Source organism: Tenrec ecaudatus, chromosome 12, assembly GCF_050624435.1.
Source record: "Tenrec ecaudatus isolate mTenEca1 chromosome 12, mTenEca1.hap1, whole genome shotgun sequence".
In the NCBI taxonomy this organism is placed as follows: domain Eukaryota; kingdom Metazoa; phylum Chordata; class Mammalia; order Afrosoricida; family Tenrecidae; genus Tenrec; species Tenrec ecaudatus.
In genome coordinates, this window is record NC_134541.1 from 141,823,734 (window position 1) to 141,895,345 (window position 71,612).

General features: G+C 50.4%; 1 protein-coding gene and 1 long non-coding RNA gene across 3 annotated transcripts in view; both read right to left on the reverse strand.

Moving 5' to 3' along the window:
• Window positions 1–10,050: 10,050 nt before the first annotated feature.
• LOC142422180 (uncharacterized) lies at window positions 10,051–43,200 on the reverse strand. Its single transcript, XR_012779062.1, has 4 exons — window positions 42,986–43,200; window positions 25,275–25,418; window positions 22,099–22,180; window positions 10,051–21,793 (listed from the first exon to the last, which is right to left on the reverse strand). It is a non-coding gene; the product is annotated as an uncharacterized LOC142422180 (long non-coding RNA).
• Window positions 43,201–62,096: 18,896 nt separating this feature from the next.
• The window catches only part of PCMTD2 (protein-L-isoaspartate (D-aspartate) O-methyltransferase domain containing 2), a 14,277-nt gene continuing 4,761 nt past the window's right edge, over window positions 62,097–71,612 (reverse strand). For both annotated transcript variants that reach the window (XM_075527652.1, XM_075527653.1), the window contains 4 exons: window positions 68,479–68,581; window positions 67,226–67,397; window positions 65,004–65,127; window positions 62,097–64,394 (listed from right to left, as the gene is read on the reverse strand). In XM_075527652.1, coding sequence (XP_075383767.1) covers window positions 64,006–64,394; window positions 65,004–65,127; window positions 67,226–67,397; window positions 68,479–68,581 — 788 coding nt within the window. In that variant the 3' untranslated portion in view covers window positions 62,097–64,005. The remainder of the gene's footprint in view (window positions 64,395–65,003; window positions 65,128–67,225; window positions 67,398–68,478; window positions 68,582–71,612) is intronic.

Here is a 71,612-nt window from a genome sequence, read left to right on the forward strand (position 1 = left end):
TGCTCTGGTGATCATCCTTTCCCCAGCTTCCTGGGTGACATAACAGCGAACTTCTTGACTACTACCTAAAAAGTTGGCAGCTGGAATACACCCAGAGATGCCTTGTGTTTTAGGGTAAGAGGATACCCCAAATCTCAAAGATAATTTATTAAATCTTAAACAGGACAAACACATGCCATGCAGATGAGGGGAGGGAAACTATTAGCATGAGGTCTTATTGATATGTAAGGGCTATCTGAGATTCACAGACTTGAAAGGACATGGCGGCAGATCCCAACATCACAGCTCCAGGTGGGACTACAGAAGCAAGAATAGGACAAGGATTGGGACCTGTGTTAAACAGGACAGTTTACAAGACTGGTCCAGGGCCAAACAACCAAGGCTTTGGGGGCATGACTCATGACTGTGCAGCCCAGAATGGCAGCCTCGATTCAAGGATACACTTAGGCAAGTCTCTAAGCCCCACCATGGGCTGCCTAAGGGGTAATCCACTTTCCAATGCCCTCTGCCTGGTGGCAAGAGTGTTCACATCCCTGGTCAATGGTCTGAAGGAATTCACTGGAAGCTTAATCCACGTGGGGACTGTGCAAATAGAATTTTGGCTTTCACTGTTATCCACATACTTCTGAAAATTGTGAATTCTCAGAATTTCAGTTGAAAGGTAGGCTTGATGATCTGCTTCTGAGGGGTCACTATGGTGCACACAGCAGGTCACTGTGCATGCGCACCGGAATCAGTTCAACAGCAGCCAACAGCATTCTCCCTTATGTTGCTTGACGTTTGTTTTATGCCCACATCTCCTCTCTCTCTCTCTCTCTCTCTCTCTCTCTCTCTCTCTCTCTCTCTCTCTCACACACACACACACACACACACACACACACACACACACACACACACTCACACACTGGTATTTCAAAAAGTCCCTGAAAAATTCCATTCTCTTTTGATTCCTTGTTCCACTAACTTTTGGGAGCCTGCTTGTGTGCATATATGACACCATTTGTTTGCTGAAAGTGAGGAGGAATTGAACCACTTGCTGAAGATCAAGGATTGCAGCCTTCAATATGGGTTACAATTCAATATAAGGAAGACCAAAATCCCCAAAACTGGACCAATAGGTGATAAACAGAGAAAAGGGCTTCAGTTGTCAAGGATTTTGTCTTGCTTAGATCCACTATCAATGTTCATAGAAACAGCAGTCAGGAGATCAAAAGATGTATTGTAATGGGTAAATCTGCTGCAGAAAACCTCTTTATAGTGTTGAAGAACAATGATGTTACTCTGAGGACTAAGGTGCACATGACCTAAGCCATGCTATTTTCCATTGCATCATATGCATGTGAAAGTTAGACCCTGAATAAGGAAGGCTGTAGAAGAACAGATGCATCGAATTGTGGTCCACCAGAAGACTACTGACAGTACAATGGACTGCTGAAGGAATGACCAATCTGTATCAGAAGAAAAAAGGCCAGAGTGCTGCTTAGAGGCAAGGATGGCAAGACGCCATCTTACATACTTTGGACATGTTGTCAGGAGAGACCAGTCCCTGGAGAAGGACATCCTATTTGGTACAGTGGAGAAGCCATGAAACAGAGGAGGTCCTCAAAGAAGTGGATGGACTCAGTGGCTTCATCGGTGGTTCAGGCACAGGAACAATTGTGAGGATGGTGCACGACCCTACAGTGTTTCATTCGGTTGTATGTGAGGTCACGACGAGTCCAAGTGTCCTCAATGGCATGCAACAACAACTAGCCAGAGCAGAGAGGAGCAATCTGCCCTCTGGGACTTCCCTGGGAAGGTCCTCAATGGAAATTGGGAAAGTCTAAGACGCTATGGTCATGAGTCATAGTGGTCGGAAGGCCCCAGAACAAATCCAGTAAGCCTTTCTAATCTGTGATCGTCTCCATGTCTCAATAATGGCCCCATTCTCACTTATGTAGTCCTGCCTGAGACAGTGATGAATTGCTCTGCCTCCAATCACATTTTTGTGGCAGACTTCATCCATTTCTATAATTAGCAACATGGCCACAAGCCTTTGGACCCCATTATGGCCTCATGCTGATGGTTTCCTTCATCTAAATCATTTCTCCTACTTTTGTCTTTCTTCATTAATTGGATATCTGAGATACATATGGAAGGGGCATTATCTCTACAATAAGAGAAAGGGATGAAGTGGCGGTGGTGTGGAGTGGGGTGGCACACCATCTCAGAGAATAAGAACAGCTGTTTCAATGGTTCCCACTGCAGTGGGGAAACTGCAGGTACACTAAAAGAGCACAACAATGACAGCATTAAGGTCTTAGAGCTTAAGGACTCCCTCCCTCCTTAGGCCTCTCTTTCAACTATAAAATGTAGCTCTAAAATGCAGAGCTTCTCGGACACAGCTTTCAGGAAGCCTGTGGATCCAGGAAAGCCCCGATCTCAGCAGAACCAATTTGGCAATCCACAGGTCTGATTTTGGACCAGTCAGCTCACTTGGTCTAACTCACTTGGTCTAGATCACTCAATTATGTTCACATAAATTACAACAAACAAGTTCACACTGTCACCACATTTTCTATATAAGAAAACTGGAACAGAAATAAGCTGCCAAATTACTTGGCTTCTTATGAAAGAAATAGCCAAGTGGATGTTTGGGAAAACAACAGCTCCCGCTATGTGGCACAGGGAGCCCTGGTGGCATAGTGGTTTTCACTTGGGCTGCTACCCACATAGTTCAAAACCACCACCCGCTCTGAGAGAGAAACATTAGGGCTTTCTAACCCTGTAAAGAGTTGCAGTCTCAGAAACTCACAGGGGCTGCTCTACCCTGTCCAATAGGGTTGCTGAAAGTCAGGGTTGCTGTGAGTCACAAAAGATGCAATGGCAGTGAGTTTTCAGTTTGATTATTAAGCAAAATTATCAAATTCTGAAACTATTGATTCTCAATCTATCCTCCATCAAGATCTACCTAAACACTTTTAAAAAATAAGTCATTTTATCAGGGGCTCTTACACCACTTATAACAATGCATACATCAATTGTATCAAGCACATTTGTACCTATGGTACCATCATCATTTTCAAAACATTTTCTTTATACTTGACCCCTTGGTATCAGCTCCTTTTTCCTCCTTCTCTCCCACTCTCACACCCTCATGAAACCTTGATAAATTATACTTTCATATTTTACAATGTCCACGGTCGCACTTCACCAATGTTTCTGTTGCTTGTCCCCCTGGGGTGTGGGTGTTAATACATGGATCATTGCTATCAGTTCCCTCTATCTCACCCCTACCCTCATGTTATCACTACTTCCATTACTGTTCCTGAAGGGTTTATCTGTCCTGGATTCTGTGTGTTGAGAGTTCTTATCTGTACCAGTGTACGTGCTCTGGTATAGCCGACTTTGTAAGGTAGAGCTGAGGTCATGATAGTTGGAGGGAGTGAGCGGGAGAGGAAGCATTGAAGAACTAGACAAATGGTATGTACTGTGGTATGAGTTGGGGTGCCAGCCCCCCACCACTAATCTTGGGTTCAATAAGCACAATTGTATGGTTGAGATATATAAATATTATATTAAAGTCATCGGGAGCACGAGGGATAGAAGAGACATTACAATAATGCAGTCAGATACAATTCATGGTAGCATGCTCACCTCCTGGATGGCCATGATCTTACCAGCCAGGTCCACGCCCAGTGAGGACGAAGGGAGGTGGGATGGAGACCAGGCAGGAGGCTCGAGGACTGGGCTGGAGGCTGGAGCCCCAGCACAAGGCTGGCTTCCCCAGACAAATGGCGCACAACGTGGGACAATATGAATCATACCCCATGTAACAATTATACAGCCCCACCGGAATGTAGAGTGAATTTGAAGATTGTGTGAAGTGAGGGTCCGGTGTGGGGACTGAGAGAGAAGTAGTGGAAATAGTGAATGAGTATTTTAAAGAGGATAATGGGAGCAAGGTAAAAGTAAACCTGAAACTTATGGTACCATGCTCATCTACTTACTGAAAGGACAAGGTGTAAAAGTAATGAAGAAAAAATACAATGTTTTCTAAAAGTAGTAAAAAGGTATAATCCATGGTTTCCAGAGGAAGGAACTTTTGATTTAGAGACCTGGGAGGAGGTCATTGTAAACTTAAAGGAAGCACAGAGATGAGGAGAGTATCCCTATGGAGAAGTGGTCTCTGTGGGTTCAAGTTAAGATGGTTTTAAAACTTTTGCAGGAAAAAGAGAATGAGGATGATCAGTCTAGTGAGAAGACGTGTCTATTCAAATCTAGAAAAGCAAACTAAAGTGTCTGAATAAGCATGACTTAGGTGATGAAACTTTAGGAAAAACTGAAAAGGCAGGGATTGATTTGTTATCTAAAGCCTCCAATTCTAGAACAGAACCTCATGGCCAAAGCCTATATGTTCTCGCAAGACTGCAGACTCCGAAGGTTTAAAGGTGATACAGTACTAGAGGCAGTGGATTGCAAGATCCAAAGCATGGCTATAAAGCAATCCCAGGAAGCTCCCTTGCTTTCAAAGGTAGAGAAAGCCAAGAAGCAGAACAGGCAACATCTAATATGCCCAAACTTAAATCGGATGAGAAGCAGTCAGAACGGGTTTCAGGCAGATGAGATTTTAGGCAGAACTAAAAGAACAGAGCCTGAGTCAGAAGGGGACATAGTAAAAGCAGCTGCTCTCCTGCTGGAATTTAGTGTAAGAAAGGCCAGAGATTGTAAAACAATGAAGCAAGCCGGCCCTGGAGGTAGAGAGATTAGCTCCAAAGAAATGCAAACTAGGAGAGCTAGCACTGAAGGTGAAGTTAAGGAAGTGGAACTCCAAGATAGACAGATTGAAAAGAGTAGCTCAGAGAATAGACATAAAGAAGCAAAGTATAGGAAAGCACCTTTACTCTCCAGAGTAGGAAGAGGGATTGCAGAAGAAGAAGATTTAGAATGCAAAATGTCTTATTCTGTTAGAACCAAAAGGAATTCACAGTGCCTTTGCCTTTTAAATTGCTAAAAGATCTCAAGCAGGCAATCAATGACTATGGCCCAGACTCACATTTTGTAATTAGCATGATAAGGGCTCTAGCACTCTGACAGCTAGACCCCTACAGATTGGAAAGCTTTAGCGAGAATTTGTCTTTACTCTTCAGAATCCATGTGATATCAAATGCTATGGAAGGAAGCAGCCCTTGCAAGAGCTGGGAAGAATGCTGAGGATGGGATAGATATAGGAATTCATCAATTGCTAGGGGATACGAATTATATTACAGTTGAGTCTCAACTACAGTTTACTGAACAGACAATAGGACAGATACGTGAGGTTTGCTTACGGGCCTGGGAAAAGATAATTCCATCAGAAGAGAGAAAGCCGAGTTACAGGGTTACAGGGCTATAAGACAACGGAATGATGAGCGTTACGCTGACTTTCTGTCCCGACTGGAAGATGCTATTTCCAAATGTGTGAAGAATGTTCAGGCAGTAAGAGACCTAGTGCACAAACTATCTTATGATTTCTCTAATAAGCACTGTAAAAATGCCTTGCATCCCTACAGGGAACAGGGCACTTTGATGGGTTATTTTAGGATATGCAGGAATGTAGAGGCAGAGGAATACAAGGCAGACCTCATGGCCGCTTCATTGGCAAACTACATCAGAGCTGGAAGAAAGTGCTTTAGTTGTGGAAAGACAAGTCATCTTCAAAGAGTGTAGGCAGAGCAGGCTGCGGCCAATGTCAGAGCATGGGCCAGGACCATGGAGATTGGGTTTAAAAGAACCTTAACTCTGCCCCCGCTATAGGAAGGGAACTCATTGGGCGAGCCAATGTCGTTCAAAAATCAACAGTGAAGGGTTGCCATTAGCAAAGACTTCCCGGCGGGAAAATAATGGAAGAAGCTTGATGCAGAACCCTCATAGCAGAGCATGGTAGGCAAGGTGTCTGCCTACTGGAGCAAAGAAGATCTTTGAGAGAAATCGCCTTTATCTCGCAGCCTCACAGCAGGAGACCAGACCTAGCCAAAGAGGCAAAAACCTAGTCTCTGTTCTCACTGCAGTTGGTTTGAATAACCAAGAGATGGCTCAGAAGCCCTCACAGGAGCTTGATCCTCAAAAGCAGGGACCTCTTATTGAAATATTAATACAGTTTCTATCAGGAAGATTTAACCTTAGTACTAAAGAAATTAGAATTGATACTGGAGTTGATAAGAGTTGTAAGAAAAAGTCCAAAACTGTGATTGAATCAGAAATTAAGAGCAGTAATTGGGGTCCACTACCTAAAAGAACTATAGGATGTTTATTAAGAAAGTCCAACATAAATTCTCAAGGTGTTGCTGGAGTTATTGGTCAGGATTGTGAAGAAGAAATTAAGGCAGTAATGAGTTCTGATATACCATGGTTTATAAAAATGTAGGATCGCTTAAGCCAATTTTCCCTTCCTTGCATTTCTAGAGTAAAAATTTATACCTATCAGGAAAGAGTACTTGAGAAGTTTGACCACCCTTTAAATCAAGCAGTCTTCTGGACTGCTGTTGTGGAGAAACAGCGCCCCCACATGGAATTAGAAATGGAAGGAAAAAGGTTTGTTAACTGTGGATGCTGGGTCATTTCCTTAGGGCATTCAGGAGGGCCTAAGACCCTCCCATTAACTTCCCCTAAAGCCAGCCTAGAGGGAATGAGTGAAGTTAACAAAGACAGAATATTGCAAGGTAAAATCATACAGTGTGAGAAGCCTGAAAGGCAAAACGGCTCAATTGAGCCTATAACCTAATTGGTAAGCCTGGAGAAAAAATGTCTGCTTGGTAAGTTACTTCAAGATCAGCTGAACAAATTTATTAAGAATTTTTTCAGTCTTTCAAAGTATGATAAGAAGTTCTCCCAATTAGTTAGCTCTCTTAATTCTCTGAGGGATGGGTGCCAGTATTTACATAACAATGGAGGTTATCTAACTAGTACTTTTACTGGTTCAAGATCTAGCAAGGTAACAGAGACTGCTAGCAATGCTTTACTATTTAAATTGTTAAAACAGAAGGGGGAGAAGAGGAATCTTATGTGTGACAAAGTTCATTTACTCATTTTAACTAAAACATTTTTCTCCTTACTAAAAGCTTGTAATAAAATTAGGGAAGATAAACACGTTTTCAATTCTACAGAGAAAATTGATCCTAAGAAATCTGAGGATGATGGAAACTGTGTTTGGGATCCAGGTCCATTCACCTGGAGAAAAGGCTATGCATGTATGTTTTTTACAAAATAAAACTGATGGACTCCCTTTAAAAGGACGCAACCACCTTTGGAGAAAGATGGACAAGGAAGAGATGGAGAAGCCAACCAATATTAATCATAAATCCTTTTTTCAGGTTAATGATACCCCAAAGAGAGGGGCTATTTGTTTATATTTTCACAGGCAAAGGAGATAGGTGGATTTCTCTTCAGCCAGCAAGACCCAGAAGAAAGCGGGGAAGCTGAAGTGTGACCTGACCCCCTGTCCTGTTATTGAAGTTATTCAAAACGTCAAGAAGACCTCGAAGATTCCTGAGAATGGCGACTGCTGACTGCTGAGATATTTCTTCCATTGCTGACGCTGTCTAAGAGACACTCTGGGACGCTATCATAACTGAACATTTTATACAATGTGACTGGAATATTACTGCAGACTGCTTTGCTGAAAGATCAAGATTTTGAATTTGTCAATGCTATAATGTGATTGGAATGTAACTGATTTCTGTATAACCCCTTATCCTTATAATAAGACATTGCATGATTGGGATTTGATTAGGAAACATTTGCAAGGGTTTAAGGGAAACATTTCATTAGATATTGATCAGCTTAAAAAGGATATTTTCTATACATTCAAAGACAAGCTTGAGGCTTCTCCTGGCTCTGATGTGATTAAGCAATTGATGAGTAGCATGGAAGGGTTGGACCCGCGAGCTTGGGGGCAAAGTACTTCACATAGCTTAAGTTCCAGTCTGACTGTGTTTTTTATCATAATTGTGATGCTTGCAGTCTCATGTCACTTTCATAGGAAGCTAATAGATATGAAAAGAGACCATGTTGCCTCCGTGACACTATTGAATCGTAAACATAATGCACAGAGGGGAACTGTGGGATACTAGCACCAAGGGAAATAATACTGGGACTTATTCCCTGACTGGTACAGAGGGAATCTGGGAGACTAATGTTCCATGGCTGGAAGACGCCACTCTGGTAGTTGGAGATATACTCCAAGTTCAAGTTCCTGCGGTAATCTATCATTTCCACAGATTCTCCCTTAAAGCTGTGCTGCCTTAAAGTGAGCGCATGGTTGATTCATTCTCCCTATAGAAGCAGACATTCCTATTTGGCTCTATTTCTTCCCACTGCAGTATCCAATCTCTCTCATACCTTCCTCCAATAGCAGATGGGAATAAGGGGACTTTACCTCCAGTGCCTGGATTCTAAATGTTTCTATCAAGCCTGAATTTTTGGCTATATTAATTGGATCATGAAGTTTTGCCTTTACAGCTTTAAATGTATAGAAAATGATTTTAAAACACGTCAGTAATGCCCACCACACAGGTTTCCCGCTCCTAAAACACACTTCTGCGCAAAAAGACACCTGAGTGGCAGGCGGGTCCGGGGCGCCCGCGTAGACGCGATGGCGCCAACGCCGCTCTCCGCTGAGGCGCCCTCAGGAGGCGCCCGAACGCGCCGCCCGCCCGCCGGGGACGTCTGGCCGCGCCTCAGCAAGGCGCCGGAGCCTCCGGCCGGGACCTGCAGGAGCTCGCCGCCCGCCAGCGCGGGGCCCCGTAGCCGCCGCGACCCCCGCCCTCGGCCGCCCTCAGCCGCGCCGCATCCGGGTCCCGCGCCACTCTCACCTGCCCGGCGCCCCGCGCAGCGCGCTCCGGATCCGGTGCGCCGTCAGCCGTCAGTAGCCGCCGCGGCCGCCCCACTCGTCACCTCCCGCCCGCCCGGCGCGCCACTCCGCCACCCGCCGCCCACGTTCAGGACCCGCTCTGCCGCCGCCGCCCGGACCGACGGAGCACGCGCGCCCGCGCCTCCCAGCGAGCTGCACGGCCGGCCGGGGCCTCCAGCCGCCTTTCTGGAGCCTTTCCTGGCGGGTCCTGAGGGACCACAGAGCCCCCGGACCCCTGCCTTCCGGAGCGGCCCGCAGCCGCCTCGCGGGGACGCCTCTGCCTCGGCGTTATCTCGCAGCCCTTCGCCCCCCTTGTGCCCCACAGCGCAGCAGACCCCAGACCCCGCTTCCTGAGCGTGGGAGCGCGGGGATGTTGCCCCGCACCGTCGATGGCCGTTGAAAGGCTGAAGTTCCCACTTCCAAGTTCAAGAATATTATTCTGTGTGTTCATTTTTGTGATAACAGCTAACCCTTTGCTGCAGTTTCATCGGTTAACCAATCCTTTTCGTATTCTGCTCTCCTGTTCGCTTTTGTCTCAACCAGGAAATGCCACGCCCCTCATTCTTGGATCACAGTTGAATTTTTTATTGATTATAAACCCTAATGTAGACTTACTTTAAAGCTCCTGTACGAGGAGGCTTCAAAAATTCATGGGAAATTATATTCTCTTTTCATTCCATTCTCCCACGATCTTTCCGAAGCTCCCGCGTATTGTGATGCCAGTGTACAATTAGTAAAGCCACTCTGGCAAATAATTCAGTAGTCTGGGATATAATTTAGAACTATATGCTATGCAAAGCAAAGGTGGCAAAACAATCCATTGGTAAAGGAATACTTTGGTTAATGAGTGGTTGAATTGGCTGAATTTACAAGACATCAAAGGAAGGAGCATACTACATTCAAAAATAAACTTCAGGAGGATTAGAGCGATAAAATATTCAAAGCATTAAAAACTTTATTTTCGAGAGTAGCAATTTAGCTTTAGTGAGGTGGAAACTTTAAGCAAGACAGGAAGGTTCATGTCTTTAAAGGAAAGATAAAGCTATTTGACTATATACAGCTATTTTTACCTTTTAGCATGGTATCACAATGACAAGAAAAGTGTTTTAAAAGAACAATTGGCTATGCAAAACGCATGGCAATCTAACATAAAGTTTCTATAAATTATTTTTCCAGACAAATTGTTCGGTTGTATATGTTTTTAATACAGGCAATGCATACACATAGACAACTAACAGAAGAGAGGTTCATAAGCATGATTCATAAACATTGAAAAGATGCCCAATGTCATTGAAAGCCCTGGAAACATAAAGGGTTGAGATATAAATATTAAAATCATCGGGAGCATGAGCGATAGAAGAGATATTACAATAATGCAGTCACACACATATCATGGTAGCATTGCTCACCTCAGCCCCGCTTGGTGGCTTGGTGGTCCACGTGGAGAGAGGGGGAAGGGAATGAGGACAAAGGGGAATTGGAAACGGGAGGGTAAAGACATACATCACAGGAAGGACTTGGACTATGTTATACAGCAGTGACAAGGGGTGGTCTAGGGGCATACATGCAATAGGAAGAGGAGGGATTGGGGGTATACACGTGACAAAATGGGCGGATCCTACATTTAGAATGGCAGCTTAACTTTGACCTGTTTTCTGGATCTCCATATGAACCATTATCAGTAGGGTGTGAACTCCACCTACTGGAACCAAGCTAATGGTTCCAAGTTTTAGAGAGAAGCAATCCATTGTCTCCACCAGCAGGGAGCAGAGACTACAGTCTGGCAGCATTGCCTTGAGGGACCTTGCAAGCATCTGACCCACACACATTATCCCTCTCGTAGGAATCAACCCAGTTAACTTACAATGGGGCTTTTTATCTCCAGACTATATAGTTTTATTGGAGTAGAAAGCCTCATCTTTCTTCCCTGGAGCTGGCTGTTGGTTTTGAAGAGTGAAACCTTGCGGTGAACCGCCCACCCCATAACCTCCTATGGCACTAGAGCTCCATGACTCTGAACTAGCAACGTAAAATGCTTTGCCCTCAGGCAGAGTTTGTTTGCTTCCACCCACTCCTCTGGTCAGCCTTGTGAGGAGTAGTCTAGCCCTCAAGCACTTGCCTGAGTATGCCCTTGATGGGAACTGGGGTACTGAGGATGCACGTTCATGCCCTGACCAAGATGGTTGGAGGGCCCTGAACCAGTCCTGTAAACTTTTCTAATCTGCAATAATGTATTTACTCCAATCATGGTCCCTTTCCCGTTTCTGTAGTCACATTTCCAACTGCGATGGTCTGATCTGCTGGGAACGTGACTTTTAAAGGGGCTTCCTTTGTTTTCCATGTGACCGAGCTGTTGTGGATCCCTCAGTCCCCATTATGGCCTCATGCTTACGGTCTCCCTCAACCAGATGATTTGTTTTTTCTGGACTTTGTCCCATTCAAGATTTAACAAGGGTGTCTCTGTAAATTATATTTGAACTTCGAGTCTTCTCCCTGATCTAAAACAATGCACACAAAAATATATACCAATTCGATCATTTCTACATGTACAATTTGCTAACATTCATTATATTTCTGCAATTATGTAACCATTCTCACTGTCCTTTTCCAATTCCAAATTTCCATCATACACATAAGCTCACTGCCCCTTAAACTTTTCATGTAACCTTCCAAGTTCCTGTGTCAATCTGATCACAGACAGATTATTCTTTAAAAGAGCACATGTCTAAAGCAGATCTTCTTCACTGAGTCAGCTATTGGTTGGCTTTAAGAAGGCTTTACAAGAATCAAATCTGCTGCTATCAATTTAATGTTGACTCATAGTGAATACCCCCTATGGGCTTCTGAGACTGTAACTGTTTACAGGAGTAGAAAGGCCCACCTTTCTCCTGCAGAGCGGCTGGTGGTTTCAAACTGCTGAGCTTGTGGATCGCAGCCCAACATGTAACCACTACACCAATAGTGCTCCTCAAAAGGACTTTAGGGGATGTTTTGAGTTTAAGGTTTTAGGATCTCCACTTTTTCTTTTTTCCCCCCTTCTTTTCACCCAATTGATATTTGATTCATAAAAATTTCATACCTTGGTTTTACACATAAGATAGCTCTTGTTCATAACAGTTCATACAGTGCTTCTACATTCTCCTCCTAGAGTATATGTGCAAAAATGTGGACATATCATAACACTTTTACAAAAGGAGCACACATGCATAACCAGTTCACAGATTGACAAAGAGAACCTAACGACATTGCAGACTCCCACTTGAAACCCCTCCCAGTCACCGACTCTGTCCACAACTTCTAACATCAGAAATCCATTTTTCCTAGTTTTGATCCTTAATTAAGTGAATTCATACAATGTGAGCTCTTTTTATGTCTGACTTCTTTTGCCATTTTATTGTTCCTAAACTCTTGGTGATATACCTATACAACTGTGTGTAGCAATACCTTATTCATTTTCAGTTGATATGTATCATTGTGTCATTTTTTCTCATTCTCCTTGTTTTACAGTATTTCATTACATCTATAGCTCCAAGGGAGTCCTAGTGTCAGAGAGGTTCTACATTGGGCTGCTAACCTCAAAGTAGGCAGTTCAAAACTACCAGTCGCTCCAATTGAGAAAGGTAGGACTTTCTGCTCCAGTAAAGTCACAATCTCAGAAACTCATGGGCAGTTCTACCCTGTTCTATAGGGTCACAATAAATCGACATGGACTTATGGCAGTGAGTGAAATTTTTGTATTCTGTTCTATACGGTATCATGTTTCCCTTTAGGAATAGTTGTTATTTATTTATTTGGTCCCTTATAAACGTTTGTTTCCAATGGTTTGATAAGCAAAACAATTGTAAACTCAATCTCTAAAAGACTGTTTAAAATACAAACTGTCCATTCTTACATCATTGTTAATTGCTCTTCCATGCGGACATTGAACTGCTAATACCGATGTCAGTGGTTCAAGCTTACCAGCCCCTCCGATGGAGAAAGATGAGCCTGTTTGCTCATGTAAAAATTCACAGCCTTGGTGTCTCCATGTAGACTCACTATGAGTCCTGAGCACCACCTTTCTGTGGAAGCCAGTCATCCTCTCTCCCCAGCCACTGCTGTCATTGCCCAGTGGGCACAGGAACAAAGGGGCCATGGTGGCAGGTATCAAGGTCGTCTCTTGGAATTACCATGTCCTGTGGTTAAAGTCCATGGTAAACTACAACAATACAATTCTGACAAGATTACTAATGGCACAGACTCTTCAGGAGTGACAGATTTGGTCACTGAGTCAGGCCAAGAACCAGGACCAGCTGCAGGACTTGTGAGGGCAAAGGGACTACAGAGTGAGTGGTGGAAGAAGGCAGCTCCCAAGAGCAGACCAGCCACATGATCCGTTACAGAGACGAGGACTACAGTTGTTATGAGGGTTTCCTCTTTGCATGTATGCATCCAATATTTGGGGTTCATTTACACAATATAAGATGAAAATGGGGTTGTGTGCTGTCAGTTGTACTCGTGTTAGTTGTGTCATGTTACATGAGAGTACGTCTTTGTTTGGAGATTCTGTTTGGTTTACAGAGAAGTGTGTAGGTGCCAAATAGACAAGAGGTTTCGTGTCAACTTGGCTGGGCCAGGGTTCTCAGTAGGATGTAATTTAATTGCATGGTGAGCAGCTATGCAGTTGTGGTCAGATGAGGGTGGAGGGCAATGGACAGGCAGTTTTCTCCTATTTCAGCAAACTCTGGGGGAAGCCATGCCTTTTCCTCCTGGTACGAATCCTACAGCTGTCTCATCGACCTCTGGATCTTTGGACTTCAACCACTAGCCTGCCACCTTCCCTGCTCATCCTGTCATCTCTCAGTGTCTGCCAAGTTGCCATCTTGCTGGAGCACATAGCTATGGGAAAACAGCCTGAGGAGCAGGCTCCTGGGAGGGAACGTGGGGATTGGCAGGCAGAACGCCCAGGCCCAACTCAGTGAGCTGTTTAATTTCATCCAGGCTGACGCTCCTCCCTGAGATGTCATGGAGGACAAGCTGGAAGCAGTTTGTAAATGTCCAGGTGTCAGGGGAAGCTAGCCCCTAACACATCATTATGGGTCCGGTAGGTGCAATTGTACAACGACAATAAGTAAAGATCATAGTAAAGTTATAGAGAGCATGAGAGATAGAAGTGAAGTATTGAAATAAATGGGAGTCAGTCACAATTCATGGTAGCATGCTCACCTCTGCCCCGCTGATGGTCCACGTGGAGGGAGAGAGAGAGAGAGAGTTTAATGGTAGTCCCGGCTTTTATCTTCTCTGGGGACATGCAAGCCCCCTAATTACAGGTGAGGATATACATCACAGGAAGGGGCTGTACTATAGGTAATACAGTAATCAGAAGGGTGGTCTAGGGACATACATGCAATAGGAAGAGGGATTGGGGGTATACATGTGACAAGATGGGCGGACCCTAGATCCAAGATGGCGACCTAACCGTGATCATCCTTGGGCGGGTTCGACCTCTCTGGGGTCTCCTACAAGGAAACAGACAACTACTATCCTTATCAGAAGGGAGTGGGCCCTATTTGTTGTGGGATAAACAGTGGTGACTACTTTCTCTAGATGGCTGATAGCTCTTAGGGAGAATAACCCCTGACCTACTTCTGATGACCACCAAGTATAGTCATTCCCAAGCAGCTGTCTGGCATATATTTGGGGGAGACAGCTTGGGAGAAATCATTCTGTATCCCACAACCAGGCACCTCACACCATGAGCTTTCTGTGAGGATCCGAGAGGGTAGGACCGTGGTCTCTGATGCTTGGGCTCTCAGTCTAACCTGCCCAATGTGACTCTGAGGGACATTCCACTCAACCTCGGAGGTTCCTTGCCCCTGACCCTCACCACCATAGCCCACTCTCCTGATTTCCAGTCTTAAGAAGTTTCCACAAAGAGCTACATGAGGCTGGGCCCATTTGAGCTTCTTCAAACATAATTCATTGTGGCCCTCATGGCCACCTTCCTACCAAGGGGTCCTGAGTGTCTCGAGGGCACAAGGTGGCGAGGGCTGATGTGCAGACTGTCTGAGGAAGGGAATGTGCAGGGAGTCCTGGGGAAGAAAAGCAGAAGCTCAGTGCTGTCAGTGCTCGAGGAGAGGAGCAGTATGGCATGGCGGGCAGGGGGGTGGGGTGGGGAGCAGGTGATGTGTTTAACAGAAGAGCATGGGGAGAGGAGCAGTGTGGCATAGGGAGGGCAGGTCATGTGGCTAACAGAAGGACATGGGGAGAGGAGCAGTATGGCATGGGGAGGGCAGGTGATGTGGTTAACAGAAGGGCATGGGGAGAGGAGCAGTATGGCATAGGGAGGGCACGTCATGTGGCTAACAGAAGGGCATGGGGAGAGGAGCATTATGGCATGGGGAGCTGCAGGTCATGTGGTTAACAGAGGGCATGGGGAGAGGAGCATTATGGCATGGGGAGGGCAGGTCATACAGTTAACAGAAGGGCATGGGGAGAGGAGCAGTATGGCATGGGGAGGGCAGGTCATATAGTTACAGAAGGGCATGGGGAGAGGAGCAGTATGGCATAGGGAGGGCAGGTCATGTGGTTAACAGAAGGGCATGGGGAGAGGAGCAGTATGGCATAGGGAGGGCACGTCATGTGGCTAACAGAAGGGCATGGAGAGGAGTAACTCAGTGGGATAAGGACAGCTGCCATCAAGGTGAGGGATGGGTATGGGGTGGGGGTTCAGGAGGCTGTGGATGATGTAAGGGGTGAGGAGGGGCAGGGGTAACAGAGCCTGGGAAAGGGTGTGACCATGCACTGCAGATGTCCCTGCCCCAGCCAGGGCTACTGTCCAGGTTGTTTTCTCCTGGCCACAGCGTGGCCTTCTGTCTCCTACAGCCACCAGGGACAGCCCTTAACAGGGGTCAATTTTGTCAGCAGACATGTCTAGAAGCTATTATTCCTGTGCAGGAAAGAGCACCCAGTGAAGCCCATTGGCAGCAACCTGAGGAGCAGTGATCAGAACCCAAGACTGTGCTGCTTCCCCGCCGTCCACCCCCACAGCCATTCGCCATGTGGCTCCACTGCTTCAGCAGCCACCAGATGAGCCTTCTGAGGGGACGGCCATTGATTCACTGGGCTGGAAGACGGTCAGAGAGGTCTTCTTCAGGGAACTCAAATCGTTTGGGCCTTCTGTCCCAACAAGCTCTGACCTTGGCCCATCAAGCCAACCCAGTTCAGCTTCCTCTTGGGCAGCTTTCCCATGTGGAAACTCTGTGAATTCCCAGCCAGAGGACACTTCCAACCTCCCAGCAAAGGCTTCTTTCCATGAATGTCTCACAGACATGAGCTCTGAAGCTAGGGCCACACTTTCCTTGACCCTGACATCCAAAAAGTTCCTGTAAATACACATTGTCAAGAGAACAAGTGAGTTCTGACTGCCCCCCCGAGTTCTTTGGGGATGTTGCAATCACTCAGGCAGGGCAGACCACCTCAGTCCCCAGTCCTCTGGAGTAAACTGGCGCAGCTGTCCAGCCCTGAGCAGCTCATCTCTCCAGGACCTGGGCCATTCACACTAGAAATGGAGCCAGCTCCTCAGGGGCATCACCTCTGCACAGGAAGTCCCTGGGGACTACTGCATGGGTCCCGAGGAGCTCTTCCCCACTGCAGTCTCCCTCTGTTCAGTCAAAGAATTTCCAGTGCTGCTCAGTTCAAATCTATCCATCATAGCTGAGGGAGTGAAACTGAACAGCCAATTGTGTTTCATTTGAGTGATTAACTAGAGATAATAAGCTCTTCTGTCCCGCAGATAGCAGGGCCACATTAAGCACAGCTCCGATGTTAAACGGGTCACATGGAATCCAGATGAAAAGTGGCAAAAATTCATCATATTGCGGATCCAGGGGTTCTGTCAACTCACCCTGGTCACGTCCTTTGTCTAGGAAATGATGATGGATATAACGGCCATTTCTCTTAAGAATATGCTACTTTTTCTATGAATCAAGTATTGCACCCTTCCATCCTGGAACATAGGAGGACAACGAAAATCAAAGATTCAAGGAAGCAATTAGCCCCAAGGAATAACAGTACCCTTGGACCACAGCCTCCTCAAACCTAAGAAGAGAATAATTAAGTGGACCCCAATACCAACTGCCAACCAAGATCATAAACGAGGATCTCTAACCAAGATCATAATCAGAGGACCCGTTTAAAATAGGTGGGAATGTAGAATAAAAGTTAAAGACCAGACTTACTGGACCGAAAGACACTGGAGGAACCTGGAAGACTGTTGCCCTGAGAGTACAACTTCTAACTTGAAACCCAAGGCACCTCTGTAAGTCAACTTTCAACCAAATGCTACCTGAGACTATAAAACCCATCACAAACCCAGTGAAAAATGTGGTCTGGGGGACAATCCACGCTATAAAACTAAAAGGGTAACATTTTCCCAAAACCCAAGAGGAGGAGACTGGGAAAGTGGACAAAAGAAAATAGGGAGCCCAGGGAGTTAACAGGCAGCTGCTACCTCACTGCAAGAGTGTGTGACCAAGGTCACTCAACAACGGTGTAGGAACTGTTGATTGGAAAACAAACTTGCTGTGTAAACCTTCACATAAAACACAACTATAATACAGGAAAAATGTATCTATCAACTCTGTGGAAGGAGGATCAAAAGCTTGTTGCCTGTACCTGGGTAAGTAAGCAGTTCATGTCTACCTCTCTGCGGCGATGATAACATTTCTCGTCTATGAAACAATATCACCCAAAGGGATCAGTAGTAGTTTATGATTCCCATTTAGCTATATTTGTCATTCTCTATTTAGTGTCTTTGATAGTTCTATTTGTATTTCTCTTTCACTTTTATGAAAAATCTTTTTATTGGGGGCTTTTAAAAATTTTACTGGGGGCTCTTAAGGCTTTTACCACAATCCACATATATATTGCATCAAGCATATTTGTACATGCTGCCATCATAAATTTCTAAACATCTACTTTCTATTGAGCCCTTCTCTTTTACTTTTATATCATAAACACCTGAGTTTCTGAGGTTGGCGAGGGAGTATATTAGGTACATGATTTCATGCCAAGTTGAAGCTATATAAATGTGTAGGGGTGGAATTGAGCCTTTCAATCAGGTTACAGCCTGATGGTGCTTCCTTGTGGGTGTGGCCTTCTCTGGGGCATCTCCCTCCCTCTCTGCCTTCACCTTCCTGCTAGCTGACCCTGATTGCTACCACTGCCCTGCAGATGCTTCCACCACCATTGGATCCATGGGACTTAGAATCCACAGGCCTATGACCTTGCATTCTGCATCATTGCATGTGACTTTATGAGTCTGAAGAGGGACTTATGGATTAGTATCAGACTTTTGGACTTGAGTTGTACTGGATTGGGATGTGTCTTTGATATATAAGCACTTATGGATTTAAAGCTCCTTCTTACACATATATGAGTGTCTCTGGCTTTGTTTCTCTAGTCAACCTGGCCTAACACAGGAAGTATATGGAACTGGAGTTCCTGGGTGGCACAAAGAGTTGAGTGCTCAACCACTCATGAAAAGAATTACAGTTCAAATTAGAGCTTGGAATCGGTTCCAACTGGTTCAGTCATGGCAGACAAATCAAAGCAGCACATACACAAGTTTTTAAAATTTGGGTGAACCTAAACAGTAACTAAAATGGGAAGTTTAGAGGCTGAAGTCCTGTCATGAGTCTCTGGATAGACATAATGGATCCTTCAAGGAGCGTGGTGCAGTAGCTGGGTTAGTGACAAGACTGTGGAGACCGACATGCATTCAAAGCTCAATGTTTGGCCACCATCTTTGAGAGGGCCACCAGAGCTGTTTCTGAATGTTCAAGTTCGAACCTACAAGAGATGTGGTTGCTATACAATGCATATGGTGCCTGTGGTAGTTACATAATCTGGTGTGAACTTGAGACTACTGAGAGTGAAGGGGTGGAATTTACCCTACCAATCAGGTTGCAGCTTAATGATCTCATTTGGAGGTGCTACAGAGATAGCCTGCTGGAGGAGGGACACAGACTCTGCTTGGTATTCCTGATGGCAAGACACATGGTACTATGCTAGAGCCCTGGAGCTGGAAAAGTCATGTGGAGGCCCACATCAGCACTGAGATTCTTCCACTGCCACTGGATCCACAAGACTTTCCACCCACTGGCCTGTGTTCTTCCTGATTTGGCATCATTGCATGTGTTTGAAGACAGATGACTGATAGGTCGATGATAGATAACCTCACCAGGAAGGCCTCACAAGGCTCTGAGAGGAAAGACTCACATTCTCTGTGATAGGGCTATTTTGCCAAGTAGGCCAATCAGAACACGTGGGCAGAGTTTGATCATGTTGAAACTTGATTAGCGGGCAAAGAGAGAAATGGCTTTCCTAGGCCCCTTCCCTTTTCTCTTCCTGCCTGGTCATGGGACCAGCTTGAACTATGCTTTACCCCAACCTGGACTGCACTACCCGTGGGCCAAGCCAACCCATGGATGGTATGGCTAGAGCTTGAGGCTTCTTTGAGACCTGCTTTGCCAGGCTGCTGCTGTGTACATTGCTTGAGCTTCAGGCTGGTGGAACCTGTGGCAGTATAGGGGGCTTTCCTAAGCTCCCGTGCTACTGACAATTGCTGACTAACCCTGCTGTCTGCTGCCTTCAGGCAGACTTGGCCTGTCTTGCCTGAGGGAAGATCCCAATGTCTGCTTCATTGACCTTGGACTGGCATCCCAGTTCAGTTGAAGGATTTCCAGTATGTTAACGGTTGCATGAAAGTGAGTTCAACTAAGTCTTCTACACTGCTCGGTTAATGTTATATTCCTTCTCGATGTATAAACCTATCTTTTTATATATAATCAAAGGTTTTGGCTCACTCCCTGCAAGACATTCTAGAGGAAAAGCCAAATGGACTTACCCTGATGTAGCCAGAGCTCTGGCAGCTGGAGAAAACATGTGGAGACCCCTGTCAGCACTGAGATGCTTACACCACCACTGGATCCACAAGACTGTACACCCACTGGCCTGTGACTTTCCTGCATTCAGCGTCATTGCATGTGTTTAGTGAGTCTAAAGAGGACTTTATAGATTGTTATTGGACATATGGGCTAATAACGTACTTAAGGACGTGATCTGCACTGGGCTGGAATGTTTTCTCAATATTCAATTGCCCTTGTATATAAAGATCTTTCCTATTAAAAAAAACAAAACAAACGCAAATGTCCTGGTTTTGTTTCTCTTGTGAACCCTGCCTAACACACTGTCCAATCTCTCATAAGCCATAAATCAAATATGGAGAAAAACAGTCAAGCAACTGAATGGTCAGCAAGAGTAAATTTCCACTGGTTCAGGCCAGTAGATGTTGTCTATCAGGGTCTTCCAAGGAGATCAGATCATTCATCGGTTCTGGAAGGGTACTGGGAGCTTTCTTCAGGAAGGGAACCCTGCACAGCAGCGGACTCACACATCTACACACAGGGCAGTAAACTTGCTGGGAGGAGGCAGGCATTAACCACTTGACTCCAGAAAAAAACAATCACTTTATTCACTGAAGAATAATTATTTTTCCTGTGGTTTTAGGGAGGCTGGTACCAAACATGGGATATGGAATCATCCTTAGTCTAAAGCATCCCCTTAGGTGGAGAGGCTGCTTGTTCTGTGCCATCAGCAAGGGCTTAAAGTTTTTCTGGAACCCAATCTGTGAGCACCTCAGAAGCATACAGGTACCTGAGTACACACCCAACTCATGAAGTGCTAGCCAAGGATGCAAAGAGACTTTGCTCTGACAATGACCCCAGTGGGTGCTGCTGACTGGGAGGCTGGTAGTTCCAAGGCACCTGTTTCTCTGCAGGTAAAGGGTACAGCTGCCTGCTTCTGTAAAGATCTGGTCTGTGAAACCCTACATTGGGACTCTGAATCAGGCTGAAAGGACCACAGACCTGCTGAACAGCAAACCAGTCGCCTTGGAAGCAGGACTGCCAGAATGCTCCTCAGAAGCAAGGATGGTGAATCTTTGTCTCACAGTCGGACATGACATCATCAGACAAGTACCTGGAAAAGACATCCTGTTCGGTAAAGCAGAGGGCCAGTGAAAAAGAGGAAGTCCCTCAAGGACATGGACGGACACACTGAAGGCCACAACGGGCTCAAACCCAGTAACAGTGAAGACGGTGCTGCGCAGGCCGTGTTTCGCAATGTCGAACATGAAGTCGACAGGGGTCAAACCCATTCAACATCACCTGACAACTGGGATGGGGTGACTGGATGGCAGCGTGGATAGCTGGATGGTAAGCTGTGCACGCACATAGGGGTGAGATGGAAATGAAGAGGAGAGTTCAGATCATGAATGCTTTCAAAAATTTTCATTTAATGCTAGTGAACATTTTAATCATAAACTCAATGAATTAAACCGGAAGTGGAAACCCCTTATCCTACTCTACCTGGGCCATCACCAAAGGGTTTGCCTCTAGGTTTCTCAGAGGAGAAGCAATCGAAACACACAAATGTTGAGCGTTGGCAACCACAAAGAGAACTGGGGGAGGTTTGGCCTTGCACCACAGTGCAGGTGGGAAGGTGGCTGGCAGTGCCGTGTGAACTGATCAGATTTTGTCCAAAGCGTGGACTCTGGTCTGTCCCTGCCTGAGTGAAACTACATTGCCTTTACCTTGTGACCTCAGGAACAGTCTAAAATACCAAACTAGTCCAAAATCCATCCATTCTAACACAGCCGTGTGCAGGAACATCACTACGTTTCTCAAGGAGTCTGGGAGTTGCTTCTTCTGTGGATCAGAAGCTCCAGCTTGTCTTCAACATCCAGACGATGCACATGTGCTCCTCCTGAAGTGCCAGCCATCTCCCCAAGAGAAGCTCAGTCCAGACTGCTGCCGGAGAATTCACAGAGCATCTCACCCCCCAGACGGCATCACTGGAGGCTTGGCCAGCAGGCCGCTGCACCTGTAACCAAGCACAGCACCTTCCTCTGCCTCCAGCTGTCCTCAGAGTCCTGACTTTCCAGCCCAGAGTATGTCCTGGCCCGCCAGACTCCACCAGCTTCCTGAGCCCAGTGGCTCCCACACAGTGCACTTCCTCCTCTCCTCAAAAACCCCTCCTCCACTTCCACCTGCAAGCCCTCACTACCACCAAGTACTATGTCCCTCTGCACCTCAGGGGCTCTATGCACAGGCAGGAGCAGAGTTTCTCCTCTGGGCCAGGCACTGGGACTGCAGGAGAGGTCACGCAGGGCCTGGGAGAGGTCTCACCTGGCCGGTGAGAAGGGGTGGGCTCAGCTCCACAGCAGACGTGACTCCGGGGAAGGAGGACACAGCCTGCGCCGACTCTGGTCTGAAAAACAGACAGGCAGGATGTCAGGACAGGCTTTTTCTCAACTGTCCAGAGAGGCTGGGAGTAGCATCCACACACTCAGTGAGATGGCAAAGAGTGGGTTTGGAGATTAGTTTTATTATAAACTTAAATTTACATAATTTTATTATTTCCATATGCTTCATCCAAGTTTTCTTTTAGCAATGGAAATTTAAATAGTGGAGGGAAGGTAGGGTGTAAAGGGGGAACTGATTACAGGGATCTACATATAACCTCATCACTGGGAGACGGACAACAAAAAAATGGGTGAAGAGAGATGTTGGCAAGTGTAAGATATGATAAAAATAATATTTTATAAATTACCAAGGGTTCATGAGGGAGGGGGAAAATGAGGAACTGATGCCAGGGGCTTAAGTGGAGAGCAAATGTTTTGAGAATGATGAGGGCAATGAATGTAGAAATGTGCTTTACACAATTGATGTATGAATGGATTGTGATGAGTTGTATGAGCCCCCAATTAAATGATTAAAAAAATTTTTTTTAAATTTATTTTAACAACTTATTGGGGCTCATACAATTCTTTTCACAGTTCATTCATATACATACATCAATTGTATAAAGCACATCTGTACAGTCTTTGCCCTAATCATTTTTTTCTTTTCTTCTTTTACATTAGGGACTCATATAACTCTTACCACAATCCATACATATACATACATCAATTGTATAAAGCACATTCATACATTCCCTGCCCCAATCATTCTCAAGGCATTTGCTCTCCACTTAAGCCCCTTGCATCAGGTACTCTTTTTTTTAAAAAAATTTTTTAAATAGATCATTAGTTTTTTATTTTCAAACAAAAATAAGAATGCTTAAGAAAAACTAGACTAAAACTGATGATCCTGAGTGAGAGAGAAATGAGAAAAACCGCTACACTGTGTTGTCTTGGTGGTCTCACAGCCTGGACATGAGGACCACTGCCCAGGATGACCACCAGTACAGAATGCATGACACTGACTGACCAATGCACAAACCCCACTTCAACATTCTCCAAGCTCCCTTTCCAGACCCTAAATCGAACCCCACTTTCACCAAGCTCCCTTCCCAGACCCTCACCCTACCCCCAAGCCCACTTCAACGTTCTTCACACTCCCTCCCCAGTGACTCAAAGCCCCTCCTGTCTACAGTCAGGAAGGCAGTTAGAAGAATCCCTCTGTGTCCTGTGCTAGTCTGCTCCCAGTAAAACGCTCTCTTCTCACCAAAGCCTGCACTGGAGCAGACCTTTTGGCTTGACTTCAGCAGCAGGCAGAGGCCCGACTTCTGTGGCAACACATGTGGGGGTTCGTCCAAGCCCCCCTTCCTACCTGTGACACACAGACCCTGCAGCTGGAGTGGGGCCGATGCCGGTCCCAGCCCCAGGGAGTTTGTGTTACTGTTCCAAGACCTGGACAGGCATTTCCAAGGAAGAAAAACAGAAAGAAAAGGCACATCACCCGAGTTCCCAAATGCCAAGACACCCCAGGTCCTAGGCAACCACTGGGCCAATGCGGTGGCTACTGCCTGCCTCTGCCTGAAGCTCGCTACTCAAGTAGCAGCAGAGACCCTCCAGCTCACAAGCCTCAACTCTGGACCCCAACTGAAAATTTGACTTAGCTGAACTTGAATACACCCCTGAAGACCTAGAGAGCTGACGAGCGGACACTCCACGTGGACCAGAGGACAAGGCACGGTCTGTGTGCCCCACAAGGCAGACCACCTGCAGTCTGCATAGTGGACTTGTGGTCTCCACACACCGAGGACAAATCCCATCTGGCTCTCGGTCCCTGCACCCAATATAGAAGGGATGCGCTGCCTCCCCTGGCTCAGGTACAGGAACAACTGGGAGGTGCCCTATTGGATTTGCCGGTCAGCCTCCGAAGAACAGAAAAGGCCACCAAAATGTTGAAGGCACCTCTGATGGCGCTCATCCCACCTCTGAGCAGCGTGCATCTGAGCAGAGGCACAGCAGGGGTGAGCACATTCCTCACACAAGTGCCCTGGGGCATTCGCTTTGGGGGCTCAAGAAATTTCACTGCTGGAAGGACCACACTGTGAAAAACCCTCTGGCAGAGCTGTGTCTACAAAGGGAGTAACCAGGGACCGAGAACTTTCCCTCCGTTAGAGTGATTTCATCAGGGACTGAGTACTTCCCTCTCCTGTGCAGAAACCCAGAGCTGCCAGAGAAGTTGGCTCAAGCCCCTATGAAATAGTATTTTTACAAATGTGGCCACTGGGTCTATTTTGACCCAAATGACTATGTCACACAGAGAAGTGCCACAATTAGGGTTTCTGAACATATTTATGGCAGCAGACTGCCACATCTCTCTCCTGGGGAGCAGCTGGTGGGTTTGAACCTCTGACCAGCAGAGAAGTTCATTGTGCAGCCAGGGTCCCTCAGGAAATGCCATGAGGAAGGTGCACATCAAACCCAACCTCCATCAACAGGAAAACCTCTCCCAGGCTGCCTGCAACCCGCTGCAGTCCTTTCAAAACCACAGTCTGAAATGCAGAACCAGGATGCTGCTGCTCAGAACGCCACAACCTGTGTGGAGACAGGAAAACACCAGGAAGAGGCTGCTGGGAACCTGGGCAGCCTCATGGGCAAGTGAGGCCAAGCTCTACCCAGACACAGGCCAGGGATGGTACCCACATAAGCCCGGGTGTTTGTGGGTGCCTTTCCTGTTTACCAGAAAGCCAAACTCTTTGTAGAAGCAACCTGGGATAAACGCTGTTAACTTTCAGAAATGTCGAATCTGTGTGCTCTGAGGAGTGAAGAGAAGGCTGGACCCCCTCCTACTGGGCCTTTGTCCCCTTCACTTTCCAGGGTCATTGGTGGGAAGGATATCCCAGACTCTGGGGTTGTATGGGACCACCTTTGCAGAAGGATGAACTCAGACACGGGGCTCTGCAGGATTAACTTTGGGGAAGGATGAACTCCCACCGTGGGGTTCTGTGGCACCAGCTTTGGGGAAGGATGGACACCGATCTTTAGGGAAGAATAAACTCTGAGCATGGGGTTTTTCGGGACACTCTTTGGGGAAGGACAGACTCTGACCATGGGGTTCCGTGAGACTACCTTTGGGGAAGCATGAACTCCAGAGGTGGCAATGCAGGCTGTCACCAGGAAGCTCCCCGCCTGTAGCTCCACGTGTCCACCTCTGGTACCTGGGCCTTCCTCGACACATGGTCTGGGGGCTCCCACGGGGCATGTCAGTGAATCCTGGGGAAATAGGGTTCACAGATTACACAGGGAAGGAGCAGGGAATGTGAGGCAGCGGCTCCACATTGAGGCTCGCCACGCTGAGTCAGGCTCACTGCCTGCAGAAGCCTCTGAATCGAAACAGTAACATCTATGTTCAAGCAACCAAACAACAGGCTAACTGGCCTTCTTGAACCTCCTGACCAAGATCACATGCTCAGGCTGGTTTATGAGGGCACATCTGCTTTCTCCCATTCTCTCTCCCCTGGGGACCTCTCCAGTGCAGGACATAAGGCTTAAGTGCCAATCAGACCACCTCTGTCTCAGCAACGGTAGCACAGTGCTATACTTCTCCCTCTGAGACGGAGAATATCAAAAGGCCATGAACCAACCCAGCAAAGGGGGGCAACTGAAACAGGACAAACGGGTGAAGCAACCCCAGGCCTGCAGCGTTGGGAAGCCAACGGAGCCCCCTAGATGATGGTGCGGGGCACAAGGCAAGGTGTCATGCACCAGGAGCCCTGAGAAAGGGGAGCATCAAGGAAAAGCAGGGGGTACTGGTCAAATCACCTCCACACAGCAGAAGGAAACCATGCCCAGTCCTGTGCCTTCCTTACACCTCTGGCTGTGTCTCAGCCCACTGCAAAGGCCAATATGTCACTCAGTCCATTTTGTTGATGGACTCTTCTTTTTAGATGGCCCTCTTCTTTACCGGGCATAACGTCCTTCATCAGAAACTGGCCCCTTCTGATGTGACATTCAAAGTATATAAGATGGAATACCACCATTCCCTCTTCCAAGGAGCTTTCTGGATATACTTTTTCCTCTTGTTTAAACTTCTGACAGCCCATGCAGTTGGTATGACATGTCAATACTGCAATCCAAAGGCACCGATTCTTTTTTTCTTTTGTCTTCATGTAAAGCAATAGAAAATACCATGAATTGGGTCGGGTGCACATCAGTCCTCAAAATAACATCTTTGATTTTAAAGAGGTATTTGGCAGCAGGTTTGCCCATGCAATCCATCATCTGCTTTCTTGACTTCTGCTTCCATGAGAGGGAACTGTGAATACCAGCAAGCTGAAATCCTTCAGTTTCACATTTTCTCTGTTAATCATGTTGCTGTTGAAAGGTGTCCAGTTATGAAGATTTTTTGAGATGCAACCCATCCTGAGTGAATACTGCAGTCTTTATCTTCTTCAGTCAGCGCTCCATGTCCTTGTGACTTTCCACATGCAGCCACGGCTGTGCCACCTGCATGCTGCAGGTTATTGATGAATCACCCTCTAATCCCGACGCTGCATTCTCCTTCACAGAGTCCCTCTTCTCAGATGATCTGTTCACGTGCAGAGTGAATATGTGCAGGGACACCGCCTTAGCGAGCACCTCCCCTGACTGTAAGCCATGTGACGGTAAACTATGAGACTGGCTGACTGCCTCTTGGTCTATGAGGAGTTCCCAAATGAGCACAATGGTATGTTCTGGAATTCCCATTCTTGGCAGTGTTATCCATAATCTATTATGACCCACAAAGATAAATGCCTTTGTATAGTCAATAAAAAACAGGTAGACATCTTTCTGGTATTCTTGCCTGCACCCAAGATCCATCTGACATCATTTATGATATCCCTTGTTTTGTACCCTTTTATAAATCCAATTTGAAGGTCAGGCAGTTCCCTTTCAGTACCACTACAACTGTTTTTTTTTTATTACAACCAGCATACTTTTATTTTCATGGGCTATTAGTAATGTTCTTCCATGAAACCCAGGATAGATGGACCTATAGGGACAGCAAGTAGAATTAGGGGTCTGTGGGGACGGGGATACAGTGATGGTCAGGGGTAAAAAAGATGTCAAGGAGTTAGTATAGAAAGATTGGTTGGGAACTGTCTGTGGTAGCAATTCTACAGTTCTGCTCGCCATGATTGAAATGTGGAATGATATGAAATACACATCTGCACTAGATCCCAACTAATAAAAAATAAATAAAATAGAATAATGTTTTTCAATAATTTGAAGATTCTACTAGAATACCCTTTTTGGAGCAGATATATGTACAGCTCCCTTCTAGTGGATGGCCAAATGGGTAGGTAGCTGTTTTCCACATTTCTTGGCACAGACCAGTCAGTCCTTCCAGCGTTGCATCCGTTTGTGGAAGCATCTCTGCTGGCGTTCCAAACCCTCCTGGAGCCTGGTTTATGACAACACCTTCAGAGCTGCTTAGACTTCTTCCCCAGCAATGCCAGTTCTTGATCTGAGGATTAAACATCAACCAGTTCTTTTTAGCACAGTGGCTCTGTGCTGTCTTTACTGAAAGACATGATGTATAAGAAGGAAAATTCGCTAACCAAAAAAGAGTTCTTGGAACTTAAACTACAACTGTCAAGATAAAACCTTCAATAGGATTGTTGAAAGAGAGAATTTAAGAGATATCCCAAAAGTACACACACTATAAAAAGACCAAAAAAATCAGGAAAAAGATAGGATATTGGGGAGCTTGTTCATAGAGTTCCGACACCCAAATAGCATGTTCTATGAAGAGAAGACAGAGAACCAGGATGGAAGAAACTGTCAAATACTTTTGTCAAAAGAATGTAACCCCCAAATTCCCAGAGTTTAAAGACCAAGGTACTTTACACTGAAAATCTGAAGGGTAATTTGTGAGACCTATGGCCAAGGCCATCACTATGGAATTTCTGAATTCCAAAATAAACCCCAAAATATCAAAACCCTAAAAGCTCCCAGCAAGGGAAAACAGGCTACACACAGAAAAATGAGCATCAGAAGGAGGCCCCACTTCTTGAAAGTGACGACTGCTACACAACCACACGGAAGCTTCAGATTTCTGAGGGAAACGGTTTCCAACTGCAGTTCCACCGGGCACACTGCCCATCAGCGTGGGGGCAGAGTGGGACATCCACCAAACCCCCAAGAACTCGGAGATCTACCTTCTTGGCTCCTCTCTCACAACACTGATTAAAGACAGTTGCTTCCTGAGGGCCTCAGGAAGGGAATGAGCAGGTGTGAAACCCAGGGCACAGAGGCCCAAATCCCAGGGCAATGCCCCAGTTCTCCATGCACGGCTCCAGCCTGGCCTCGAGAGGGCGTCTCAAAGCAGTAGTGACTGAACTGGGACGCCCAAGTTGACAGTCAGAGTCAAGTGTGACAGACACAGACAGGGCCAGAAACTAAAAGGCATCAAGAAAGCCAAGAGAACAGGAAGCTGGAGGACAAAAATCTAAGTAAGCACAGAAAAGTCGAGATCCTGATGACTGGGCGAACACGCGGTGTTCCACGTCCTCTCTACAAGGTGGGAGGTCATAAACTACTGCTGCATTTGAGGCACAAAACCTGTATCTTAACACAAGCAGGAGCCTTGAAGAGTTAGTGGGGACCTCCATTTTCCCTTAAATGTCTGAAGCCCCCTCAAACGCTCCGTGGTGGTATGAAAGCTGTGTGGGTGACTGAGATAGACCCTCGAGCCCTGCTATTCCCCTCACAGAGGGGCAGAGGGGCCGTACAGGGATGTCAGAGGATGTCACGTGGACCTTGGAAGAGGGGCCACCGCAGTTTCCTTTCAGCCTCACTCTTCGTGCATCCTCTTACTTACTCCCTGCCATTTGTGAATTTTACTTTGGAAAGAAATAAGTGCAAAAATCATCTGAACTACTTGTGTGCAGCTCCTGCTGGTCCAAGACGAGCACGCACACCAGGACTACAGCCTCGCTTTCTAGCAGGTACAAGAGGAGCGGGCTCCTCAGCACAGCCTCCACCAGGGGCTCCACCTGGTCCAGGTCATCCTCCAGATCCCGGCACAGCCTTCCAGCCAGGGCCACCAGCTCAGCCGGGGGTGGCCAGTTGGACCTGCTCTCACTCTCCTCCAGCAGCATCAGAAACCTCTGCATCCCAACTCAGGCTGGGGGCCTCTGCAGTAACACTGAGGGCAGTGGGGGGCACAGACCACACACTCAGAGCACCACAGGGTCAGTCTTCAAACCAGCCTGTTGAGTCTCATGTCCCCAAGAGCCAAGAACACTCCAGAGAGGCAGGGTATGTGTGGCCTGATGACACCTCCTTTCAATCCCCAAAGGCAACAGGCTAAGCCAGCCAGCCATATGTCCCTCATTTCTCTGACACTGTGGGGACCTAGGAGTCCTGACTGTGCAGTGGTTGCACACTGGGCAAAAAGCTCCACCTCTCTCCCATAGGGTGGCTGGTGGCTTCGAACTGCAGACCTTGTGCACTGAAGTCCAACATGTAACCACTATGCTACCAGGGCTCCTCTCTACCAACAAGTCAGCAGCTCCAAACCACTTGTCACTCCACCATTGAAAGACTAGGCAGAGTCACAATCTCTGCAACCCACGGGGGTCAGTTCTACCCTGTCCTGCAGGGTCACTATAAGTCAGCCTCAACTCCATGGCAGAGTTTGGTTTCATGGTGACCTGACCATACGGACCACTGTCAGGCCCTTCCTGTCTCCCGACTGCCCCTGGCTCATCATACAGCATATCCCCGTAACAGACTATACTCCACCCTCAGTGCAGGGGATGGCTCTGCCCTGGGTCTGGGTCTCCTAGCCTCTGCCAGGTGGACACTAGTGCCTCCTGGCCCCACATCACATGATGACCCAGGGAAGCCGTGGGTCAGTGGTCAGCTGCGACATTAGGCTTCTGGGAGCTTCCAGCTCTCATCTGACTCTGCGACGCCCTCAGGACACTCCCGTGGATGTCAGGACTGTGTGTACATCTACAACACGCCGTGCACCATTCACAGGTTTTCATCAAGGAGCCCTGATGGCACAGGACTGAAAGCCTGGCTGTGAAAAACAGAGGGGGCTGCGTGAACCCACCCACCAGACTGCAGCCTCGGACATGTGCTGGAGAGGTCTAGGCTGCCCAGAGGGCTGCCAGGAGTTGGATCTCTCTGACAATAGGGTGGCTGAGCTGTTACCCACCGTGCCCCAGTGTCATTCACTCACAATGTGATGGGCTGTGAGCGGAACATGTCAGAGAGTCTCTGGCCAGCCCCAAGCAACAATGGGGAAGCAAGAGCCGAAGGGAAACACTCAGAGGCTGGGGGAAGAGGGTGCTACTGTCACGAGGGCTGAGGGCTGTAGTCAGTGTCACAAAACAAAGTGTGTGTGTGTGTGTGTGTGAACTGTTGACTGGAAAACTCACTGAATGTGCTACCTTTATGTAATAGCCTTTAGCCATGAACTGTATGTCATTTGAGCTCCTCCCCAGACCACTAGTTACAGGAAAAAGCCTGGAATCTCAGGATTGGCACTCTGGCTCTCCCATCAAGGCTGACCATCTGCCGTGCAGGGAAAGATCTCTTTGGTCTGGCCGGCCTGCCTGCCTGCGCCGTGGATTGATGGTGGCATTCACTGTTTACCAGGAGGAAACTCCAGAACTCACAACAGCAGATAGGAAATTATATTGAGGTTTCTTGGTTTTCTCTGGAAGCCTAATTAGATCAGTCTTCATTTAAGCATTGTTTTACATGGACTCTCTCAAAGGCTCAGTCTTAAAGCGTTGACCGTTGTGAATGAATTCACTTGAACTTTCTGCATAAATATTTATCCTCCAGGAGACAATAGGAGGAATCCTTGGAAAGAATTCATTATTTTTCTCATCTTGGCTTGGAACCGCATTGTCCCGGATTCCTCTCCCTGTGTCCTGGAATCCCAACAAAAGGAACGGAACCTCAACAAAATGCCAGGCAAGCCAATCTTAATGGAGAGTTCAATCTCTCCTGGAACTAAAAGGTGGTTTATCTTTTTTTTTTTTTGCAAAAAGAAAGAAGGGAAGAGCCAGAGCTCTCTCTGCTTTGAAAGGGTGGCTGTTCCCAACTCTTCTCCTTCCCGAGCCGGTCATGTTGGGAACGGTTCCCCAGCCCTCTCTGTTTGGTGGCCTGTCTGACAATGTGAGGGAAACCAGTCTGTCTGCTGGGAAGCCCTTGCATGAAGTAGTAGATCCCTCTCTTCATCCCTTGTGAATGGGGCCCTTGAAGGTCAGTGTTGTAGATCCAGTTGTACAACGGGATTTAAAATATTTAAATTGTATGCATGCTGCCAATAATGGCATGAATATCACGTCTGAGTTATCATGACATTAAGTGGAGGAAAGTTTGGCTTTCTTAAGACATCACTTGGCATTTCACCTCCCCTAGCCATGGTCCTCCCAGTCCCCTTTTGTGGCTAAGTTTGTATTACAATAATCTTACAGTACTCTTAGAAGGATGCCCTACAGATTATGTTCTAATATTTGATCCAACTGTGCCTGGCTTTCTCCTAGCTCTGTGTAAAGATTCCCCAAACAAAATTCAACGATCATCATTTCTATGAAATACTCACTTAAAAAAGGCATGTTCCCCTGGACAAAATTCAGATGATCTCAGAAAATAATCCAAGCAACCCCAACACTTAGAAATGGGGTGATGTAGCTTGCTTTGAGAAGCCTTCCCGCCTGGCTACCAAAAGGGCTTACAAGGCCAGTCGGCACGAGACAGATCTGTTAGTAGTTAGACAAGTGACTTACCCTTGAATATTACCTGAAAGAGATAGTAGTGCCTTGGGGACCCATAAAGAAGTTGAAAAGCCATGGTTCTCAATCAGGGGCCATTTTGCACCTCCCCCTCCCCACCAGGAGATGGTTGGTCCTATGTGGAAACATTCTTGGTTTTCACACTTGAAGGAGGGGATGAGGTATTCCTGGCATCTAGTGAGGAGAGGCCACGATGCTGCTAAATCTGCACTCTAAAGAAAGCACTGTTTAGTCCAAAGGGTCTTTAGTGCTCAAGGTCGTGGGTGATAATAACTGTTAAATAAGGATGCATCTAACCAGTCTGCTTCTAGAAACAGAATGGATCATGAAGAGCTGGGAATCACCCAAAAGGGTTTTGGAGTTTCCCTTCCACCTATTACAACTAGTTGCTGTCCCGTTGCCTTCATGTGTCTTAACGTCAAACTGCTCCACAGGGTTTTCAGTGGCTCTTTTCTAAAGTAGATGACCGGGTGTTTCTCTGAGGCTCCTCGAAGTGCCTCTGGGAAGACTCAAGCCTCCAACGCTCTATTAGCAGTCAAACATCTTAACCATTTTTACCACCTAGGGACTCTTTAGCCTCCATGACTTGGTCTCAACTCATGTCAGTGCCTTCTTATTCAGCTCACACAGTTTCCACTCGTTTCAAAATGACTTTGACACCACAAACACTGCTTTCTGTTTGTTCTCTCTTCCCTCGTAGGCTGCCATGTGTCACGCAATGAAGACGTCTCATGTTGTTGTGAGGTGCCATCATGTCATTTCCAACTCATAGCGACCCTCCGTACAAGAAAACGAAACACTGCCGGCTCTGCATCAGTCCCACAATTGTTCTCATTTGAGCCCCTTGTTGCAGTCCCTGTGTCGACCCGTCTTGGCGAGGGTCTTCCTTTGTCACTGCCCCTATGCCTTACCGAGCAGATGTGCTTCTCCAAGGACTGGTCTCTCCTGACCACATGTCCAACGTATGTGAGACAAAGTCTCTATCTCGCCTCTAAGGAGCATTCTGGCTGTACTTCTTCTAAGACAGATTTCTTTGTTGTTGCTTTTTAGCAGTCCACAGTACTTTGAAGACTCTTCACTATTTTTCTTTGCTCTTTCTTATTCAATGCTCAACTTTCACATCCATATGGGGCAAATGAAGATACCATGGTTTGGGTCTGGCACATTTTAGTCCTCAAAGTAATAGCCTCGCTTTTCCATACTTTAAATGGGTCTTGCACAGCAGATTTGCCTAATGCAATGACATCTTTTGATCTCTTGACTTCTGCTGTCATGAGCAGATTGTGGATCCAAGTCAGACAAAATCTTTGACAACTTCGACCTTTTCTCGATTTATCATGTCACCTGTTGGAATTTTGGTCTTCTTGAAGGCTAAAATCCTTGATATTCATTAGCAAGTGTCTCCAGCCTTCCTCACTTTCATCAAGCAAGGTTGTGTCCTCTGCATATTGACGGTTGTTAGTAAGCCTTCCTCCAATCCTGAGGCTGTAATCTTCTGCCTATAACCCAGTTTTTCTGATTACTTGCTCAGGATACAGATTAGTATGGTGAAGTGATACAACCCTGATGCAAACCTTTCCTGATGTTAAACCATGCAGTATTCCCTTGTTCTGTTTACACAACTACCTTTTGATCCATCTGCAGGTTCTACATGAGCACAATGAAGTGTTCTGGAATTCCCATTGTTCTGAAGGCTACCCAGAGTGTGTAATGGCCCACACAGTTGAATTCCTCGGCATAGTTGATGAAACACAAGTAAACATCTTTCTGGTATCCTCTGCTTTCATCCAAGATTCATCTGACATCAGCAATGATATCCCTTGTTCCACATCCTCATATGAGTCTGGCCTAAACCTCTAGCAGCTCCTTCTCAATGTACCGCTGCAACCATTGTTGGATGATCGCCAACAAAAATTTATTGGCATGTGATATCAATGTTTTTTCTATAACTTGCACATTCCGTCGGGTCACTTTTCTTTGGTATGGGTACAAATGCTATCTCTTCCAGTCAGTTAGCCAAGCAGATGTCTTCCAGATTTCCTAAATAGATGAGTGAATACTTCCAGTGCTTTATCAGCTTCTTGAAACATTTCAGTTGATATATCCCACCGATTCCTGGAGCCTAGTTTTGGCTAATGCTTTCAGTGCAGCTTGGACTTCTTCCTTCAGTGCCATTGTCACTTGCTCATATGCCACCTCTGGAAATGATTAAATGTCTACTAGTTCTTTACCATACAGTGACTGTTATCTTTCCATCTTTTTGATGCATCCTGCATCCTTCAATATCTTTACCCATGGAAACTCTCTGTCTTGTAACTTGAGGTTTGACTGTTTTCTTAAGTTCTTCCCATTTAAAATGTGCTGAGTGTGTTCTCTCTAGACATATCACTAAAGAAAAGGAATGATAAAGGTTAACTACGGAGGCTTTCCATCAAGCATCTGTCTCTTTAAAGACGATGATGTTTATTCAGTTAATCCTCCCACTGCCTATGATTCCATTAGGAACATCCCCTCCCCCCCCCCCTTCGGTTTAAAAATAAGCAAGGCTCAATGAGGTCACAGCACATTGTTCCATTGTCTGTGGCTGATTTAGACTCATTTAAATCAAATCTCTTTCTTTTTAAAAAGGCCAGGTGGTGATGTCTTACGATGACCCAGTGAGCAGACACCCAGAGCTGCGACCAGCCAGAGCAGGGAATTCATCTGATACCTAGAGACCATGAAGAGTGGCAGCCCCCCGAGTTTTGTCAGTAACGTCACACAGCTCAACGACAAGCTCCTGGCCTGCTGATGTCCAGGGTGGGCTGACACCTGGCCACCGGACCCTTCTGTGATATCCCTGGGCACATGCCCAGCTCACAATCCCACGAATAGGACTACTGTCCTTGGGACATGCCTGTGAGGAGGATAGGCGGGTGCTTGCTGTGGGGTCCACATGGGCCTGGATCAGCTTCCTTTGGCCTCCCTGGCAGATGGTTCCATATGTGAACGGTCAGTACCTTAAGTGAATCTTTGGGAGGATGGTCCACAGGTGTGGGGTTGGGTCCCCTGGGGTCGACAGGTATGATGCTTGGTATACCGTGGCTACCTCTGTCTGGGGGGCTTGCAGGGCACCACAGAGCGTGTGGACAGTTCTGAGGGCCTGCAGACCCACGGGATGTGCATGCGCACCAGGCTGCCTGGAAAGGTCTGAGGGCCTTGGAATCCTGCTGAGAAAACGTCAAAATCCACACACACTACAATTCCAGGGCAAGGATGCTCTCTGCCATGCCCCACCCCCCGAAGCCCAGCAGGCTCCCCAAGGACTGGATGCTTCTATTCTGATCTCACCAAGTGTCGACAGGACGTAACGTGGCTGCCCTGTGGATGGTGACAAAGGTGGAAAGGACCGATGGTATAGGAACTGTGTTGGTGTCCACAGTCTCCTCAAGTGCTGAGGGCCCCTGGGGTGTTTCTTTCATGTGGCTTCAGGACCCAAGTGGGGCTGGGAGAGCGCTGCCTCCATGCACGCTGTGACCTTGCTCCCATAAGTGGTTTCTCGTCCTCACATCCGCCCCTTCATGGGGGTCAGAGCACGTGTGCAGGTGTAATACATGCATACTGGACCCCACCCCATGCTCCTGCTGTGAGCTCCCAGAGTGGCTTCTCGTCCTCATAGCACGTCTTACGTGGCGTGAGAACACGGATGGTGTGGGTATAACACATGTGTAAAGGGCCCACTCCAGGCCCATACTGTGGGAAGTGCTCATAACCGCCTCTAGGGCTTTCTACACGTCTCATCTCTCACCTGGTCACTTCAAACAGGGTCCCTTGACTCTTCCCCTTCCTTTGCCCAATTAGCTCAGGGCCAGGGGTGCCCACTGTGCTGCTCCCTCCAGTGTGGACTGAATGTCAAAGCTGCTTGTTCTCCACCTTGGTTTTGTCCCATTCACCCACCCACCCACCCACAATTGTCCTTCCCTACAAGGTACACTTGGATGCTTGTCACGTTTCCAACTTTCTTTCCCAGCTTTTGCCTCAAGGCCTGTGGCCACTTTCCAAGCAGGTGTTGAGCTACTTTCTGACCTCACAGGCCCGGGCTTCAGAAACCCAAAGATCACAGGAACTCTTTCTGTCCATGAACAAACCCACTGCCACTAGGCCGGTTCTCACACACAGGGATCCTGCACAGGGTGCTTGGGGCCGTCAATCTTTACGAGAGCAGACAGCCTCATCTTTCTCCTGTAGAGTGGCCGGTGGGCTTCAACTGCTGCCTTTCATGTTCATAGCATGATGAGTGGCCAACTATGCCACACCATCTTTTAGAATCAGGGGTGTATTGGACAGGGTCCTCTAGAGAGAAAAACCAGATTGCTAGTAATTATATATAAATATATTTATAAAGATATATATATAATTCAAGAAATGAACCGTTAAATTATATAAAGATAGATAATACAAGAAATTAACAGTTAAATTATATAGCAGTGAGACACTAGCAGTCCTTCAAGGCTTGAGAGTTGCCAGTTGCCAGTCCCATTCTGTAGAGAGAGCTGGGCTACATATATCCAGGCAGCAAACAGCAAGGCCGGTCCCCAACTGTCATCAACTGTCAGTCCCCAGGTCCAGAGATGAACATTCCAATTGTGTGGGCTTAAAGGGACCTCAACTTACAGCGACACAGTCCACAGGCTAGGCATCCCACAAGTAGTGTACCTCTTTAAACTGAGGCACAGAACAACCAAGGTGAGGCTCACTGAGCCATTTATCCCTCTGCCCTTCAGTTAATCCTACTTGTGTTTATCGGCCAGGCTGGCACAATAAACTATAGCAAGGGGTTTTAGTTCTTGGCCAAATATTCTTCTCACTTTGGATAATTCTTTTCTATGGCCTGGGTTCTCTTGTTTGGTCACTAACACTGTCAAAAATGTCACTGAAAGAGTAGAGAAGGCCAAAGTGTGGGGGGCCTTGCCAGCAGCAGAGCCCAGCTCACAATCTGGCCTGCAATCTTTACTTCTCCTTCTGAAGTAGAAGGGCCTTTTTGACCAAAGAAACCCCCACCCCCAAACAAAAGTGTCATCAAGTCAATTCTGATTCACAGTGACCCTGCAGAGCTGCCCCTGGGGCTTCCCAGGCCATCAGTGTTTGTGGGAGCAAACAGCCTGTCTTTTTCCCTCAGAGAAACTGGTGGGTATGAACTGCTGAGCTTCCTGGTAGCAGTTCAAACCCACCAGCTGCTACACAGGAGAAAGACCAGACTGTTCCGGTAAAGACTGACAGTCTGGGACACCCACAGGGGCAGCTCTGCCTTGTCCTGCAGGGTCACTGTGAGTCAGCATCCGATAGCAGTTAGTTTAGCCACATATCCATTAACTCCTCAGGAGAAAGACCAGACTGTCTGTTCTCATAAGCCTGACATCCTGGGACACCCACAGGGGCAGCTCTACCCTGTCCTGCAGGGTCACTGAGTCAGCATCCACTCAATGGCAGTGTTTATTTATCTGCATATCTACCTATGCATTCACTTCTTGACAGAAAGACCAGACTGACTGCTCCCATAAATGCTGACAGCCTGAAGGAATATCGGAGACGCCCTATTTGGAAGGGCATGTTGTCTGGTGGGGAAGGTTCCTGGAACGGCCTGGTGTCAGGGTTCCTTCCATCCCTGCAGCTCACCCTCCCCACCCCCTGCGGCTTTAGTCATTGCTGTCAGTGAGCTGCTGCCCATGTTCTTTGTCTTGGCACCCCCTCAAGACCACCTCATTCTCTCACAAGGCTTGTGTTGGGCCCCATGAGGTCTTTCCATGCAAACAACCCCAGGCTGTTCAGGTGCAGCATGGTTTGCAGAACACGCTGGTGCACTCGCGCGTGCACGTGTGTGTGGGGTGTAGCATGTGGTGGGTACCTGTGTGTACACACTGTGTGCTGTGTACGTGTTAGCATATGTACACACATGGGTAAGAGGGGTGTGTGCTATGTTCGTGTGCAGCTGCATGCGTTGAGGGCAGTGCCTGCAACAGTCCATTTGCGGGAAGTGACAACTCAGGAAAGTTGGGGTGCAGTTTAGGGGTAGAGGGGAGCACTCTGTTCAATCCCTCCCACCAACATGACACAGATATCCTTTCCGGTAAGTCCAGGAGTCCTCCCCCTTGCTTCCTCCTCAACCCCAGGCCTCAGGAGGCCCTGGGGTTAGCGTAGAGCTCCCTGCTGGGGGAGGGACATCAGGCAAGGCATCCTGGGAGGACTCACAGGAGGGGGGTGATCAGACCCCACGTGGGGGGCTGCTGGAGAAAGGCAGCCATTAATCATCCGCCCCCTCCACCAGGAAGTCCAGGATGCTAATTGGCAGGTGCTGGCAGCACTGTGATAGCGTAAGTGAAACCATTCTGTAGCAGCTTCTATTTTGTAACCAAGCTGTGGAAATTCCCGGAAGCCTCCCCTGCCCGTCATTTATCGGGGATTAACAGCCGGCCCACCCTGATCCCGGAAAAATTCCAAGAATGTTCAAACTAACCCCAAGTTCTGCTTCTGTTCCTGCTTGCTTGCATAGCTGCAGAGCCCCAGTGTTTACCCCGCCCCATAAAAACCTAAGTCTGTAAGCAAACGGGGCCATTCTCTGCTCAGAGAACTGGGGCCTGCGCAGGTCTCCTCTTTCTTTCCTATCCCTTTCCAATAAACTTTTGCTTTTTACCAGATTCTGGGTTGTTCTTGTCCGGTTCATGTACATTTTGGAGGTTCCACCGAGATTTGACCAAGTTGTATATCAGTGGGACAAGTGAGACCCCAGGAAAAGGTGTTCTCAGCCAGTGACGCAACTAGGGGAAGGCCTCCCAGAGACGTTCCTCCGCGCCAGTTGTCGGGTCGTCCAGAGTGCTAACAGGTTGGTGTGCACACTCTGGGTTGGGAGGTTAGGCTCGGTTGGACGCAACTTTAGGGCACTCCCAGGGGGTTAGAGAGACGTCTCTGCAACCTCCTGTATCCTTAAACTGATGCCTCATTGATGGCATATTGTTTTTTCTTTCTATATTTAAGTCCCATGTTTCTTGTCTATTGTTTTCGGCTGTGTTGCTTGTTCATGCTCCCAGTTGTCTTCCGTGATTGTTTGATTTTCAACAGGTGAAGTGGAGCCATGGGACAGACACAGTCAACCCCACTCTGTCTTTTAAATAATTTATCTGACTTTTATAAAAGATCTATATCAAGTTATGGTTTCAAAACAAAGTCTTCTCGTCTCAGGACCTTTTGTAAGACAGATTGGGTTGCAGAAGTGCCCGAGTGACCCTCAGAGGGCACCTTTTCCCTACTTCTTGTATACTAGGTATGGAAATATGTCTACAGAAAACCAGGTCATTCAGACCAAATCCCCTACATAGATATGTGGATTGACATAGCCTCTAATCCTCAAGCAGGTCCTGGTAGACACTAGGTACCTGGCGTCTCTGGATCCCATGTGGGTCCGCTGGTGCCCAGTCTCTCTGTCTCACTTGGGCTCCTTTTTCCAGGCCTCTCTGCCCAAGGTGAACCCCCACAGTGCCCAGGCTCGCTGTCCCAGGTGGACACTGGGTGCCTGCCTTCTCTGGATCTCAGGTGAGCCCCCTGGTGCCCGGCTTCTGTCCCTGGTGGACAGGGGGTGCCTGGCTTCTCTGGATCCCAGATGGGCACCCAGGTGCCCAGCCCCTCTTTCCCAGGTGGACACTGGGTGCCTGGTTTCTCTGGATCCCAGGTGGGCCCCCTGGTGCCCAGCCTCTCTCTTCCAGGTGGGTTCCCTGGTGATTAGCCTTTCTTTCCCAGGTAGACCCACTAGTACCCAGCTTCTTTCCAAATGAATCCGAGTGCCCAGCCTCACTGTCTCCAGTGGGAACACTTGTGCCCAGCCTCTCTGTTCTAGGTGGCTTCCCTGGTGCCCAGCCTCTCTGTCCCTGGTGGACACTAGGTGGGCCCCCTGGTGCCCGGCCTCTCTGTCCTAGGTGAACCCCCTAGTGCCTAGCCTCTCTGTTCCAGGTGGTAACACGGTGCCTGGTGTCTCAGGATCCCAAGTGGGCCCCTGGTTCCCAGCCTATATACCTCAGGTCAGCTCCCTGGTGCCCAGGTTTTCTGTCCCAGGTGGGCCCCCTGGTGTCCAGGTTCTGTCCCTCGTTGGCCCCCTGGTGCCCAGGTTTTCTGTCCCAGGTAGGCCCCCTTGTGCCCGGTCTCTGCCCCAAATGGTGCCTGGGTACTCATCTGGGAATCCCGGTTGAGCCCCCTCACTCACTGCACAGTCTCCAAGGGGCTGCTCTCAGCTCACAAGCTACATCCACCAGGGTGGTGGTGAAGGAGGCGACAAGCTCACTAGGCAGCTGGGAGGGGAAGCCGATGGTGTCCACGTACAGCACGGTCAGGCACGAGGGCAGGGAGCCCTTGTAGGCCATCATGTCCAGGGTGGCAAACAGCTGGTCCCAAGGCTGTGCGCTGCTTCTCCCGTCAAGGCCTGGATCAGGTTGGTTTTCACTGGAGAAGGTGCGACAGGGCAGAGGTCACATGTGCAGAGCTTAACCCAAGAAGCTAGCCTCCGTCTCTGCTGGTGCAGTGGGCTGTTGAGGATGAGCCTGGGACACCCCACACGGGCAGTTGTCAGGGCCTCAACCCTTCTCCCTGCACGTCACAGGAAGCGAAGCTGGCGGACCATTCTTGTAGCTGACTCCAAGAGTAACCATCTCTCCTCCCCACCGGCAACAGCTGGACAATGAGATTCAGGGAGAACATGCCAGCATGGAAAATCCCCGCAACTACAGCCCCAACCCCTTCCCAAAGGGAGCCTCCTAGGCCTCTCCTTGAAAAACCCACCACTCTCCTCACTGGGCGTGACTTCCCCGGGCTACTTGCTAGACCACGGAACCTCGTCCTGGAGCGTCTTTTCTAATAAAGAGCTGTGACAGCCTCTTAACTTTTTCTGTTTGTCCTCGTGCTTCAGTTTGTCCTTCTCACAAATATGCCCTGTCCTGGAGGGTACAGGCTGCTGTGAGCCAGCACCGGTGCTGTGGCGACAAAAGGTTTGGCTTTTGTAGCTGAAACTTGCGCCTGAAAGACCCCAGTGAGGTCGAAGTCACTGTGGTATCTGCGAACCAATAACCAACCTGCTCATGGGGTCCGTCCGATCTAGAGCGATTCCATGCAGGCCTCTAACCCTGTCCACGGGGTCTGTCAGACCCAGACTGAACCCATGCAGGCCTCTAACCCTGTCCACAGAGCCAGTGTGACCAGACTGACTCCATGCAGGCCTCTAACCCTGTCCACGGGGCCAATGTGACCCAGACTGACCCCATGCAGAATTCTAACCCTGTCCACAGAGCCAGTGTGACCCAGACTGACCCCATGCAGAATTCTAACCCTGCCCATGGGGTAGTCCCACACAGACTGCTCCTATACAGGGCTTCTAAACCTGTCAGTGTTCACAGAAGCAGAGAGTCTCATCTTCCTCCAGAGAAATGACTGGTAGGTTTGAACTGCTGCCCCTGGAGTGGGCAACCCTGCGCTGACCTCACAGCACCACCAGGGACCCTTCTGAAATGGACACAGGAAACAAAACCCCCACGGCCAGCAAGTCCATTGCGACTGTGACCCCGAGGGTCAGGGTAGAACCGCCCTGTGGGTCCGAGACTCAGTCTTCACAGGAGCAGACGTCCCAGCTCCTTCGGAGAGGCTGGTGGTTTGAAGCACTGACGTGGTGGTGAGGGGTCCACAGCGACCCCGCTGTGCCCACTGGCTACTGAAGGGTTGTGGCAGCTGATGGGCGTGGAGGCCTCCTGGTGCCACAGGCAGCCCATGTACCCGGTGTGGCAACTGCTGTCACGGGGGAGGCTGGCCCAGCCCATGGTGACATCACCCCACCGACAGGCCCCCAGCCTGCACTGTCCTGAGCCAGGCCAATCAGCTAACTGTGTGCACGCAGTGGCCAGCCTTGCTTCCCGTCCGTCTCAGTCGGGGCGCCCCACCGAAGCTCGCTCAGTGCTGCTGCAGCAAACAGGGCCACCTGACTGATGGGCAGACAGGCAGGAACTGCTTGTGAGGTGCCCTGTCGGGAAATGGTTCCCAGGGGGCACTTCAGGAAGCGGATGGTCCTTGCACTGACCCACCAAAGCCTGAGGCAGCCCCATGGTGGGGATGACCCATCCTGACCACTGACCACAGTCGCTGTGGACCACAGGTCACGCCTCACCAGTCTGTGTGCCCACGCCTCCTCCTCATCACAGGCTGTGTGCCAATGTCCACTCATCACAGTCTGTGTGCCCATGTCCCTTCATCAGTCTGTGTGCCCACATCCACTCATCAGTCTGTGCCCACATCCACTCATCAGTCTCTGTGCCCATGTCCCCTCATCACAGTCTGTGTGCCCACATCCCCTCATTACAGTCTCTGTGCTCACATCCATTCATTAGTCTGTGTACCCACATCCCTTCTTCACAGTCTGTGTGCCCACATGCTATCACATTCTCTGGGACCACATCGACTTCTCATCAGTCTGTGTGCCCACATCCCCTCATCATTCTCTGCGCACATCACTTGATCAGTCTGTGTGCCCATATCACCTCAACCTAGTGTGAGTGCCCATTTGACCTCGAGATCACAGTCTATGTACCAACATGACCTCCTAATCACAGTCTGTAGGCCCACATCACCTCATCATAGTCTGTGTGCCCACGTCCCTTCATAACTGTCTCTGTTCCCATGGTCCCTCAACTCAGTATCTGTAACCATGTCCCTTCATCAAAGTCGTTGTACCCATGTCCACTCATCACAATCTGTGTGCCCACGTCCAGTCATCACCACCGAGCAGCCCCAGAGACCGACTCAGCGAATGCAGCCCGAGGAAAATGCGGAGCAGAAAACAAACCCGAGGGCCCCGCCTCCTCTGCTTACCCGGCTCAGAAACCCCGACCCTCCAGAACCCAGAACATTCCGAGGCCGCCCCGCCTCCTAACCCCAGAAGTCTAACCTCGGAGGCCCCACCCTGAGCATTAGGCCCGCCCCCGGGAGCCCGCCCGTCCCCTCGGGTCCGCGTCAGCTTCCACGGGACCCACTCACTGTCCGGGTGGAGCGGGCACACGCGCGGGGCGCCGGCCGGCAGCAGGGGCCCTCAGCTCAGCAGCGTCTCTTCCTCATCCCGCACCTCCTCTCCTTCCGAATCTTCTGGCTCCTCTCCCCGGGCTCCCGCCCTCCGCACGCCACACGCGGGACCCATCCACCACCCCCGCGGCCCGCCACCCGGAGCCCGGGGACTGAAGGCGGCGGGGCGGGGCGGGGCGGGGCGGGGCGGGGCGGGGCGGCCGTGAGTCTCGCGAGAGAACCGGAGCCCATTGCGAAGGACAGCCCGGAGGGTCATAATTCGCTCCTGCCGCCGCCGGGGGCGGGGCTTCTGCCGCGTCCCCATTGGCCACAACGGGTCACGTGTTGGCTGAAGCTGAAGCCGAGCCAGGCGGTCCTAATCTGGGTGGGCGTGGGGGCTCGGTCGATGCCGTCTTCCCTAGGAGCCCAGCTTGGGGTTCCCGACTGGGGGGCATCTCAATATTCCTGGCGGGACAGCAGTGGAGTGCTCAGCCGCTGACTGACGGTCATTTGTTCAAGCCTGCCAACAGTCCCGCTGAAGCAAGACCAGGTGATCACCGGCCTTAAAGGTGACACTTTGGTGTCACGTGAGGTCTCTGAGTGGGAAGGGACTCGAGGGCACCTGACCACAAAACGAGCTGTGGACCCACCCTGGTCCCTTCGAGAGCCCTAGTGGCACCGTGGTTAAGCGCTGTAAACGGAAAAACCAGCGGCTTGAATCCAAGGTGGGAGAAAAGATAGGCAGTCTGTTCTCCTCAAGATCCTCGAGCCGGTTCGCCTCAGAGCAACCTGATGTACAAAAGCACAAAACACGGCGGGGCTGCACTATCCTCACCAGCGTTAAGTTTGAGCCCATGACTGCAGCCGCCTGTCTGCCCATCTCCTTGAGGGCCTTTTCTTTTCCCCGCCCCTCCACTTTACCAAGCAGGATGTCCTCTAGGGGCTGGTCTCTCCCAACAGCATGTCCAAAGTCCGTGAGACCAAGTCTTGCCATCTGATTGGAGCCTAGGGCACCCATGGGGCAGTTCTCTGTTACAGGGGCCACTTAGTCGGAATGAACTTGGAAGATCAGCAAGCCTCAGAAACCCCCAGACATCTATCCTCCCTTCAGTACGCCTGGGAGCTCAGAAGTGGGAGATCTGAAGGCAGCTCGGGAAGAGCTTCCCGCCACTGGTGCATAGTCTGGAAAACTCCATCTGCTTGGAGTCAGCTTTACCTTTCAGGAGTGCCCCAGCCCCGCTTCGAACTCGGCCCCCACAGAATAACTATGTTCCCTTCAAACTCGCCTCTCCATTTGTGTTAGGCCAGGTTACTAGAGAAACAAATCCAGTGACACTCATATATGTGTGAGAGAGTTTTATATCAAGAACTAATTATGCATCAATAAAACATCCCAGCCCAGATCAAGTCCATAAGTCCAACACTAGTGCATAAGTCCCTCTTCAGAGCCACATGCAATGATGCAGAATGCAGCAAGATCACAGGCCAGCCAGTGCCGAATCTTGTGGATCCAATGGCGGTGGACACATCTCCAGGGCTCCTGGAGGTCTTGTGACTCATCAACAGGAAGGAGGAGGCAGAGATAGAGGGGAAATTCCCAGGACCCTCCTTATGAGGAGGCCAACCAACAAGGAAGGGCTTTCAGGCTGCTATCTGATTGACAGGTAGACTCCACCCCTATCCTTCAAGTTCTCACGGAATTCTGTAACGTCCACACCACTCACGAAAAAAAGGCTCATTTGTTTATGCTGATATGTAAATAGCAGTTTATATTAATGCACTGCACTAATCCTGAAGAACAGAAAGACGATCCTTTTTTTTTTTTAAGCCAAAATAAGAAGATATGTAGGGCCTGTCTGATGTGACTATCATACGGGTGACCAGAGAAATAGGCAGATCTACCCTGTCTCTTCACTTTGGGCTGCCCGCCCTGGAGCCCTAAGGAGGCGGGTCTCGACCCTATGCACAGGAAGCAAACGCTGCCCCTCCTGCCCTCTTCCCACATGGGTTGCGAATCAGACCTTTGTGCCTGAGAGGTTTTCACGGCCTGATTTTTCAGACACAGATATCCAGGCCTTTCTTCCTAGTCTCTAAGGGTAGAAGAACGCCTGCAATCTGTTGAGTGCCGCAGCAACCCTCCATCTCCAGGGACAGATTGTACCTCCCAGGTGGTTTGAATGCGGAGACTTGGGGGTCGGGGTAGGGAGCGTGCATGGGGAATTACAGCCCACACAGAGACGGCAGACACAGCTGCTGTTTAAGGAAAGGGACCGGAGGGTGACCAGACCCTCGGAGGCTGCACAGCAGAACAAATGGGATCAGGACATCCTGCTGACCTAATTCTGTGCCTGTGATTGGCTCAGGAAGGGGCATATGATCCACGCTGATAGGTGCCACCAAGTAGGTTCCGACTCACAGTCACCAGGTGTACACCAGAAGGAAACGCTTCCCGGTCCTCACAATCGCTGCTATGTATGTGAGAGGTCAGTCCTGCTGCGTGGGGGACCAGCCTCCCTAACCGAATGCGTCTTAGGGGTCGCTTGTTGTGATTGAAGGGTAAATTAAAGAGACGTCAGGGGAGGGCTCACCTCTTCCAGGATGGCAGGATCCAGAGAGGTCCAGCGCATGTATTCTCAGACGCGCTTATGTAGTGTCAGGTAGCAAGCCGCGGTTGGCACCTATAAATATGGCAAGATGGAGAATTGCTAGGGTCAGGAAGGCGCTTACCTAACAAGATGGGCGGGCTCTAGAATTAAGATGGTCTCTGAGCTGGCTTGACCTCAGGTGTCCCCAAGCTCTTTCTTCTCCAGGGTTGAGCAATCTATGATCCTTATCAGAAGGGAGGGGGCCGTACTTAGGGTGGGGTGGTGTGATCGGTCTTGATGGCAGCCAGCCATTAAGTGTATACCATAGCAGCCACGTGCTTGCAAGCAGCACCTTACAATTGCCGTTGTTACAGGTGGGACATTGTGAGGCACAACCTGAGTTAGGAGAAGGTGACTTGGCTGCATCTCCCTCCGCCAGTCTCCCTCTGTGTAGAGAGTGTAGAGACAGCAGAGCTGCCCAGGGCAGTGGCCTCTCTCGGGTGCTTTTCTCTTGCTGTCAGCACAGCAGAGTTGGGTCAGTGGACACTCCAGGGACCCACAGGAAGCAGTGCACCCACGTGTGAGCCTGGTGAACGCTGCCACCTGCTGGTGGGCGTTCATCACTGCAGTGCAGCCTGGATTTGGCTTGAGAGGGGGGACAGCGATTCTCTCTCAGCATGACCCCAGGAGTCACATCACAGCCAAGGCAGGCTGCAGCCGGCCCACCCCTTCTCCAACCCATCTTTTTTGAGTTCCTGGAGTTAGCCAGGATTCTCATCCTTAGTTTTCCCGTTTTACTGCTCAGTTTTTAAAAATAATTGATTTTGTTCAGAATATGAAAACTCACTGCCATCGGGTCGATTCCGATTCACAGCGACCCTGCAGGACAGGGCAGAACTGCCCCTGTGGGTTTCCCAGGCTGTCAGTCTTTTCCAGAGCCTGGTCCTTCTCCCTCAGAGAGGGAGGTGGATTTGAACTGTGGATCTTGCAGTTAGCAGCCCAACACTTAAGCCAGTACACCACCAAGGCTTCTTTCAGAAGATAAGTGAGGCTTCAAGGGGTTGGTGGGAAAACTCCACTGTTTTAATTCCCTTCCTCCACAGTGTTTGATGCCCCCTCTGGTACTTGAGAGTGCACGTGTCCAGTTCAAGTGTGCTCACCGACCCTCACCCCCAGCATCCTGTAAATATTTTGAGTTGTTCTGTCACCACACGAACTGCTCACCACAAGGTCAGCAGTTCGAAACCCCCAGCTGCTCTGTGAACAAAAGAGGAGGCTGCCTGTGCCCATAAAGGTTTGTTAAATGTCTCAGAAACCCCAAAGGGCCATTGTACTCATTTCTCCTCCATGGCAGTGAGTTTGGACTCGGTTTTCAGAGATCCTGATCCTGAGCCATTCAAAGTGGATGCAAGGCAAGGCTGTGAGCCTGGAGGGGGTTCTCCAGCTGGTGTGTGTGAATGGATGGAGGCTGAACTCTGTTGGGAAAGGAGGCCTGGGGTCAGTGGGCGGGGTGTGGGGGGCAGGGACCAGTGCTGCTGAGGACCCAGGGATGGGTGAACGCCTGCACACTCACGTGGACCTTGGCGCGGGCACACAGGTGGACGTGCACAGGGAGCAGGGGCGCAAGGTGAGGCCCAGCCAAGCAGGTCGGAGGAGGAGCATCCAGAGAGCCAGTGGGCGTGTCAGTGCAGTGCTCATGGGGTCAGCCCCACCCCCTGCGGATGTCCACCTCATCCTCCAGCAGAGACATGTTCTTGGGGCCAGGGCGGAGGCAAGGGGAGTGAGCTGCGCAACAGAGCGGGATCTCTGACATGGCACCAAGGGAGGAACACAGCGTGGGGTCATTGAGCCCCAGACCACAGGGTTGGATGATCATGAACTCCCGACGCCCCTCACCCCACACACACACATCCTGAGTGCTCAAGGACCTTAAGGAACCGGAGATCCATGGGGTCTCACAGACCCCCACTGCCTACACCCCCACCAGACTGAGCTCTGAGACCCCCACAGGTGATACTCATAGTAGTGATGTATCGAGAGTGGAACTTGGATGCCTCCTTCAGGAAGGACAGGCCAGGTGCCTATTTGCATTGTCCTGCACGGGGCGGAGGGGCAGGACACATGTCTGGGCCCAGCACACAGGGCCTGCGTGACCCCCACCAAACACCAGGGGTTCTGTGCCAAAGGCCGAGAAGGCTGGGCATCGGGGGCATGGGGGAGATGGTCGGACACTTAGTGGAATGGCCACAGACAGGGTGACCCAGGTAATGGAAAGGGAGGGGCCGGAGCATCCCAGGCCCTAGTCCCCAGTGTTGCCGGGGAGAGTCTGGAGCACCCTGGACATCAGTGTCACCAGGGTGGTCACGGTCCCCAAAGCCATCACGGTCCCCAAGGCCAGTGTCCTCCTCATCTGGAGGAGCAGTAGGAAGTCCCCCTGCACCAGGTTCTTGCTCCTGGGGCTCATGAGCAGGTGCACATCATCATGACACTTCTGAAGGACCTTGTAGGTAGAGGGGCGTGGCCCTGGTGCTCCTGCACAAGCACAGTTCTCGAAGGGAGAGGCTGTGGGCGCAGGGATGGGGATAGCTCTGGCCATCTGGACAGCTCATGGGCACCTGCACGTACCCACATGCTGCCAGCGGCCCCCTACTGTCTTGGTTGTCAGGACCTGTTCACAGCAGAGGTGCCTCCATGTGAGAGAACCTGAGCTGAGCCCACCCACAGCTCCACCAGCTCACACACCTGCAGTCTCCTGTCCACAAGCCAAGCATCCACCTGCTCACCCACCTGCACAGTGGTCACTCGTTCATAGGTCTCACCCCCCACATGCATGCAAGCACAGTACACCCTCTGACCAAGTGCTGTCCACATCACGTCTAAGTGTCCACATGATCACCTGCCCAGACCAGCAGGTGCCCACATGTCCCCTATCACCATGTCCCCGCTCAGTCTTTGGTGCACACGTCGTATGCACAGTGTGCACAGGTGTGAGTCCACCGCCTGAGCAGCCCATGTCTGTACATCTGAGCGTCCCCACAGGAGCTCCACCCTGCTGCGCTCCCAGCCCAGGGCAGGACTCATTTCCTCCACATGGCAATGAACTTCTGCACAGAGACAGAGCCTGTGTGCTTTCCCCCTGGCACTATAGAACAGGGTGCCCTCCCAGTAGAGCAGGCAGCGCAGGCCTGCAATGGGGCAGAAAGGGGGTCTGTGAACCCCAGCGACGTCCGTTCTCCCCTTACAACTCATGCTCTCTGGCCCCACGCACAAAGGGGCGCGCCCACTACTGCTCCTGCTGCAGCAAACCAGTGCCCTGCCGTCAGGCCGCCTGGCTGCTGTGGAGGTCGCTTCCTCAACATCCAAAGTTTGTTTCATCCCTGCAGGCTGAGCCGCAGGGACGAAACCTCATGTCCCTGCTCAGAAACCCCACCCACACCCAGCCCCCATCCTGGCTCCGAGATCCTGCCTCTCACTGTCAGCCAACGGAAGGCGTGTGGCCACCCGGTGGGGCTGTGCTAGGTCGTCTCCTGCCCATCAGCCACCAAACAGCGACAATCCAGAAATGAGCACAGCTGTGGGCAGACAGAGTGCCACACCTGTTGGGGAAGGATGCTCCTGCGTTGTCTTTTAAAACTGTGGGTGGGGGTTCGCAGATCACAGCATGGCTCTTGCGTTACATACCCTGAACAACCCATCCCACCTCCCAAGCTCAGGGGTTTTGAAGAAGAGAAGGGACACCACATGCTTCACCACCAAGCACAAGTCGTGTGGCGCCCCAGGTGTTGACCCGACTTTAAGGCATTGGGGCAAGAACCACAGACGCAGAGACAACTTGGGATGCAGAGCTCTGACCTTGCCCTGTTCAGATGGGGCACGAGGATGGTGTGTTAGTCCAGAGACACTCAAATGTGTAAAAGAGAGGATTTTTTCAAAGAGCAATTGTATATTGAGAAAACGCCAAGTTCAGATCAAGTCCGTAAAGTCCTATAATAGCTCACATGTCCACTGCCAGTCCATAAATCCCTCTCTAGACTCCTGCAGCCACATGCAGTGATGCCCAATGCAGGAAGATCACAGGCCTGTGGGTGCAAAGTCCTCGTGATGAGCAGTGGTGGACGCATCTCCAGGGCTCTGGCTGTCATCAGCAAGGCTCCATTTGTTGTAAGACAGACTTAAAAATCGGCGGTTTGACTGTTTAAAACAAACTGTCCACACACGTTCGTCAGTCGCCAGCTGTGTATAAAGCGATTTTCATGCTGCGGCCGAGGTTGCTGGCAGTCCAGGAAAGACCGCGAGGGGCCCTGGTGGCATAACCGGGGTTAACGCCCCACCTCGCGGCCACTGCTTACCTCTCCAGGGCATAGAGGAGGGTAACGGATACTCCAACCCCCACCTAGTGTGTGCTCGCCAGCTGTCCATTCCTGGCATGCTTGCGCCCTCAGCTGGTAGCATATAGGTACTGCAACATGATTCGGCTCGTGATCCCAGGGTTGCTGTTGGGAGCTGGTTGTGGGCTTGTGGTGGTACCTGCCGCCTAACTTCTTGGCTATTTATGATCTGGAGAATGTGAAATAGTGAGCCATTCACGGAAGGCATGTCCACTCTGACAAGGCCGGTGAATTTTCTGGTCATTGGGCTGTTTTTATTTAATTTTAAAATAAACCTTCTCCCTCAGACCCATTGGAGCTCTGGACTATAGTAAAAAACAACAACAACAACAAAAAAAACTATGAACAAATTCCTATGCACACTACACACATCTTATTTTGAAGTAAAGAAACAAACGGGGCCGGGTAAATGTACTCGGCCGGCCGCATGTGGCCCGCAGACCGTAGTTTGAGGACCCCTGATCCATACCTTCTCTTCCTAATGAGCAGGTGGAGTCCTTGAAGTCAAGAAGGAGGCCTCTGGCACTGTGCCCTGGACCCCAGACCTCCAGCTCCGACCACGGGCTCCTCTCCATCCCCTCCAGCCTCTGGTCGCTGGACCTAGGCAGATCACCCCAGGGCCCTGGGACAGCAGGGCTTGGCTCTCAGTCTGCAGCACTCGGCCCCCACCACAAAGCTTCACCCCACCCAGCAGCCCCTCCAGCACGCAGCAAGGTATTTTGTGGAAAAGCCTTGAGGGAAGTAGGGCAGAATGAGGTACACACTCAGAAATACAGTCATGATTCGGGCGGTTGGACCAGGACCCTCGGAGCATGGGCGGGGAGCGCGCAGTGTACCCATTTCTAACCCTAACCCTAACCCTGACCCGCTGAGTTCACCACCAGGGGCCTGGTTTTGGATGGGCCTCCAGCAGGGCTCGCTCTACCTCCCAAGCTCCGTGTGGCCGACACTCTCCTCTGCCAGGCCACCTCTATGGAAACACAGTACAGAGGCCAGAGAGAGTGCTGTGAGACTGGAGGTCATCATTGGCGCACTAACAAAGAGAGAAGGAGCCCCGGAAGGGCAGTGGCGAAGCACTTGGCCAATTGCCAAAAGGGGGCTCTTTGAACCCACTGGCCTGCCCTGCGGAGAGAAGACCTGCGATGTGCTCCCCAGAGGATATAAAAAACAACCAAACGCCCCGACGCACTGTTGTCAGGTCAGTTTGGACCCAGGGCACCCCTAGAGTGGGCTTCTGAGACTGTCCATCATTATAGGGGCAGAAAGCCCCATCTTTCGCCCTCGGAGGAGCTGGTGGTTTCCAGCTGAGGGCCCAATTCGTATCGCCAGGCTCCTTCCAAGCAGTGTGCAGTGTAGAAAGCTCTGTGAGGTCGTGCTCTCAGGTCTGGAATCCACCCCCTTGGCAACATCAAACATTGAGGGCAGAGCAAGAGGCAGGAGCAGCCCGAAGAGGACAGGAGCACCAGGAACGAGGCTGGTTAAGTTCAACCAGAGAGGAGCGTCTCATTCCAAATGGACAGGGAGCGAGCGGGTTGTGTGAAAAGCAACTGGGATGGCGCAAGGCCCAGCATCCCCACGAGCCCCTCGCTCCCCCAGCCACCCCACCCTGCCACGGTCTGCAGCACGCACCACCACAGCCCCTAGACCTGGACCCTGGATCCCCCTGACCCCGCCTGCTTGAGTTACTGGCTCCTCCTGCCAAGTCCGAGACTGAGGAGTGGCCTGAAACGTGTAGAAGGGAATGTCGGAGAGCAGGGCGGGCCTTCTCTGCACCCCACTGAGGTCAATCAGGTTGGGAGACCACAGACATAGGAAGAACTTTAAACTAAAAAAGATGTTTTTGTTTATTTAACAAAAGTGTCCATAGGAAACACTGGATGGGGGGGTAGGGCAAGATGGCGAACAGAGTGGGAGTGGGCGTTCCCATCTCATCCCCCAGCAACGCATGAACTCAGCACAGAAGGAATGCCTGACAGCCACATGGTGTGTGTATGGGGCAGGGGGAACGGAGGCATCCTTGAGATTCAGAACCGTGGGGCCCTCTGCAGACCCGGCACACAGTAGGCAACCGCCCTCGGGCTCAGTGCCCCACAGTTGCTGGACTAAGCGCCAGTTTCCGGGCTGGGTGTGGAATTCCAGAGGTCTCTCTCTCTCTCTCTCTCTCTCTCTCTCTCTCTCTCTCTCTCTCTCTCTCTCTCTCTCTCTCTCTCTCTCTCTCTCTCTCTCTCTCTCTCTCTCTGCCATCCGTGGATTCCGACTCATAGTGACCCTCTAGGACAGGGTAGAACTACGTCTGTGGCTTCTGAGACTGTAACTCTTCATGGGGATAAAAAGTCTCAACTTCCTCCACAGCAGGACCAGCAATAAGCTGTCCTAGAGGCTCACTATGAGTCGGAATCCGCCCAATGGCATTGAGCTTGTGTGCACTTCGGCCAGCAATGGGAAGAAACAACCATGGAAAACATGCCATCTTGTGGTTCTCAGGAGATGTTTCAAGCCCAGGCCACTCACCCTTTACCCTCGTGTCTTTCAGCTCATGCAAGGGAGTCGGTGGACATAGCCAGGAGCTGGTGGGGTCAGGCTGTCTCAGCCATTCTCGGGAAAATCTCGGAAGATCCAGCTGGCAGCCTCTGACCATGCCTTCCCCATCCCTGCCTTAGGTCTCAGAGGCACTGCCAGTGCCCCTACATTCAACCAGGTCCACAGCGAGATAGCCTGCTTGGGGTCCACTGGAGGGGGTGGGGGATGGGGGCAATGACTACGTATTGTTAATGAACTCGTGTTCCCCCAAATATAATATTGAACACCTGGACCTTAGAGCTGTGAGTAGGGTCCCCAAGTGTCCTGAGTAATTGGTGATGAACTGCGAACACAGAGGTTCCGCACAAGAAAGGCCTGGCTACATGATTCTGTTAGGACTGCGGTGAAGAAGACCCCATGGGGAGGTTCACTCTGTAACACATGGACTGGCATGATTCAGAAGGGATGTTACAGTGAAAGTCCTTTTGTTCATTTGAGCTTTGTGTCTGTGGATTTCATGTCTAATCTAATAACCTTCCACAACTCAATCTACGGTGATGTGAGTGATCGCTCAGTTGAGGATCCTGAACCTGACCCCTTCTGAGTGACATCAAGGGAAGCAGCTGGGTCATGGAAGTTAGTGGGCAAGACTCAGGAAAATAGGTGCCATGTGTGGATCCCCAGGAGGCAAGGGCAGCCTGGGACTCATAACAAGGAAAGAGTCCCCACCAAGAGCTCCCTGAGCCTGGGCCTATTTGAGCGTCTTCAAACATAAGTCATCGTGGCCCTCATGCTCAGTGTCCACCTTCCTACCAAGGGGTCCTGAGTAGCCCGAGGGCACAGGGTGGCGAGGGCTGGGGTGGAAGCTGTCTGAGGCAGCGCATGATCAGGGAATCCTTGAGCAGGAAGAACAGAGGCTCAGTGAAGTCAGTGCACGGGGACAGGAGCAGGATGGCATGGTTGGGGAGAGGGCAGGTGATGTGGTTAACTGAAGGGCACGGGGAGGGGTAACTCAGTGGGATAGGTACAACTGACATCAAAGTGCAGGGAGGGTCTGGGGTGGGGGTTCAGGAGGCTGTGAATGACATCAGGGGGTGAGGAGAGGCAGAGGTAACAGAGCCTGGGAAAAGGTGTGACCATACACTGTGGATGCCCCCGCCCCAGCCAGGGCTACTCTCCAGGTTGTTTGCTCCTGGCCACAGTTTGGTCTTCTGTCTCCTACAGCCACTGAAGACAGCCCTGACAGGGGCTGCTTTTGTCAGCAGACATGTCCAGAAGCTATTAGCCCACTCAAGTCCATCGCAGCCCCCCTGGAGCAGTGGTCAGAGCCCAGGACTGTGCTGCTTCCCTGCTCCAGCCCTCTTGCTCTCCACACCGACACCTTGAACTGCCCAGATGAAGGCTGTGGAGGGACTCGCCCTGCTGCCCAGACGCGAGACACCTCAGCAGCTCGGTCACCAGTGATACCACAGCACAGGAAGCACAAGCGAGCTTGGTCTTCTGTGGTCTGTTGCCCGCACTCTCAGGAAGCCTTCAGTCCTCTCAGCACAGCTCCCCCAGGACAGCACAGCCTCTGAGGCCCACACCTCAGACTCCATCCTCCCTGGAGAGTTTCTTCTTGGAACTGAGCTCCGGAAACAACTGGACCAGCGCTTTCCAAAAAGGTTCACCCTACAGGTGCCAGCCTGCCCAGCGGGACCAAAGAGTCTCTGGAACTGACACAGCCCAAGTGAAAATGACCGAGGTCACATCAAAGGCCCCACATGGCCTGTGCTCACAGGGGAAAGCAGCATTGATGTCCAGGAAGAACTGGGTGAGGCTCAGGGGCACAGTCTGGGGAAGATCCCCAAACATAAATCCACCCAGGGCTCAGGAGGAGCCCTGGGAAGGGTCTGCAGACAGGTTCTGGGCAGGAGTTACAAAGGGTCTCCGTGAGCCCCTCAGGGGGTAACACGGACAATGACGTCCTGAAAAGAAAGGGCTAGAAGACACCTGACAGCTCACGGCCAGGCTCCTCTCTGTGTGTGCAGCTACTGGCTTCCCACCAACCCTCCTGCATCCAAGTCTGACAGACAAAAAGAAGCTAGGAGTAGGATCAGGCACACTGTGTAGGCAGCACCCAGGAGGGTCCTTTCTGTGGCCCAAGTATATGGCAGGCCCTAGAAGCACATGTGATAAGATTTCTCGTGAGGCACAGGTGGGACCTATCTGTTCAGGTGAGTGAGGTCATGAATCTCATTTTGAGTGGAACTCAGCCACTGCTCCTTTGACAGTGTGACTTTCTCTCCTAGTCCATCCGTCCGTCCGTTACCCCACCCCGACCCCCACCCCCGGGGATGTGGGGCTGCCTCAAGAGCTGACACTGCCAGGTTCTGGGGAGAAAACACCCAGGCAGATTTCAGAGAGACGGTGACTCCATGAAGGTGGTCAGCCCCCACCCTGGAGATGCCTCTCCCTGCCCCCTTATCTGCAGGTCAGGAAGTCCAGGGGACCCTGAGACAAACTCTACCCAATACTGACCATAGGGTGAGTGAACCAGAGAGCAGGCTGCCCTTTCAGCCCACACACTCAGCAATGTGGGCAGAAGCTGGGAGAGAGGGCTGTCCTGGGCTCCAGAGATGCAACCTCGAGCAGATTTCAGGTGGACTAAGGACTAGGAAGGGGCTAGGGGGAAAGGTGTGAGTTGTGCTGAGAGGTCCCAGCCCTAGTACCCAAGGCCAGGGAGGGCTAGGAATACCAATCTTCCAGGAAAGATGAGATCAAAGGGGGGCTTTATGGCTGAGGGGTCCAATGTAACTCAGTGAAATATGTGTCTCAGGGGCTTCTAAAGCCCCCCCCCCACCGCCCTGCACCTCCTACAATGTGAGTTGAAGACCCCAGTAAGAACCCCCTTCAAGTGCAGACGCTTCAGTGAGGTTGAGTCCCTAGTGGAGGGAGAGTGTGAACCAGCCTCAATGACCTGTGGCTCTGGTGGGCTCCTTACCCCTGGGAGCTCGGCTCCTTGGGCCTTTAAGTCCTTCTGCAGTGTGTGTCCAGTGAGGTCATCCCAACGCTGAAAGTACTAAGTAACCTCGAGATGGTCGGAGGGAACCGCCTCAGGCAGCAGGGGGCCAGGACCCAAGTCCACAGGTCCAGGGGAAAAGCCGGAGCGAGAGTTCTGCCTACATTGGTGGAAGGGTTTCAGAGGGCCAAACTAAATGGGTGTGAGGATGGGTTGGCTGGAGCCCCCGGGCCTTTCGAGTCTGAAAAGGTCAGGACTGTCCCTGGCATGGAGTTGTCCTGGCTCCCAATAGGGCAGGGCCAAGCTCTTCAGGAAGGCCACTTCAGAAGTTGTCTGAAGCACTTTCTCCCCCAAATAAAACTGACAAAGGGCAAGGTGATGCCCTGCAAACTCAGAACAGCATCTTCAGCCTCTACCCAGAGCCACGGGCCAGTCACCAGCCAAGCTGTCGGTGCGGCCACCGGGGGCAGGGGCTGAGGTTAAGACAGTCATGTCGGCTACTGGCCAGTCCTGAACAGAGACACATAAGCTTCAGTAAGAGTCTGATGCCTCGAAGTTGAATGAACAAAGAAAACATCCAGAAAAGCCACGCACTACTGCTGGGCACCCACCACATCCTAAGGCACCTTCTTACCTAGAGCTCAGAAGAGGAATGGATGAGACTGACTATGTCACCAGCCACCCCTGAGGGCCAGCATCTGCTCAGAAGCTGTGAGCCCAGGAGGGGAAAGAAGATGCCAATTCGATGGTAGGATTAAGGTCGTTGGTCGGGTATTGTCTTCCAGGGGCCCCATGTGCCCGGCCAGCCCTTGCCAGCATGGACTGAGGAGATAGGGTGCCTCAGTTACCCTCACCACTCAACCGTCTGCCATCAAAACGATGTCTGCTGTGTCTGACCGGGCACAGCTCCCCTAGACTTTATTGCAGGGGAAGAAAACCCCTTTTCTCCCACTAACACATTCCACATTTGCTGACTGTTGGTCCCAGGCAATAGTTGTACTGCTCCCCAATACATATGCCTTTACCCCTGAGATGGTGGTGGCTTCTGTGTCCTGTCAGTGTCCACCCTTGCTGGGCTCTCATATGGAGACTCCCAAGGAGAACCCCTCCCCTCAAAAGAGATCTTACAGCGAGTGCTCTTCGGAGCCTGAGCAGCCCCCCCACTTGAGCTGGGTACTCTCAATGATGTGGTCGGGTGGGCTCTGGGCTCCTTGGAGGAGGCAGTCAAGGTTAATCCTGGCTGGGAATTAGGGATGCAGGTAGCTCCTAACTCAGGTTGGGTTTACATTCCTACTAGATTCTGATGCACCAGTTTGTCTCTTTCCTGCTACTTTGTAATTACTGTCTTTTACTATCTGTGTCTTTATAAATGTAAAAGCTCTTGGGTAAGCTTTGTACTGCTACCAAAAGGTTGGTGGTTCAAACCCAGGAGCCACTCTTTTAGGCAGATGAGACTGTGTACTCCTGTATGACTGGAAGCCCTACGCAGGTACTGGGATTGGGGTGGACTCAATTGCAGCAGTAGTGGCTGGGGGCTTTATTGGGGGGTATGGGTATAAAAATCAATCTTTATTTGACTTTGGGGGCTGGGAACATATAAACTGAGAGCTATTTAATTACCTACTGAGGAAGAGTACTGAAACACTACGGCCTTGGCATGATTAAGGACTGGCTTCCCTCATCCCTAGTGATTGCATGTCATTAAAAGTGCCCCTGTCAGCTTCTTTCCCCTTCTTATAAACACTCGATGTCGATGCCGTAGACACAGCCATGCTCCACAGGACAGTGTGTTTTTGCGAGTTCATGCAGCCTGTTTCCAGGAGACTGAGGTTAGAAATGGCCAGTGCTGAGGAGAGATGATTTTGTGTGAGTGGGTGTTAGATATAGTGTTAACCTTGTGATTTTACTGCTAAATTACACCATTAGGAACACACACACACACACACACACACACACACACACACACTGATTATAATGTCTTCCTCACTGTTGTTTCCCAAGATAGCTGTGTTTTGTATTTAGAAAGTACTTGTAATTAAACAAACATTCTAAGGAATTTGCAATCAACCGTGTTTTATCACCTGAATCCACTTTTTTTTGCAAAGTAGGCTATTGCTTGCAAAAGGTGCTCGCCCAAGATCCTGCACCTTTGCATATGCTGTCCAATCAGAAACTACCCAAAATGCACCCAAACCCTGCCTTGCGGACTTAGGCTTCATTGGTCCTTTTGACCTGAGTTTTTCAGGTTCAGTGCCAGGGCTCATTTCCTCTGCACCCCACTTTGTAAATACCTTTCTGGTACTAGTAGACTGCCATGTGTTTACTTTAAAAAGACATGTCATTTTCATTGTGACTGCTCAGTGTTTGTTTGACAATTTTGGGTCCCCAGGCCAGCTACCCCTGACTGCTCCTCACACCTGAGGAGTGTACCTTCAGTCCCGCTGGGTGGTTTGGATTCTTTCTCCACAGGCCTTTTGGTAGTTGCCTGGGTGATTATCTCCTGGATTTCTGAAACTCTGCCTGGTCACATGTGAGGAATTAGCTGCTGCTCTGGGCTGGAATTAACTCCTCCAGGCCACCATCCGTTGGCCCGCCTCCCTGCCCCGCTCCATGCCCTTTCCTCTCTGGACACATTCACTCACCTCCAGGTCTCTGTACCAGTTGTACCATCTCCCTGGCTCTCTGTCCCCAGACCTGTGCAACGTTGTTCCTTCTTGTTAATCTGGTCACAGCACAGCCAGATCCAAGGGGACTGTGATCCAGTTAAAATTCAAGGCAGAGAGGTCAGCTCAGAAAGTTCAACTCACTGCCATCGAGCCCGTGCAATCTTGCAGTGACCCTGCAGGACAGAGCAGAGCTGTCCCTGTGGGGTTCCGAGACTGGGGTCCCTGTGGTTACTTTGGGGTGGCTTTTTGGGGATTCCAAGGAGTGGCACTTACATAATCTGTCAATTTTCAAAGGGGTGGGGTCTAGCCTGTCAATCAGGTCGCGGATTGATGACCTTATTTGGAGGCACTATGGAGATCAATAGTTCACTGTAGGTGGGACACACACTCTCTGCTTCGTGTCCCTGTGTGAAATTCCTTTTGACAAGCCACATGGAGCTATGCTGATGGCAGCCAGAGCCCTGGAACTGGAGGAGCCATGTGGAGACCCACACCAGCGCTGAGATCCCTCCACCGCCACTGGATCCTAAGAACTACCAGTCAGCTCCAACTTCCGGTGAACCTACTTACAAGAGACTCAAACACTGCCGGGCTCTGCCAAGCATTCCTATGATCAAGCCCATTGCCACAGCCACTGTGTCAGTCCATGGAGGCATTTTCTCTTTTTCTCTGACCCTCTAATTGATCAAGAATGATCAAGTCCTCCTCCCTGGCCGCATGCCTAAAGTCTTTGAGAAGTCTGACCAGTCTTCCGAGACACCTTCGTTCACCCTCCTGACACACAGCCTCCCTGCCAAGGTATCAGTTCTTCTCCCTTCTCCCTCAGTCATTGACCTGCTCCCACAAGTATGCACAATACGATTGTTTGGGGTCAGGCACACATTCGTCCTCAAAGTCATATCTTTTGTCCTCTAGCACTTTGAAGAGGTCTTTTGCAGGTTTTCCCAATGCATTCTTGGATTTCCCAACTGCTGCTTTCATGAGCCTTGGGGCTCCAAGGACCATGAAATCCTTGTAGTCGGAGAATCATTCAAATCTAACGGCGGTCCTTGCCTATCAGTATGCCATTTCTTAGGAAACACATTTCAGTGGCAAATGTTTGACCATGAAGGAGGTCCTGTTTTTTGTTGTGGGTTTGTTTTTCATCTGATGTGCTTAAACCATGTAAAGAGATTTGAAGTTTTCATGACCCATTAATTTAATTAAGCTTAATCTAGAATCTGCAGAACTGATTCTTTGAGAAATAATGGCTTATCACTCCACCGTTCTAAAGAATCCACCTTCAAAATCCTACTTGTCTCTGGGGGAGACGGGTATGTCACAACCGTGAGGGATGATTTTCAAAACGGAGTCCCCTCTGCGATGTCAGTTTGATGCAGCTGTGGGGAGGCATGGGCAGAGTCCATCTTCTCCATCAGGAAAAAGCCTAAGGATGCCTCCTTGGGGGCGTGGCCTATTTACAAGTGACCTTGCGGAGAATGGTGGCCTCCATGCTTGCTAGCACTCTCCATCTGGCGCTGAGTCCTGGGGAGCGGCCAGCACTCTGCCAGGTTCCTCCCGACCTTCAGCCTCTGTGACTCTGCACCACTGCCCTGGGACCTCACCACTTCTCATTCTGCCCTCCCTCTTGTTTCCTGAGTCTGGAGGGGGGCTTGGGTCAGAATGGACTCAGCTGGTGACTTGACAAGAATTTTCTTGATGTAAAGTTATTTCATATCTATATACTGTCTTGGCTTTGTTTCTCTAGAAAATGCCGCATAATACACCTTCCTTTGCCCCCTCCCCACCTGCACCGGCTCAGAATGACAAGCAGTGAGACGGGAGATAGCAGGGCCCACTGCACATCTGGTCCGACACACACCTTCTGCTGGCAGAGAGAATGGGCCCTCTATCCCTGTGGGCACTGAGGCAGCTTACTGTCAAGCCTGGCCCCTGTCAAGTTGGGAAAGAGGTGGCTCAGATGTAGACTCCATAAACTCAGCTTACCAGTTTGCACTTGTGTCTGGAACCCCTTCGAGCTGGCTGATTCGGATCATCTCGGGGAATTTAAACATGTGTGGTGGGTTTTCCAATCTGCAAGCAATTATGAATCCAGTGAATGACTGAGACCTTCGTTCTGCAGTGACTGCCATGTCGCGTGGCCAGGACTACTTCTGACCGAGCATCTCAGGAAGGGTGGAGCCAAGGCCGTTCATCATGCAGATTCGTTGACTAGGACAATCATAGCGATGCACTAGCTCTTTGACCTGGGGCATGAGTGGCAGAGGCCCCCAGTGTGCCACCTGACCTGACCCCCACAAACCGCAGGAGACACTTCCTGGAAGTAAATCTCTGTATTTCTATACACACAGAAGCTTCAAAAATTTCATGAAAATGCAATGAAAAGATGGTAATTTCCTACGAACACGTTGCAGCTGACCCTGGTACACATACATCACACAGGCTCTGTGCCTTTGGGGACGTCAGACTAAGGCACGACGTGTGCCTCCTCCTGGTTAGAGTGCACGGGCACCTGCAAGGGCAGCAGGTTCCAGAAAGCTGAGCTGCTAGAGAGCCTTAGAAACAACAGGGGTGTGTAAGGGGCTTGAAAATCAGGAGCCCTGGTTTCTTCAGTCAGGTTTGAGGCTAACTCCACCTTAAGATCCCATTCCCCACGTCCAGCATGTTCCCTTCATATTGGCTGGCCTCTGTATGGGCAGGCACGGAAATGGCTGTCACCCTAAACGCTAACAGACCTTTGGAAGCAGCGCCTCTGGTTTCACACCGATGTATGGGGGTGACCAGACACTCGGTGACACCGGCAACCTGTCCAGAAGATGATTACTGAAATGCCCTGTCTTCACAGGCCTTACAAGCCTGGCTCGGTGGGTGCCTGGCTGCCTCTGCAGGATCTCCAGGCTGTCTGAGCAAACGCTGCTCTCTGAGGAGTCGGAGTTAGGCTGCCGATGCCAAAAGCCCGAGGTGCGGGCTGAGGGCAAAACAAAGGCCATTGTTGGTTTAAGAAATCGCTGCTGGCTCTCAGTAGGTCCATCACATAAGCAGTTTGTGCCCCTCTTGCAAAACGCACTGCTTCCAAACCCTGTGACCCACTTGGCCGCTGCAAGCCAACCCCAGGCGGCCCAGGACCTTTCCATGCCGAGCCCCACTCAGATGTTGTAACTCAGGCTCTGGGTTTAACGATGGAAACGCAGGGGAGCACTTCGCTGAGTCCCGTCATAGGCTTTTCACAGATGCAGTTTCCTGAGACGGGGCTCTGACTTGCTTTCCTTGCTGAGGAAGAGCCCCGTTCTGGATGCAGGTGCTCAGCGGGGTGGGCGCTGGGGGGCGACGCTGCATGGGCAGTTGGAGGAGGGTCCTTCTAGCCTGTCACTGACACCAAGGGGCTGAGAGCACTGAGTCTAGGGAAGAGAGGCTTGGAGACACAGTGGGTACATGTTGGGCTGCTAAACACAAAGTCAGCTGTTCGAAACCAGCAGGTGCTTGAGGGAGAAAGACAGACAAGACTTTCTACTTCCATAGTTACCATCTCAGAAACCCAAAGGGGCAGCCCTGCCCTGCTCTCTAGGGTGGTTCTGAGCTGAATCACCTGGATGGCAGGGAGTTTGGGTTGGTTGAGCTGCCCATCTCTCCTCTCACAGGCTTGTTTAATCAATCTTCTATCTACAAAGAGATTGTGCTAAGACACACCCACCCCCCCACCCTGCTTGCTAGCCTAGCAAAGTCCAGTCCTTCCCACGTGGGTTCATCACAGAGGTTAGGGCTGACCACACACATGGGGGGGGGCGCTCCATGTGAAGGCACGAAGGTGGGGACACAGCTCAACCCTGACAGTAAGGGTTACCCACTTTGCCCCTTCAGCAGTGCGACCAGCAACAGTACATCTTAATAGAGAAAAGTATGTTTTGAAAAGAACAAACTCAAGAACTGAAATACCACACAGCTTAGCAAACTTTATTGATATATGTGTGCTTATCCATGAACTGTATTTATTTTTAATACCCATGTTTCAAATACCTTTCATTATGCTCCTGAAATTCCCAGGCTGGCAAAAAAAAGTAGGTTTATATACATATTTAATTTTTATATTACAGACCAAGTGTTTATAAATTTGAAGTTTATTTTGCACAAGTCTGCCTTATTACTATCCAAGTCAAACATCCTAATATGACATCACAGGCCACTCAAAATATAAATGTAAACAGTTGTCAAGACATGGTTTACAACCTATTTTGTAGAAGAGCCTGCAGAAGACACAGATCACATTAGGGTCAGTCTGCATGGTAAGCGGCAGCGTGGACCACACCAGCCTCTGGGGGTAGAGGCTCAAGCCAGGAGAACATGTTGGGAAACAGGTTACTCTTAGTGAGGGAGAAGCCAGCCTTCCTCACACACACATTACAGCCATGTGTGTGTGTGTGGGGGGGGGGGTGAAGGGTTCCCACCACACTATATTATAGATTTGGGAAGAAAAAGCACAATTTGACAGCGTGTAGATATAAAATCTTGGGGAGAGCCTGCCAGCTGTGCTGGGAATATGTTTTAGCAATGTGTGGAGTTCGACAACCGAGCAGAAAGGCAAATATGGTACAAACAGATGTACTCCCTATGCAGCTCCAGGGGAAATTGAGTCAAGCCACTGGTGTGACCGAAGTCGGGGAGGGTGCCCATTGCACATTATGTACAAAAATATCCCTGGGGCTGCGGAGTTCCAGTAGGTCAGAACCTGCCAACTATGGACGGGGCAGCAGGGGGCCCTGACCTGCCTGCCTTACAAACTGCTCCCCCCACCCTCCGCATATTTCCTGCAGTTCTAAAGGTCATCTCCTCTCCAAGACTGAGTGCTGGTGCACACCCAGGGACGGGAGGGACTCCCTTCTCAGGTCAGGCATTGAACTCTTCTGCGATGGGGTGCCCAAAATAAACAGGCATTCTTCCAAAAATTACAAAAACTAACCTCCTTTTCCCCTCTAGAATTACAACAGAAAATCTATGCTAGAGTGTGGTCACAGAACGAGCTCAGGTCACCCCCACTCAGCCCCAGGAATATGAGGCGCCCCCTGTATCAGCCCCAGGCTTCTGATATGCTCCCCCGCCCCCATCAGCTGCAGGTGTCTGAGATGTCTGGGACTCAAACTAGGAGTCAGCCTCCACGCAGACACACCTTAGGGGTGAGGCCCACTGGCTCACAAGTCCCACAGGACATTCTCTGGGAAGGACTGGTCAGTGGGCCTTTTACAGGAAACAAGCTCCCAAATCCCTCAGAATTACAGACAGCCATTCCTCTTCCCCAGTCAAACCCGTTTTCCTGAAAGGTGACAAATGAATCACGCCAGCTTTTGTGGGTGCCATGAACATACAGTGCAGTCTCTGTGGCGGGCACAGAAGGTGGCCACGAGATGCCAGGTGTCTGGAAAGGACTCTGCTCTGTGCTCCCCACCACCACAAAGTAGGAGCAGCACCGTTCCCTGCCCTCCCAGGTCAGCCCTGGGTGGTGCACGGCGCCTCAGGAGGTGGGGGTGGCTCTCCTGGAGGGAAAACCGGCTTTACAGACATCATACCATTGTATCTGAGGGGAAAGTCACTAATAAAAAGGAAAAGGGACTGCAGGGTGCGGGTGGCAGCTGTGGGCACACCCTCCTCCTTGACAGTGGCCAGCAGGTGCTCTCCTCCCAAGGGGCCCCCCCACTGACAGGTGTCCCCTTCCTTTGTGCTGCCCCCTCCCCAGCACTGGCAGGTGTACACTCATGCCGCCCGCCTGCCCGCAGCTGTCCCTGGTCCACTGAGATATGTCCTCCTTCTCTGCGCACCTGCTCTAGGCGCCCCCCGCCCGCTCCGGGCCTCACTTCTCTCGGTAGTAGAGCAGGTAGTACTTGAGGGGGTCGGGCAGGGGCAGGCTCAGGACCTTCTCGCGGAGGAAGTTCACCGGGGGCTCTGGCTTCACTTCGGGCGGAAGGGCCCGCTCATCGTCGTCGTTCTCCGGCGGCTCCTCTTCCCAGTCGCCGCCTGGACTGTCGTCGGAGGGGTTGGAGATCCGGCTGGCGAAGACCTCTTTGTCCAAAAAGACGATGGTTTCCATGCGCCGCCGGCGCACACGCCGCCGCTTGCACCTGGGCGTGGCCTTGAGCCCGTTCCCGCGCTTGTCCGCCGCTTCCTGGTGGATGACCTTCTTGATGGTGCCGCGGATGGCGATGCGGGCCAGGTCCTGCAGGCTGCGGACGGCCAGCAGCGCTGCGGGCACAGACGGGTGGCCGCCGTGAGCCACAGCCTGGCCCGGGGCGGGCCGCCCGGCCCCCAGCAAGAGGGGCCTTCCAGCAGTGGTCTGCCGGACCAGGCGGGCAGCCCAGGAGAAATGGAAGTAGAGCAGGGATGAGACTCCTGTCGCTGGGGGTGGGGTGTGAATGCATCACCTCTCTCTCCTTACCTTTGCTTTTGTTTCACATTTTCCTGAGTTCCCAAAGGAGCACCAGGGCATGCACAGTCGTTTTATGTGAAATAATTAAAATGGACTGGCACTCTCAATGCCTGTGAACCTTTGTTGAAACTAGAGAACAAAAGTATGGGGCTTGCTGGGGCTGTGACCTGGGAGAAGTGGCTGTAGAGGGGCAGAGCGGGGGAACTGTCATATATACCCCCACCCCACCCCCACCTCGGTGTGTCTGCGTGTTGGGGGATATGTGGGGGTCTTCTGCCCGTCTCGGGCTCAGTAGGATCTGGGGGTGGAAGTGGGGGTCAGGGTGGGGCAGGCACTGACCCTAGAGGCTGCTTGTCAATTGTGTTCCCTTTCCGGGTCTCCTGAGATGATGTTGCTCCCGAAGCAGTCTCAGCCTTTGTACTTACGTAAGTGGACAAGGCGTGACTGCCCGGACTCGGAGTGGCAGGGCTGAATCAGAGGAGCAAAAGAAACTGCCAGGATCTTCTTGGTTTCCCACGCAGAAGGACCAGTCCGTGTTATCTTGGTCAGCTGTCCCAGAGACAAAGAAGCTCTGGGTACTGAGACTGAAGTATCCTGTCCCCACCATACACATATGCTACAGAGCAGGGGTAGCGGCACCTCCCCGGGCCTGCCCACACCTCCAGGCTAACACTGCCAGTGCAGACACACCAGGTCAGGGGAGGAAAGGGGGCCCCACAGGGCACCGGGGAGAAGGAAGGGGGCATGCACCGATCCAAAGACAAATCAGTGACAGCCACCTGAATGCTCAACTCTGTTGAAATCTTCCATCTTTCCATTTTGAGGAGCAATAAAAAACAATCTTGCAACAACTAGACATTCTTGGCCACATGCCATAGAAGATGTGGTTATAGAACTCTTAGGAAGGCCCCTGAGTGTGACCTCGGCACTTGACCTCAGGGGCAACAAGGACCTCCTCTGACACCCATGGAGACAGCTGCAGCCCAGCGAGTATTGGGAACACCAAGACGCCTGACTAGACCAGCACCCTGCTGACCACATGGTTTTTGGACCTGGGCAGCCGCCAAGTGCCCAGCAGGTGCCTATGCTATTTCTGGTCAACTCTGTCACGCCAAGAGTGCAGGACCAGTCTAGTGTGAAAATAGCTAAACTAGTCCCTGAACACCAGGACTCTGTACCCTGGGAGAACCTAATGCCCGTGTGCTGGCAGAAACGGCAACTGTGCAGCCTGAGATAGCAACCCACCCCTGCCACATCACTTCCTGGGCAAGCACAAGTAACACCACCACCTGCCTGCCTCCGCCTGTGAGCCACATGCACACAATTCAAGTAGCTCCCAGCACAGCTTGCAGTCCCAGAGATGTCTAGATACTCTCTAAGGACCAATCTGCTGAACACAAGGCAGACAAGCACACCACATGGGTCACTGCCTTAGATAGAGCCAGGAAGGGCAAGTGAAGGGTCCAATCTGGCCTCCCTCCTGTCTCCAGACCAGGCGAGAGATGGAACAACAAAGTAATGGAGCTCGGGGGCCTAATGCTGGGGCATGATGTGAGCAGACAGCTCCCCACGAAACTGTGTTCACACAATCAGTCCCTATGAGCTGGATCAACTGAGTTTGTGGGCCCAATGCTGGCATGAAGGGAGGCTGAGCAAAGGACCTGGTTCCTTCACCAGTGAAGTACACAGAAACAATGAGGAAAAAAGGAAGGAAAGAAGGAGACTCTCACTTGAAAACACTAAGAGAAAGCTATTACACAAATGTAATCGGTGGACTTAAAATAGAGCGTCACTTAAACTAACCAAGCTAAGATTTTCTTGCCAGACAATCAGCAACATTCAACTGGTGATTGAGTATCTGAAGTCATTTAGGTTTTTAGGTTATGACACTGGCTTTTGGTGCTGCTGAACCTGAGCCTGGCCAGTCACTGACACACAATACAGTGTCTAGCAGGTGGGACTGGCGCTTAGCGCCTGGCGCCCTGCCGAGGCGGGCAGCTCATGGCCTCGCATCACAGCAACTTTCAGTGGACACTAGGGTCAAACACCACCCTGAAGAGGAACTTTCTGGAAGAAGGATTTAGAGCGACCCTATGGGAGAATCACAGCCTCTCAGCAGTGAGGGCAGCGGCAGCAGCTCTGTCTGCTATCTGCGTGGCCCAAAAAGGGCATCTCATGTTTCAGTTTTTTAGCCTTTGATTGTGAATTTCAGGCCATCACTCTTGTATCCAACAACTTCAACAAATGATCGAACCTGTGAGATGGATGTTCCGGAACAAAGCACATTCAATGCTAATGTGGCCACGATGGCACCAGGTGCCAGCTCTTCATCTTTATCACATCCACGTGTCCTAGAGCTTGGTGTCTGTCACACGTCCATGTCAATCTCATGTTTCTCACAGCTATGTTTCCCAAGTGACGATCGTATCGAGAATGCATGCTACAATGCAAGGTCAAATGCAAGCACGGAGACAACGCCTTCAGAACGACTCGTCCAGGCATCACACGCTGACCTCAGCTGGGGGCTGAGCACAGGACCCACCGCGAGGGCCTGTCCACCTGCCTCTGCTTCTCATCTGGAAAGCCCTTGGAGGAGCTACTGTGAGGGTCTGAGGGGCCACCCGTGCACGCAAGCACACACCCTGACCTTCTCTTCCAGAGGCATGACCAGGATGCCGCCGACTTTGAGCAGGTTCTTCATGTAGTCCTCATGCTCCTTCTGCACGCCGGCGCCACAGTACACGCGGTCATACTGTGTGCAATCTGGGGAGATCTCCAGGCAGTTGCCAGTCACAAAGGAAGGTTCGCAGAATTCAAACCTGAGGTAAAAAGCGTCTCTCTGTAACTGAGCCTGTCACCTTGTGGCAGTTCTGTGAGGAGCCCTAGTGGTGCCATGAGCTGCAATCCTGAAGGATGAGCTCACCAGCCCCCATGGGAGGGAGATGTAAAGAAGCACTGTGGGTACCCCCGTCCCGTCCGGCCGCTTTGCCACAGAATGGATTCAATGGCCATGGGGGACCTGCCTACACCGTCTGCTGATCCCTCTATGGGCTATGGGCTAATGGAGAACCCCACAGCACAGCTGTGCAGTACAACTGATTTACGAGACCAGAAACAGACAGCCAAAGGCCCCCAGAGAATTATGTAAATCAAATCAAACCCCCACCCCCCAACATGGAGTCGATGTCAACTCCCAGCGACCCTACAGGACAGAACAGAGCTGCCCACTCTTGATGGCAGCAGACAGCCTCCTCTCTCTCCCGTGGAGCGGCTGGTGGGTCCGAAATGCTGGCCAACTCCTAATCCATGTGCCCCAGGGATCCCCTACAACGTAAACAGAACTCTAGATAGGTTTTCATTAGGAAAGCAAATGCATAAGCATAACCCCCGTTTCAAGTGATGTGTGTGATGATCTTTTTGCTGCCTTCGGCAAGAACTGCTGCTCAGAGACAGACCGGTTTCTCCTGAGACTCCAGCCACCCAGTGAGTTCCACATGCCACATTTTCTGTGACGTTTACAGGCAAAGAAGCAAGTTGACTGTAGAAACAATCGGGGAACATGCATTTGCCTCTCCTGGGCGCACAGAGCCAGGAGCTGCTGTGGTTTAGGCATCTGGCTGCTAACTACCAGGCTGGCAGTTCACACCCACTGTCCGCTCTGTGGGAGAAAGATGAGGTTGCCAGCGCTTGTAAAGATGGGCAGTCTCAGGACCCCTGTCCGCTCCATGGCACAGGGTTTACGCTGGGAACAAGCAAACTGAGGGAAACACGGTTTGCTTCGGAGATGAGACCGGCGAAAACAGCCGGTTACTGAAACCAAAGCAGCCTGTGGCCCCATGGACACACACATGGGTCCCGACCCTGCCTGATGGTCCCCTCGGGTACGAGCTGGTCTCTTACTTGTCAAAGCTGTCACTGGTCTTGATGAAGAGGTCCAGCTTCCGCCTCGCATACTCGGTCACCTCCGAGTGCAGCTCCACTCCATGGTTGACACCAAAAGGGCCTGAAAATGACACAGAGCTCTGAGTTGCAGACGACATGTCTTCTCCTCGCGTCGGAGCTGGAGAGGACACAATCTCACATGCCAGCTCCTGCTTGACCCCATCTAGGCCCTGCCAGCCCTGCCACCCCCATTTTCAGTAGCATCTCTGCTCTAGTTTTTTTATAACCTGACCCCTGAAAATCGCTGTCACTCCATCCAGCACACACTGTGCTTGCCCCACAAACCTGGGAAAAGGCAAGTAGGGGGGTGGGGGGGAGAGGGGGTGCTGGGGCGGAGACTGCTGAAGACAATGATGACACACTTAGAATTCCACAGGCGGCGCTCTGGGGCCTGGAGCCAGAGCCAACCAGAGTGTGATTCCAGACACCAAACAGCCACTGCTCCTGTTGGAGTGTCCCACAGTGGCCATGGAAACTGCAGGGACAGTGGGCCACCGGAAGGGCCACAGTGGGCCACAGGAAGGGCTGACAGGGCTGTGGCCTCATGCTGCCAGCGCTGAGTGCGCATTCCGGGTGTGCTCCACGGTTCAGGTGCTTCAGCCAAGAACACAGGGGCCATTCTCGACCTACCTGCCCTTCACAACTGCGGCTAGGGTCTGTGCCAGCATCCAAATGACATGGACCCATAAACAGCTCTGTGGCAAGTGGGAGAGCGCAGAGGTAACAGGCTAAGCCCTAGAGCAGTGGCCCCCAACCATAACATTATTCTCGTTGCTACTTCATCACTGTCAGTTTGCTCCTGTGATGAATTGGGCGACCCCTGTGAAAGGGTCGTTCGACCCCAAAAAGGGTTGCGACCTCCAGGTTGAGAACCGTTGTCCTAGAGGCATGCAAGCTGGAAACATAGTCATGTCAGAGGAAACATAGTCCCAACAGACCCGAACAAGTGAAGTGACTTCGTCAGTGATTGAAGACCTCCCAACATAAATAAGTCATGGGCCTGGGGGGGGGGTGTCACTGGGGACCCCACCAAACTTGGAGAAGAATTGACACCAATAAGCCACTCTTGCCACTTCTGTTGTATTAGAAGTCTTAGAACTATAAGTATATAGAACATATCTAGAATGGAAATAAAAGCAGTGAGATTATCTCCACTCGCAATATGATCTTATAGAGAGAAACAGCCCCATAGAGGCCGTGAGAAAGCATAAGCTGACAGAGGAAGGCAGCAAAGGTGAAGGCTCAGCAACAACCCGCTGGGCTTCTGCAAACCAGCAGTGGCAGCAGGAAACTGGAACAGGAGACTTGAGGGACAATGCCACGAACAGGAGCGTCTTCCAGAATGGAATGCCTGGAAACACGACAGCAGCTGTTAACACCCTATGTAAACACTACTGAGAGAGACGAAAGGGTTAAATAAATGGGAAAATAGTCCATGTTCATGGGTTGGAAGATGTAATAGATGTCATTACTACACAAAGCCTTCTGTAGATTCAACATGAGCCTGAGAAAAATTCCAACCACTTATTTACAGAAGTGCTTCAGATGGAGCAGCAGTTCTCAACCTGGGGGTCGAACGACCCTTTCACAGGGGTCGCCCGATTCATCACAGGAGCAAAATGACAGTGATGAAGTAGCAATGAGAATAATGTTATGGTTGGGGGTCACCACCACATGAGGAACTGTCTGAAAGGGTCGCAGCATCAGGAAGGTTGAGAACCCCTGACATGGAGCCTACGAGAGCAGACGAAACTCTGGAAGCAAAGAACTGGGCAGGACATGCCATAGAGCTGCCACCGTCACAGCAGCCTGGTGCTGGGGAACGCGACACCTACCACAATTGGGCAGAACTGGGACACCTCTGGTCCACTGATTTTTGACTAGGATGCCAAACCCAGTGGATGGGGAAAGATGAGCCCTTTCAGCAAATAGGGCTAAAATTGGATTTCTGCATGCAGTAAATAGAACCTGGATCCACACCTCACACCATACACAAAACCTAATTCTAAATGGACCTCAGTGTGCAAATGGACACGAGACCATTCTTAGAGCAGCCAGGGAGCAGGCTCCCAACAACTGCAGACTCGTGTTCCTCAAAGACTACCAAAGAATTGTAGATTATGAATTTGGCAAGAATTTAGTAATGAAAGCACTTATAAAACTTTGGCCATTCAACCAAACACATGCACAAGTGCCCAGCATCATTAGCCAAGGGAGAGGCAGATCCAAAGCACATTGAGTTACCATCTCACTCCCACTAGGATGGCTAAGGAAGCCCTCATTGGGTTGCTAACCACAAGGTCAGCAGCTCGAAAGCACAGCTGCTCCACAGGAGAAAGACGAAGCTTTCTACTCCTGTGCAGGGTGACCATCTCAGAAGCTCACGGGGGCAGCTCTACTCTGTCCTAGAGGGTCGCCATGAATTGGAATTGATTTGATGACTGTGAGTCCAGTTTGGGAAGATAGCTACAAGTTAAATGATGGTGAAATCTAAACAGGAAATATCTAGTGTTGTCAAGACTGTGGAGAAATTGGAACCCTTGCTCATGCTGTTGTAAATGCAAAATGGTACATCCACTGTGCAGACTCTGGCAGTGGCTCAACAAAGCAAAACTAGAACAACTGGGTCCTCTGACTCAGCAATTCCTCCCCCCCCCCCCCCCCCCCCCCCCCGGCATGAGCCCGAAAGCAGGGACTCCAACAGAGACAGGTGCCTGGGGTTCACTGCAGCACTGGTCACACAGCTGAAAGAGGAGTCAGCCTTCACCGGGGGGGAAGAGCCGCCTTTTCTTTGCTTGTAAGTACGATGGGATGCTCCCTCGCCGGAACGTGAGGTGAGCTCAGGTTGCATGCTACCGACCACATGCATGACACTGGGTGGCAGTGTGCCGAGGGGAAGAAGTCAGCCACATGTGCGGCCTGTGATTAAGGATGAGGTTGGACAGCCAGTCACTGTGCGCGCTGCAGTGTGCTGGGCCCGTCAAACACACAATGGCACAGCTGGTTGGTGTCTGCTTACAGCCATGACAAAAGGGAGCACCTGCTGACTGTTCTAATGAACTCGGTTCTTGCTTTGGAGGTCAAGGGTCATG